The sequence below is a fragment of the Gorilla gorilla genome, chromosome 15 (genome assembly GCF_029281585.2).
Source record: "Gorilla gorilla gorilla isolate KB3781 chromosome 15, NHGRI_mGorGor1-v2.1_pri, whole genome shotgun sequence".
NCBI lineage: Eukaryota > Metazoa > Chordata > Mammalia > Primates > Hominidae > Gorilla > Gorilla gorilla.
In genome coordinates, this window is record NC_073239.2 from 39,575,658 (window position 1) to 39,647,746 (window position 72,089).

The window sequence follows — 72,089 nt, forward strand, 5'->3', positions numbered from 1 at the left end:
GTGGACAATTTGAGCAAATTCTGGCCTATGGTGAAAACGGAAATATCTTCCCATAAAAATGAGACAGAAGGATTCTCAGAAACTTAATTGGGATGTGTGTCTCCAACTAACATAGTTGAATATTTCTTTTGATACAGAAGTTTGGAAACACCCTTTTTGTAGAATCTGCAAGTGGATATTTGGATAACTGTGAAGATTTCATTGAAACCCGGAATATACTCATATAAAATCTAGACAGAATCATTCTCAGAAACTTTTTTGTGATGTGTTTCCTCAACTAACAGATTTCAACCTTTCTTTTGATAGAGCAGTTTGGAAACACGCTTTTTGAAGAATCTGTAAGTGGATATTTGGATAGCTCTATCGATTTCGTTGGAAACGGGAATATCTTCATCTAAAATCTAGACAGAAGCACTGTCAGAAACTACTTTGTGATGTGTGTCCTCAACAAACAGAGTTCAACCTATCTTTTGATACAGCAGTTTGGAAACAATGTTTTTCTAGAATCTGCAAGTGGATATTTGGATAACTGTGAAGATTTCGTTGGAAACGGGAATATATTCATATAAAACCTAGACAGAAGCATTCTCAGAACCTTCTTTGTGATGTGTGTCCTCAACTAACAGAGTTCAACCTTTCTTTTCATAGAGCAGTTTGGAAACACTCTTTTTGTAGAATCTGCAACTGGATATTTGGATAACTGTGAAGATTTCGTTGAAAACGGGAATATTTTCGTCTATAATCTAGACAGAAGCACTGTCAGAAGCTACTTTGTGATATCTGCATTCAAGTTACAGACCTGAATATTCCCTTTCATAGACCACGTTTCAAACACTCTTTCTGTAGAATCTGGAAGTCGACGTTTCGAGCGAATTCAGGCCTATGGTGAAAACGGAAATATCTTCCCATAAAAAAGAGACAGAAGGATTCTCAGGAACTTATTTGGGATGTGTGTCCTCAACTAACAGAGTTGAACCTTTCATTGGATATAGCAGTTTGGAAACACACTTTTTGTAGAATCTGCAAGTGGATATTTGGATAACTGTGAAGATTTCTTTGGAAACAGGAATATCTTAATATGAAATCTAGACAGAAGCATTCTCAGAAACTACTTAGTGATGTGTGTCTTCAACTTACAGAGTTCAACCTATCTTTTGATACAGCAGTTTGGAAACAAACTTTTTGTAGAATCTGCTAGTGCATATTTGGATAACTGTGAACATTTCGTTGGAAACGGGAATATCTTCATATAAAATCTAGACAGAAGCATTCTCAGAAACTTCTTTGTGATGTGTGTCCCCAACTAACAGAGTTCAACATTTCTTTTGATAGAGCAGTTTGGAAACACTCTTTTTGTAGAATCTGTGAGATTATATTTGGATAGCTCTAACCATTCCATTGGAAACGGGAATATCTTCATCTAAAATCTAGACTGAAGCACTGCCAGAAACTCCTTTGTGATATCTGCATTAAAGTCACAGAGCTGAACATTCCCTTTCATAGACCAGGTTTGAAGCACACTTTCTGTAGTATCTGGAAGTGGACATTTCGAGCACATTCAGGCCTATGGTGAAAACGGAAATATCTTCCCATAAAAACGAGACAGAAGGATTCTCAGAAACTTATTCGGGATGTGTGTCCTCAATTAATGGAGACGAATATTTCTTTTGATACAGCAGTTTGGAAACACTCTTATTGTAGAATCTGCAAGTGGATATTTGGATAACGGTGAAGATTTCTTTGGAAACGGGAATATCTTCATATAAAATCTAGACAGAAACATTCTCAGAAATTTCTTTGTGATGTGTGTCCTCAATTAACAGAGTTCAACCTTTCTTTTGATAGAGCAGTTTGGAAACACTCTTTTTGTAGGATCTGTAGGTGGATATTTGGATAGCTCTAATGATTTCGTTGGAAACGGCAATATATTCAATTAAAATCTAGAGAGAAGCACTGTCAGAAACTACTTTGTGATATCTGCATTCAAGTCACAGAGCTGAACATTCCCTTTCATAGACCAGGTTTGAAACACTCTTTCTGTAGTATCTGGAAGTGGACATTTCAAGCCAATTCAGGCCTATGGTGAAAACGGAAATATCATACCATAAAAACGAGACAGAAGATTCTCAGAAAATTAATTGTGATGTGTTTCTTCAACTAAGAGAGTTGAACATTTCTATTGATACAGTAGTTTTGAAACAATCTTTTTGTAGATTCTGCAAGTGGATATTTGGATAAATGTGAAGATTTCATTGGAAACGGGAATATCTTCATATAAAATCTAGAGAGAATCATTCTCAGAAACTTCTTCATGATGTGTGTCCTCAACTAACAGAGTACAACCTTTTTTTTGATACAGCAGTTTGGGAACACGCTTATTGTAGAATCTGTAGATGGATATTTGAATACCTCTAAAGATTTCGTTGGAAACGGGGATATCTTCATATAAAATCTAGACAGAAGCATTCTCAGAAACTTCTTTGTGATGTGTGTCCTCAACTAACAGAGTTCAACCTTTCTTTTGATACAGCAGTTTGCAAACACTCTTTTTGTAGAATCTGCAAGTGGATATTTGGATAACTCTGAAGATTTCATTGGAAGCGGGAATATCTTCATCTAAAATCTAGACAGAAGCAGTGTCAGAAACTACTTTGTGATATCTGCATTCAAGTCACAGAGCTGAACATTCGCTTTGATAGACCATGTTTCAAACACTCTTTCTGTAGTATCTGGAAGTGGACACTTCGGGCCAATTCAGGCCTATGCTGAAAACGGAAATATCTTCCCATAAAAACGAGACAGAAGGATTCTCAGAAACTTAATTGGGATGTGTGTCCTCCACTAACGGAGTTGAACCTTTCTTTTGATACAGCACTTGGAAACACCCTTTTTGTATAATCTGCATGTGGATATTTGAATAACTGTGAAGATTTCATTGGAAACGGGAATATCTTCATCTAAAATCTAGACAGAAGCACTGTCAGAAACTACTTTGTGATATCTGCATTCAAGTTACAGACCTGAATATTCCCTTTCATAGACCACGTTTCAAACACTCTTTCTGTAGAATCTGGAAGTCGACGTTTCGAGCGAATTCAGGCCTATGGTGAAAACGGAAATATCTTCCCATAAAAAAGAGACAGAAGGATTCTCAGGAACTTATTTGTGATGTGTGTCCTCAACTAACAGAGTTGAACCTTTCATTGGATATAGCAGTTTGGAAACACACTTTTTGTAGAATCTGCAAGTGGATATTTGGATAACTGTGAAGATTTCTTTGGAAACAGGAATATCTTAATATGAAATCTAGACAGAAGCATTCTCAGAAACTACTTAGTGATGTGTGTCTTCAACTTACAGAGTTCAACCTATCTTTTGATACAGCAGTTTGGAAACAAACTTTTTGTAGAATCTGCTAGTGCATATTTGGATAACTGTGAACATTTCGTTGGAAACGGGAATATCTTCATATAAAATCTAGACAGAAGCATTCTCAGAAACTTCTTTGTGATGTGTGTCCCCAACTAACAGAGTTCAACATTTCTTTTGATAGAGCAGTTTGGAAACACTCTTTTTGTAGAATCTGTGAGATTATATTTGGATAGCTCTAACCATTCCATTGGAAACGGGAATATCTTCATCTAAAATCTAGACTGAAGCACTGCCAGAAACTCCTTTGTGATATCTGCATTAAAGTCACAGAGCTGAACATTCCCTTTCATAGACCAGGTTTGAAGCACACTTTCTGTAGTATCTGGAAGTGGACATTTCGAGCACATTCAGGCCTATGGTGAAAACGGAAATATCTTCCCATAAAAACGAGACAGAAGGATTCTCAGAAACTTATTCGGGATGTGTGTCCTCAATTAATGGAGACGAATATTTCTTTTGATACAGCAGTTTGGAAACACTCTTATTGTAGAATCTGCAAGTGGATATTTGGATAACGGTGAAGATTTCTTTGGAAACGGGAATATCTTCATATAAAATCTAGACAGAAACATTCTCAGAAATTTCTTTGTGATGTGTGTCCTCAATTAACAGAGTTCAACCTTTCTTTTGATAGAGCAGTTTGGAAACACTCTTTTTGTAGGATCTGTAGGTGGATATTTGGATAGCTCTAATGATTTCGTTGGAAACGGCAATATATTCAATTAAAATCTAGAGAGAAGCACTGTCAGAAACTACTTTGTGATATCTGCATTCAAGTCACAGAGCTGAACATTCCCTTTCATAGACCAGGTTTGAAACACTCTTTCTGTAGTATCTGGAAGTGGACATTTCAAGCCAATTCAGGCCTATGGTGAAAACGGAAATATCATACCATAAAAACGAGACAGAAGATTCTCAGAAAATTAATTGTGATGTGTTTCTTCAACTAAGAGAGTTGAACGTTTCTATTGATACAGTAGTTTTGAAACAATCTTTTTGTAGATTCTGCAAGTGGATATTTGGATAAATGTGAAGATTTCATTGGAAACGGGAATATCTTCATATAAAATCTAGAGAGAATCATTCTCAGAAACTTCTTCATGATGTGTGTCCTCAACTAACAGAGTACAACCTTTTTTTTGATACAGCAGTTTGGGAACACGCTTATTGTAGAATCTGTAGCTGGATATTTGAATACCTCTAAAGATTTCGTTGGAAACGGGGATATCTTCATATAAAATCTAGACAGAAGCATTCTCAGAAACTTCTTTGTGATGTGTGTCCTCAACTAACAGAGTTCAACCTTTCTTTTGATACAGCAGTTTGCAAACACTCTTTTTGTAGAATCTGCAAGTGGATATTTGGATAACTCTGAAGATTTCATTGGAAGCGGGAATATCTTCATCTAAAATCTAGACAGAAGCACTGTCAGAAACTACTTTGTGATATCTGCATTCAAGTCACAGAGCTGAACATTCGCTTTGATAGACCATGTTTCAAACACTCTTTCTGTAGTATCTGGAAGTGGACACTTCGGGCCAATTCAGGCCTATGCTGAAAACGGAAATATCTTCCCATAAAAACGAGACAGAAGGATTCTCAGAAACTTAATTGGGATGTGTGTCCTCCACTAACGGAGTTGAACCTTTCTTTTGATACAGCACTTGGAAACACCCTTTTTGTATAATCTGCATGTGGATATTTGAATAACTGTGAAGATTTCATTGGAAACGGGAATATCTTCATCTAAAATCTAGACAGAAGCACTGTCAGAAACTACTTTGTGATATATAGCATTCAAGTCACAGAGTTGAACATTCCCTTTCATAGACCAGGATTGAAACTCTGTTTCAGTAGTATCTGGAGGTGGACATTTTGAGCGATTTCAAGCCTAAGGTTAAAACGGGAATATCTTCCCATAAAAACGGGACACAATGATTCTCAGAAACTTAATTGGGATGTGTGTCCTCAACTAGCAGAGTTGAACGTTTCTGTTGATACAGCAGTTTGGAAACACTCTTTTTGTAGAATCTGCAAGTGGATATTTGGATAACTGTGAAGATTTCGTTGGAAACGGGAATATCTTCATATAAAATCTTGACAGAAGCATTCTCAGAAGCTTCTTTGTGATGTGTGTCCTCCAGTGACAGAGTACAACCTTTCTTTTGATACAGCAGTTTCGTAGCACCCTTTTTGTGGAATCTCCAAGTGGGAATTTAGATTACTGTGAAGATTTTGTTAGAAACGGGATTATCTTCATATAAAATCTAGACAGAAGCATTCCCAGAAACTTCTTTGTGATGTGTGTCCTCAACTAACAGAGTTCAAACTTTCTTTAGATAGAGCAGTTTGGAAACACTCTTTTTGTAGAATCTGTAAGTGGATATTTGGACTGCTGTAATGATTTCGTTGGAAACGGGAATATCTTCATCTAATATCTAGACAGAAGCATTTTCAGAAACTGCTTTGTGATATCTGCATTCAAGTCACAGAGCTGAACATTCCTTTTCATAGACCAGGTTTGAAACACTCTTTCCGTACTAACTGGAAGTGGACATTTCGAGCGCATTTAGGCCCATAGTGAAAACGGAAATATCTTCCCATAAAAACAAGACAGAAGTATTTGCAGAAACTTATTTGGGATGTGTGTCCTCAACTAAGAGAGATGAACATTTCTTTTGATACAGAAGTTTGTAAACACTCTTTTTGTAGAATCTGTACGTGGATATTTGGATAGTTCTAATGATTTCGTTGGAAATGGGAATACCTTCATCTAAACTCTTGACAGAAGCACTGTCAGAAACTACTTTGTGATATCTGCATTCAAGTCACAGAGCTGAACATTCCCATTCATAGACCAGGTTTGAAGCACTCTTTGTGTATTATCTGGAAGTGGACATTTCGAGCGCATTAAGGCCTAGGCTGAAAACGGAAATATCTTCCCATAAAAACGAGACAGAAGTATTCTCAGAAACTTATTTGGCATGTGTGTCCTCAACTAACAGAGTTGCTCATCTCTTCTGATACAGAAGTTTGGAAACACTCTTTTTGTAGAATCTGCAAGTGGATATTTGGATAACTGTGAAGATATCTTTGGAAACAGGAATATCTTAATATAAAATCTACACAGAAGCATTCTCAGAAACTTCTTTGTGATGTGTGTCCGCAAATAACAGAGTTCAACCTTTCTTTTGATAGAGCAGTTTGGAAACAGTCTTTTTGTAGAATCTGTAAGTGGATATTTGGGTAGCTCTAACGATTTTGTTGGAGACGGTAATATCTTCTTCTAAAATCTAGATAGAAGCAGTGTCACAAACCCGTTTCTGATATCTGCATTCAAGTCACAGAGCTAAAGCTTCCCTTTCATAGGCCAGGTTTGAAACAATCTTTCTGTAGTATCTGGAAGTGGACTTTTCGAGCCAATTCAGGCCTGTGGTGAAAACGGAAATATCGTCGCATAAAAACGACACAGAATTATGCTCAGAAGCTAATTTGGAATGTGTGTCCTCAACTAACATAGTTGAACCTTTCTTTTGATAGAGCAGTTTGGAAACACTCTTTTTGTAGAATCTGTAAGTGGGTATTTGGATACCTCTAACGATTTCGTTGGTAACGGGAATATCTTCATATAAAATCTAGACAGAAACACTGTCAGAAACTACTTTGTGATATCTGCACTCAAGTCACAGAGCTGAACATTCCCTTTCGTAAACCACGTTTGAAACACTCTTTCTGTAGTATGTGGACGTGGACATTTCAAGCGAATTCAGGCCTATGGCGAAAACAGAAATATGTTCCCATAAAAACGAGACAGAAGGATTCTCAGTAACTTATTCGGGATGTTGGTCCTCAACTAACAGAATTGAACCTTTCCTTTGATACAGCAGTTTGGAAACACTCTTTTTGTAGAATCTGCATGTGGATATTTGGATAACTGTGAAGATTTCGTTGGAAACGGGAATATCTACATATAAAATCTAGACAGAAGCATTCTCAGAAACTTCTTTGTGATGTGTGTCCTCAACAAACAGAGTTCAACCTTTCTTTTGATACAGCAGTTTGGAAACAACGTTTTTGTGGAATCTGCAAGTGGATATTTGGATAACTGTGAAGATTTTGTTAGAAACGGGAATATATTCATATAAAACCTAGACAGAAGCATTCTCAGAACCTTCTTTGTGATGTGTTTCCTCAACTAACAGAGTTCAACCGTTCTTTTCATAGAGCAGTTTGGAAACACTCTTTTTGTAGAATCTGCAACTGGATATTTGGATAACTGTGAAGATTTCGTTGAAAACGGGAATATTTTCGTCTATAATCTAGACAGAAACACTGTCAGAAGCTACTTTGTGATATCTGCATTCAAGTTACAGACCTGAATATTCCCTTTCATAGACCACGTTTCAAACACACTTTCTGTAGAATCTGGAAGTGGACGTTTCAAGCGAATTCAGGCCTATGGTGAAAACGGAAATATCTTCCCATAAAAAAGAGACAGAAGGATTCTCAGGAACTTATTTGGGATGTGTGTCCTCAACTAACAGAGTTGAACCTTTCTTTGGATACAGCAGTTTGGAAACACACTTTTTGTAGAATCTGCAAGTGGATATTTGGATAACTGTGAAGATTTCTTTGGAAACAGGAATATCTTAATATGAAATCTAGACAGAAGCATTCTCAGAAACTTCTTTGTGATGTGTTTCCTCAACTAACAGAGTTCAACATTTCTTTTGATAGAGCAGTTTGGAAACACTCTTTTTGTAGAATCTGTGAGATTATATTTGGATACCTCTAACGATTCCGTTGGAAACGGGAATATCTTCATCTAAAATCTTGACAGAAGCATTCTCAGAAGCTTCTTTGTGATGTGTGTCCTCCAGTGACAGAGTACAACCTTTCTTTTGATACAGCAGTTTCGTAGCACCCTTTTTGTGGAATCTCCAAGTGGGAATTTAGATTACTGTGAAGATTTTGTTAGAAACGGGATTATCTTCATATAAAATCTAGACAGAAGCATTCCCAGAAACTTCTTTGTGATGTGTGTCCTCAACTAACAGAGTTCAAACTTTCTTTAGATAGAGCAGTTTGGAAACACTCTTTTTGTAGAATCTGTAAGTGGATATTTGGACTGCTGTAATGATTTCGTTGGAAACGGGAATATCTTCATCTAATATCTAGACAGAAGCATTTTCAGAAACTGCTTTGTGATATCTGCATTCAAGTCACAGAGCTGAACATTCCTTTTCATAGACCAGGTTTGAAACACTCTTTCCGTACTAACTGGAAGTGGACATTTCGAGCGCATTTAGGCCCATAGTGAAAACGGAAATATCTTCCCATAAAAACAAGACAGAAGTATTTGCAGAAACTTATTTGGGATGTGTGTCCTCAACTAAGAGAGATGAACATTTCTTTTGATACAGAAGTTTGTAAACACTCTTTTTGTAGAATCTGTACGTGGATATTTGGATAGTTCTAATGATTTCGTTGGAAATGGGAATACCTTCATCTAAAATCTTGACAGAAGCACTGTCAGAAACTACTTTGTGATATCTGCATTCAAGTCACAGAGCTGAACATTCCCATTCATAGACCAGGTTTGAAGCACTCTTTGTGTATTATCTGGAAGTGGACATTTCGAGCGCATTAAGGCCTAGGCTGAAAACGGAAATATCTTCCCATAAAAACGAGACAGAAGTATTCTCAGAAACTTATTTGGCATGTGTGTCCTCAACTAACAGAGTTGCTCATCTCTTCTGATACAGAAGTTTGGAAACACTCTTTTTGTAGAATCTGCAAGTGGATATTTGGATAACTGTGAAGATATCTTTGGAAACAGGAATATCTTAATATAAAATCTACACAGAAGCATTCTCAGAAACTTCTTTGTGATGTGTGTCCGCAAATAACAGAGTTCAACCTTTCTTTTGATAGAGCAGTTTGGAAACAGTCTTTTTGTAGAATCTGTAAGTGGATATTTGGGTAGCTCTAACGATTTTGTTGGAGACGGTAATATCTTCTTCTAAAATCTAGATAGAAGCAGTGTCACAAACCCGTTTCTGATATCTGCATTCAAGTCACAGAGCTAAAGCTTCCCTTTCATAGGCCAGGTTTGAAACAATCTTTCTGTAGTATCTGGAAGTGGACTTTTCGAGCCAATTCAGGCCTGTGGTGAAAACGGAAATATCGTCGCATAAAAACGACACAGAATTATGCTCAGAAGCTAATTTGGAATGTGTGTCCTCAACTAACATAGTTGAACCTTTCTTTTGATAGAGCAGTTTGGAAACACTCTTTTTGTAGAATCTGTAAGTGGGTATTTGGATACCTCTAACGATTTCGTTGGTAACGGGAATATCTTCATATAAAATCTAGACAGAAACACTGTCAGAAACTACTTTGTGATATCTGCACTCAAGTCACAGAGCTGAACATTCCCTTTCGTAAACCACGTTTGAAACACTCTTTCTGTAGTATGTGGACGTGGACATTTCAAGCGAATTCAGGCCTATGGCGAAAACAGAAATATGTTCCCATAAAAACGAGACAGAAGGATTCTCAGTAACTTATTCGGGATGTTGGTCCTCAACTAACAGAATTGAACCTTTCCTTTGATACAGCAGTTTGGAAACACTCTTTTTGTAGAATCTGCATGTGGATATTTGGATAACTGTGAAGATTTCGTTGGAAACGGGAATATCTACATATAAAATCTAGACAGAAGCATTCTCAGAAACTTCTTTGTGATGTGTGTCCTCAACAAACAGAGTTCAACCTTTCTTTTGATACAGCAGTTTGGAAACAACGTTTTTGTGGAATCTGCAAGTGGATATTTGGATAACTGTGAAGATTTTGTTAGAAACGGGAATATATTCATATAAAACCTAGACAGAAGCATTCTCAGAACCTTCTTTGTGATGTGTTTCCTCAACTAACAGAGTTCAACCGTTCTTTTCATAGAGCAGTTTGGAAACACTCTTTTTGTAGAATCTGCAACTGGATATTTGGATAACTGTGAAGATTTCGTTGAAAACGGGAATATTTTCGTCTATAATCTAGACAGAAACACTGTCAGAAGCTACTTTGTGATATCTGCATTCAAGTTACAGACCTGAATATTCCCTTTCATAGACCACGTTTCAAACACACTTTCTGTAGAATCTGGAAGTGGACGTTTCAAGCGAATTCAGGCCTATGGTGAAAACGGAAATATCTTCCCATAAAAAAGAGACAGAAGGATTCTCAGGAACTTATTTGGGATGTGTGTCCTCAACTAACAGAGTTGAACCTTTCTTTGGATACAGCAGTTTGGAAACACACTTTTTGTAGAATCTGCAAGTGGATATTTGGATAACTGTGAAGATTTCTTTGGAAACAGGAATATCTTAATATGAAATCTAGACAGAAGCATTCTCAGAAACTTCTTTGTGATGTGTTTCCTCAACTAACAGAGTTCAACATTTCTTTTGATAGAGCAGTTTGGAAACACTCTTTTTGTAGAATCTGTGAGATTATATTTGGATACCTCTAACGATTCCGTTGGAAACGGGAATATCTTCATCTAAAATCTACACAGAAGCTCTGTCAGAAACTCCTTTGTGATATCTGCATTCAAGTCACAGAGCTGAACATTCCCTTTCATAGACCAGGTTTGAAACACTCTTTCTGTAGTATCTGGAAGTGGACATTTCAAGCCAATTCCGGCCTATGGTGAAAACGGAAATATCATACCATAAAAACGAGACAGAAGGATTCTCAGAAACTTAATTGGGATGTGTTTCTTCAACTAAGAGAGTTGAACGTTTCTATTGATACAGTAGTTTGGAAACAATCTTTTTGTAGATTCTGCAAGTGGATATTTGAATACCTCTAAAGATTTCATTGGAAACGGGAATATCTTCATATAAAATCTAGACAGAAGCATTCTCAGAAACTTCTTTGTGATGTGTGTCCTCAACTAACAGAGTTCAACCTTTCTTTTGATACAGCAGTTTGCAAACACTCTTTTTGTAGAATCTGCAAGTGGATATTTGGATAACTCTGAAGATTTCCTTGGAAACGGGAATATCTTCTTCTAAAATCTAGATAGAAGCAGTGTCACAAACCCGTTTCTGATATCTGCATTCAAGTCACAGAGCTAAAGCTTCCCTTTCATAGGCCAGGTTGGAAACACTCTTTCTGTAGTTTCTGGAAGTGGACCTTTTGAGTGCATTCAGGCCTATGGTGAAAACGGAAATATCTTCCCATAAGAATGAGACAGAAGGATTCTCAGAAACATAATTGAGATGTGTGTTCTCAACTAACAGAATTGAACCTTTCTTTTGATACAGCACCTTGGAAACACTCTTTTTGTAGAATCTGCATGTGGATATTTGAATAAATGTGAAGATTTCATGGGAAAAGGTAATGTCTTCATCTAAAATCTAGACAGAAGCACTGTCAGAAACTACTTTGTGATATCTGCATTCAAGTCACAGAGCTGAACATTCGCTTTGATAGACCATGTTTCAAACACTCTTTCTGTAGTATCTGGAAGTGGACGTTTCGGGCCAATTCAGGCCTATGCTGAAAAAGGAAATATCTTCCCATAAAAACGAGACAGAAGGATTCTCAGAAACTTAATTGGGATGTGTGCTCCACTAACGGAGTTGAACCTTTCTTTTGATACTGCACCTTGGAAACACCCTTTTTGTAAAATCTGCATGTGGATATTTGAATAACTGTGAAGATTTCATTGGAAACGGGAATATCTTCATCTAAAATCTAGACAGAAGCTCAGTCAGAAACTACTTTGTGATATATAGCATTCAAGTCACAGAGTTGAACATTCCCTTTCATAGACCAGGATTGAAACTCTGTTTCAGTAGTATCTGGACGTGGACATTTCGAGCGATTTCAAGCCTAAGGTTAAAACGGGAATATCTACCCATAAAAACGAGACACAATGATTCTCAGAAACTTAATTGGGATTTGTGTCCTCAACTAACAGAGTTGAACGTTTCTATTGATACAGCAGTTTGGAAACACTCTTTTTGTAGAATCTGCAAGTGGATATTTGGATAACTGTGAAGATTTCGTAGGAAACGGGAATATCTTCATATAAAATCTTGACAGAAGCATTCTCAGAAACTTCTTTGTGATGTGTGTCCTCCACTGACAGAGTACAACCTTTCTTTTGATACAGCATTTTCGTAGCATGCTTTTTGTGGAATCTCCAAGTGGGAATTTAGATTACTCTGAAGATTTCGTTAGAATCGAGATTATCTTCATATAAAATCTAGACAGAAGCATTCCCAGAAACTTCTTTGTGATGTGTGTCCTCAACTAACAGAGTTCAAACTTTCTTTAGATAGAGCAGTTTGGAAACACTCTTTTTGTAGAATCTGTAAGTGGATATTTGGACTGCTATAATGATTTCGTTGGAAACGGGAATATCTTCATATAAAATCTAGACAGAAGCATTCTCAGAACCTTGTTTGTGATGTGTCTCCTCAACTAACAGAGTTCACCTTTTCTTTTGATAGAGCAGTTTGGAAACACTCTTTTTGTACAATCTGTAAGTGGATGTTTGGAGGGCTCTATCGATTTTGTTGGAAACGGGAATATCTTCATCTAAAATCTAGACAGCAGCAATGTCAGAAACTACCTTGTGGTATCTGCATTCAAGTCACAGAGCTGAACATTCCTTTTCATAGACCAGGTTTGAAACACTCTTTCTGTAGTATCTGGAAGTGGAGATTTCGAGCGCATTCAGGCCTATGGTGAAAACGGAAATAATTTCCCATAAAAACGAAACAGAAAGATTCTCAGAAACTTAATTGGGATGTATGTCTCAACTAACAGAGTTGACCATTTCTATTGATACCGTAGTTTGGAAACAATCTTTTTGGGGAATCTGCAAGTGGATATTTGGATAGCTGTGAAGATTTTGTTGGAAACGGGAATATCTACATATAAAATATAGACAGAAGCATTCTCAGAATCTTGTTTGTGATGTGTGTCCTCAACTAACAGATTTCAGGCTTGCTTTTGATAGAGCAGTTTGGAAACACTATTTTTGTAGAATCTGTAAGTGGATATTTGGATAACTCTATCGATTCTGTTGCAAACGGGAATAACTTCATCTAAAATCTAGACAGAAGCACTGTCAGAAACTACTTTGTGATATCTGCATTCAAGTCACAGGCCTGAACATTCCCTTTCATGGACCACGTTTGAAACACTCTTTCTGTAGTATCTGGAAGTGGACAATTTGAGCAAATTCTGGCCTATGGTGAAAACGGAAATATCTTCCCATAAAAATGAGACAGAAGGATTCTCAGAAACTTAATTGGGATGTGTGTCTCCAACTAACATAGTTGAATATTTCTTTTGATACAGAAGTTTGGAAACACCCTTTTTGTAGAATCTGCAAGTGGATATTTGGATAACTGTGAAGATTTCATTGGAAACGGGAATATCTACATATAAAATCTAGACAGAAGTATTCTCAGAAACTTCTTTGTGATGTGTGTCCTCAACAAACAGAGTTCAACCTATCTTTTGATACAGCAGTTTGGAAACAATGTTTTTCTAGAATCTGCAAGTGGATATTTGGATAACTGTGAAGATTTTGTTGGAAACGGGAATATATTCATATAAAACCTAGACAGAAGCATTCTCAGAACCTTCTTTGTGATGTGTGTCCTCAACTAACAGAGTTCAACCTTTCTTTTCATAGAGCAGTTTGGAAACACTCTTTTTGTAGAATCTGCAACTGGATATTTGGATAACTGTGAAGATTTCGTTGAAAACGGGAATATTTTCGTCTATAATCTAGACAGAAGCACTGTCAGAAGCTACTTTGTGATATCTGCATTCAAGTTACAGACCTGAATATTCCCTTTCATAGACCACGTTTCAAACACTCTTTCTGTAGAATCTGGAAGTCGACGTTTCGAGCGAATTCAGGCCTATGGTGAAAACGGAAATATCTTCCCATAAAAAAGAGACAGAAGGATTCTCAGGAACTTATTTGGGATGTGTGTCCTCAACTAACAGAGTTGAACCTTTCATTGGATATAGCAGTTTGGAAACACACTTTTTGTAGAATCTGCAAGTGGATATTTGGATAACTGTGAAGATTTCTTTGGAAACAGGAATATCTTAATATGAAATCTAGACAGAAGCATTCTCAGAAACTACTTAGTGATGTGTGTCTTCAACTTACAGAGTTCAACCTATCTTTTGATACAGCAGTTTGGAAACAAACTTTTTGTAGAATCTGCTAGTGCATATTTGGATAACTGTGAACATTTCGTTGGAAACGGGAATATCTTCATATAAAATCTAGACAGAAGCATTCTCAGAAACTTCTTTGTGATGTGTGTCCCCAACTAACAGAGTTCAACATTTCTTTTGATAGAGCAGTTTGGAAACACTCTTTTTGTAGAATCTGTGAGATTATATTTGGATAGCTCTAACCATTCCATTGGAAACGGGAATATCTTCATCTAAAATCTAGACTGAAGCACTGCCAGAAACTCCTTTGTGATATCTGCATTAAAGTCACAGAGCTGAACATTCCCTTTCATAGACCAGGTTTGAAGCACACTTTCTGTAGTATCTGGAAGTGGACATTTCGAGCACATTCAGGACTATGGTGAAAACGGAAATATCTTCCCATAAAAACGAGACAGAAGGATTCTCAGAAACTTATTCGGGATGTGTGTCCTCAACTAATGGAGACGAATATTTCTTTTGATACAGCAGTTTGGAAACACTCTTATTGTAGAATCTGCAAGTGGATATTTGGATAACGGTGAAGATTTCTTTGGAAACGGGAATATCTTCATATAAAATCTAGACAGAAACATTCTCAGAAATTTCTTTGTGATGTGTGTCCTCAATTAACAGAGTTCAACCTTTCTTTTGATAGAGCAGTTTGGAAACACTCTTTTTGTAGGATCTGTAGGTGGATATTTGGATAGCTCTAATGATTTCGTTGGAAACGGCAATATATTCAATTAAAATCTAGAGAGAAGCACTGTCAGAAACTACTTTGTGATATCTGCATTCAAGTCACAGAGCTGAACATTCCCTTTCATAGACCAGGTTTGAAACACTCTTTCTGTAGTATCTGGAAGTGGACATTTCAAGCCAATTCAGGCCTATGGTGAAAACGGAAATATCATACCATAAAAACGAGACAGAAGATTCTCAGAAAATTAATTGTGATGTGTTTCTTCAACTAAGAGAGTTGAACGTTTCTATTGATACAGTAGTTTTGAAACAATCTTTTTGTAGATTCTGCAAGTGGATATTTGGATAAATGTGAAGATTTCATTGGAAACGGGAATATCTTCATATAAAATCTAGAGAGAATCATTCTCAGAAACTTCTTCATGATGTGTGTCCTCAACTAACAGAGTACAACCTTTTTTTTGATACAGCAGTTTGGGAACACGCTTATTGTAGAATCTGTAGCTGGATATTTGAATACCTCTAAAGATTTCGTTGGAAACGGGGATATCTTCATATAAAATCTAGACAGAAGCATTCTCAGAAACTTCTTTGTGATGTGTGTCCTCAACTAACAGAGTTCAACCTTTCTTTTGATACAGCAGTTTGCAAACACTCTTTTTGTAGAATCTGCAAGTGGATATTTGGATAACTCTGAAGATTTCATTGGAAGCGGGAATATCTTCATCTAAAATCTAGACAGAAGCACTGTCAGAAACTACTTTGTGATATCTGCATTCAAGTCACAGAGCTGAACATTCGGTTTGATAGACCATGTTTCAAACACTCTTTCTGTAGTATCTGGAAGTGGACACTTCGGGCCAATTCAGGCCTATGCTGAAAACGGAAATATCTTCCCATAAAAACGAGACAGAAGGATTCTCAGAAACTTAATTGGGATGTGTGTCCTCCACTAACGGAGTTGAACCTTTCTTTTGATACAGCACTTGGAAACACCCTTTTTGTATAATCTGCATGTGGATATTTGAATAACTGTGAAGATTTCATTGGAAACGGGAATATCTTCATCTAAAATCTAGACAGAAGCACTGTCAGAAACTACTTTGTGATATATAGCATTCAAGTCACAGAGTTGAACATTCCCTTTCATAGACCAGGATTGAAACTCTGTTTCAGTAGTATCTGGAGGTGGACATTTTGAGCGATTTCAAGCCTAAGGTTAAAACGGGAATATCTTCCCATAAAAACGGGACACAATGATTCTCAGAAACTTAATTGGGATGTGTGTCCTCAACTAGCAGAGTTGAACGTTTCTGTTGATACAGCAGTTTGGTCACACTCTTTTTGTAGAATCTGCAAGTGGATATTTGGATAACTGTGAAGATTTCGTTGGAAACGGGAATATCTTCATATAAAATCTTGACAGAAGCATTCTCAGAAGCTTCTTTGTGATGTGTGTCCTCCAGTGACAGAGTACAACCTTTCTTTTGATACAGCAGTTTCGTAGCACCCTTTTTGTGGAATCTCCAAGTGGGAATTTAGATTACTGTGAAGATTTTGTTAGAAACGGGATTATCTTCATATAAAATCTAGACAGAAGCATTCCCAGAAACTTCTTTGTGATGTGTGTCCTCAACTAACAGAGTTCAAACTTTCTTTAGATAGAGCAGTTTGGAAACACTCTTTTTGTAGAATCTGTAAGTGGATATTTGGACTGCTGTAATGATTTCGTTGGAAACGGGAATATCTTCATCTAATATCTAGACAGAAGCATTTTCAGAAACTGCTTTGTGATATCTGCATTCAAGTCACAGAGCTGAACATTCCTTTTCATAGACCAGGTTTGAAACACTCTTTCCGTACTAACTGGAAGTGGACATTTCGAGCGCATTTAGGCCCATAGTGAAAACGGAAATATCTTCCCATAAAAACAAGACAGAAGTATTTGCAGAAACTTATTTGGGATGTGTGTCCTCAACTAAGAGAGATGAACATTTCTTTTGATACAGAAGTTTGTAAACACTCTTTTTGTAGAATCTGTACGTGGATATTTGGATAGTTCTAATGATTTCGTTGGAAATGGGAATACCTTCATCTAAAATCTTGACAGAAGCACTGTCAGAAACTACTTTGTGATATCTGCATTCAAGTCACAGAGCTGAACATTCCCATTCATAGACCAGGTTTGAAGCACTCTTTGTGTATTATCTGGAAGTGGACATTTCGAGCGCATTAAGGCCTAGGCTGAAAACGGAAATATCTTCCCATAAAAACGAGACAGAAGTATTCTCAGAAACTTATTTGGCATGTGTGTCCTCAACTAACAGAGTTGCTCATCTCTTCTGATACAGAAGTTTGGAAACACTCTTTTTGTAGAATCTGCAAGTGGATATTTGGATAACTGTGAAGATATCTTTGGAAACAGGAATATCTTAATATAAAATCTACACAGAAGCATTCTCAGAAACTTCTTTGTGATGTGTGTCCGCAAATAACAGAGTTCAACCTTTCTTTTGATAGAGCAGTTTGGAAACAGTCTTTTTGTAGAATCTGTAAGTGGATATTTGGGTAGCTCTAACGATTTTGTTGGAGACGGTAATATCTTCTTCTAAAATCTAGATAGAAGCAGTGTCACAAACCCGTTTCTGATATCTGCATTCAAGTCACAGAGCTAAACATTCCCTTTCATAGGCCAGGTTTGAAACAATCTTTCTGTAGTATCTGGAAGTGGACTTTTCGAGCCAATTCAGGCCTGTGGTGAAAACGGAAATATCGTCGCATAAAAACGACACAGAATTATGCTCAGAAGCTAATTTGGAATGTGTGTCCTCAACTAACATAGTTGAACCTTTCTTTTGATAGAGCAGTTTGGAAACACTCTTTTTGTAGAATCTGTAAGTGGGTATTTGGATACCTCTAACGATTTCGTTGGTAACGGGAATATCTTCATATAAAATCTAGACAGAAACACTGTCAGAAACTACTTTGTGATATCTGCACTCAAGTCACAGAGCTGAACATTCCCTTTCGTAAACCACGTTTGAAACACTCTTTCTGTAGTATGTGGACGTGGACATTTCAAGCGAATTCAGGCCTATGGCGAAAACAGAAATATGTTCCCATAAAAACGAGACAGAAGGATTCTCAGTAACTTATTCGGGATGTTGGTCCTCAACTAACAGAATTGAACCTTTCCTTTGATACAGCAGTTTGGAAACACTCTTTTTGTAGAATCTGCATGTGGATATTTGGATAACTGTGAAGATTTCGTTGGAAACGGGAATATCTACATATAAAATCTAGACAGAAGCATTCTCAGAAACTTCTTTGTGATGTGTGTCCTCAACAAACAGAGTTCAACCTTTCTTTTGATACAGCAGTTTGGAAACAACGTTTTTGTGGAATCTGCAAGTGGATATTTGGATAACTGTGAAGATTTTGTTAGAAACGGGAATATATTCATATAAAACCTAGACAGAAGCATTCTCAGAACCTTCTTTGTGATGTGTTTCCTCAACTAACAGAGTTCAACCGTTCTTTTCATAGAGCAGTTTGGAAACACTCTTTTTGTAGAATCTGCAACTGGATATTTGGATAACTGTGAAGATTTCGTTGAAAACGGGAATATTTTCGTCTATAATCTAGACAGAAACACTGTCAGAAGCTACTTTGTGATATCTGCATTCAAGTTACAGACCTGAATATTCCCTTTCATAGACCACGTTTCAAACACACTTTCTGTAGAATCTGGAAGTGGACGTTTCAAGCGAATTCAGGCCTATGGTGAAAACGGAAATATCTTCCCATAAAAAAGAGACAGAAGGATTCTCAGGAACTTATTTGGGATGTGTGTCCTCAACTAACAGAGTTGAACCTTTCTTTGGATACAGCAGTTTGGAAACACACTTTTTGTAGAATCTGCAAGTGGATATTTGGATAACTGTGAAGATTTCTTTGGAAACAGGAATATCTTAATATGAAATCTAGACAGAAGCATTCTCAGAAACTTCTTTGTGATGTGTTTCCTCAACTAACAGAGTTCAACATTTCTTTTGATAGAGCAGTTTGGAAACACTCTTTTTGTAGAATCTGTGAGATTATATTTGGATACCTCTAACGATTCCGTTGGAAACGGGAATATCTTCATCTAAAATCTACACAGAAGCTCTGTCAGAAACTCCTTTGTGATATCTGCATTCAAGTCACAGAGCTGAACATTCCCTTTCATAGACCAGGTTTGAAACACTCTTTCTGTAGTATCTGGAAGTGGACATTTCAAGCCAATTCCGGCCTATGGTGAAAACGGAAATATCATACCATAAAAACGAGACAGAAGGATTCTCAGAAACTTAATTGGGATGTGTTTCTTCAACTAAGAGAGTTGAACGTTTCTATTGATACAGTAGTTTGGAAACAATCTTTTTGTAGATTCTGCAAGTGGATATTTGAATACCTCTAAAGATTTCATTGGAAACGGGAATATCTTCATATAAAATCTAGACAGAAGCATTCTCAGAAACTTCTTTGTGATGTGTGTCCTCAACTAACAGAGTTCAACCTTTCTTTTGATACAGCAGTTTGCAAACACTCTTTTTGTAGAATCTGCAAGTGGATATTTGGATAACTCTGAAGATTTCCTTGGAAACGGGAATATCTTCATCTAAAATCTAGACAGAAGCACTGTCGGAAACTACTTTGTGATATCTGCATTCAAGTCACAGAGCAGAACATTCTCTTTCATAGACAAGGTTGGAAACACTCTTTCTGTAGTTTCTGGAAGTGGACCTTTTGAGTGCATTCAGGCCTATGGTGAAAACGGAAATATCTTCCCATAAGAATGAGACAGAAGGATTCTCAGAAACATAATTGAGATGTGTGTTCTCAACTAACAGAATTGAACCTTTCTTTTGATACAGCACCTTGGAAACACTCTTTTTGTAGAATCTGCATGTGGATATTTGAATAAATGTGAAGATTTCATGGGAAAAGGTAATGTCTTCATCTAAAATCTAGACAGAAGCACTGTCAGAAACTACTTTGTGATATCTGCATTCAAGTCACAGAGCTGAACATTCGCTTTGATAGACCATGTTTCAAACACTCTTTCTGTAGTATCTGGAAGTGGACGTTTCGGGCCAATTCAGGCCTATGCTGAAAAAGGAAATATCTTCCCATAAAAACGAGACAGAAGGATTCTCAGAAACTTAATTGGGATGTGTGCTCCACTAACGGAGTTGAACCTTTCTTTTGATACTGCACCTTGGAAACACCCTTTTTGTAAAATCTGCATGTGGATATTTGAATAACTGTGAAGATTTCATTGGAAACGGGAATATCTTCATCTAAAATCTAGACAGAAGCTCAGTCAGAAACTACTTTGTGATATATAGCATTCAAGTCACAGAGTTGAACATTCCCTTTCATAGACCAGGATTGAAACTCTGTTTCAGTAGTATCTGGACGTGGACATTTCGAGCGATTTCAAGCCTAAGGTTAAAACGGGAATATCTACCCATAAAAACGAGACACAATGATTCTCAGAAACTTAATTGGGATTTGTGTCCTCAACTAACAGAGTTGAACGTTTCTATTGATACAGCAGTTTGGAAACACTCTTTTTGTAGAATCTGCAAGTGGATATTTGGATAACTGTGAAGATTTCGTAGGAAACGGGAATATCTTCATATAAAATCTTGACAGAAGCATTCTCAGAAACTTCTTTGTGATGTGTGTCCTCCACTGACAGAGTACAACCTTTCTTTTGATACAGCATTTTCGTAGCATGCTTTTTGTGGAATCTCCAAGTGGGAATTTAGATTACTCTGAAGATTTCGTTAGAATCGAGATTATCTTCATATAAAATCTAGACAGAAGCATTCCCAGAAACTTCTTTGTGATGTGTGTCCTCAACTAACAGAGTTCAAACTTTCTTTAGATAGAGCAGTTTGGAAACACTCTTTTTGTAGAATCTGTAAGTGGATATTTGGACTGCTATAATGATTTCGTTGGAAACGGGAATATCTTCATATAAAATCTAGACAGAAGCATTCTCAGAACCTTGTTTGTGATGTGTCTCCTCAACTAACAGAGTTCACCTTTTCTTTTGATAGAGCAGTTTGGAAACACTCTTTTTGTACAATCTGTAAGGGGATGTTTGGAGGGCTCTATCGATTTTGTTGGAAACGGGAATATCTTCATCTAAAATCTAGACAGAAGCACTTTCAGAAACTACTTTGTGATATTTGCATTCAAGTCACAGAGCTGAACATTCCTTTTCATAGACCAGGTTTGAAACACTCTTTCTGTAGTATCTGGAAGTGGAGATTTCGAGCGCATTCAGGCCTATGGTGAAAACGGAAATAATTTCCCATAAAAACGAAACAGAAAGATTCTCAGAAACTTAATTGGGATGTATGTCTCAACTAACAGAGTTGACCATTTCTATTGATACCGTAGTTTGGAAACAATCTTTTTGGGGAATCTGCAAGTGGATATTTGGATAGCTGTGAAGATTTCGTTGGAAACGGGAATATCTACATATAAAATATAGACAGAAGCATTCTCAGAATCTTGTTTGTGATGTGTGTCCTCAACTAACAGATTTCAGGCTTGCTTTTGATAGAGCAGTTTGGAAACACTATTTTTGTAGAATCTGTAAGTGGATATTTGGATAACTCTATCGATTCTGTTGCAAACGGGAATAACTTCATCTAAAATCTAGACAGAAGCACTGTCAGAAACTACTTTGTGATATCTGCATTCAAGTCACAGGCCTGAACATTCCCTTTCATGGACCACGTTTGAAACACTCTTTCTGTAGTATCTGGAAGTGGACAATTTGAGCAAATTCTGGCCTATGGTGAAAACGGAAATATCTTCCCATAAAAATGAGACAGAAGGATTCTCAGAAACTTAATTGGGATGTGTGTCTCCAACTAACATAGTTGAATATTTCTTTTGATACAGAAGTTTGGAAACACCCTTTTTGTAGAATCTGCAAGTGGATATTTGGATAACTGTGAAGATTTCATTGGAAACGGGAATATCTACATATAAAATCTAGACAGAAGTATTCTCAGAAACTTCTTTGTGATGTGTGTCCTCAACAAACAGAGTTCAACCTATCTTTTGATACAGCAGTTTGGAAACAATGTTTTTCTAGAATCTGCAAGTGGATATTTGGATAACTGTGAAGATTTTGTTGGAAACGGGAATATATTCATATAAAACCTAGACAGAAGCATTCTCAGAACCTTCTTTGTGATGTGTGTCCTCAACTAACAGAGTTCAACCTTTCTTTTCATAGAGCAGTTTGGAAACACTCTTTTTGTAGAATCTGCAACTGGATATTTGGATAACTGTGAAGATTTCGTTGAAAACGGGAATATTTTCGTCTATAATCTAGACAGAAGCACTGTCAGAAGCTACTTTGTGATATCTGCATTCAAGTTACAGACCTGAATATTCCCTTTCATAGACCACGTTTCAAACACTCTTTCTGTAGAATCTGGAAGTCGACGTTTCGAGCGAATTCAGGCCTATGGTGAAAACGGAAATATCTTCCCATAAAAAAGAGACAGAAGGATTCTCAGGAACTTATTTGGGATGTGTGTCCTCAACTAACAGAGTTGAACCTTTCATTGGATATAGCAGTTTGGAAACACACTTTTTGTAGAATCTGCAAGTGGATATTTGGATAACTGTGAAGATTTCTTTGGAAACAGGAATATCTTAATATGAAATCTAGACAGAAGCATTCTCAGAAACTACTTAGTGATGTGTGTCTTCAACTTACAGAGTTCAACCTATCTTTTGATACAGCAGTTTGGAAACAAACTTTTTGTAGAATCTGCTAGTGCATATTTGGATAACTGTGAACATTTCGTTGGAAACGGGAATATCTTCATATAAAATCTAGACAGAAGCATTCTCAGAAACTTCTTTGTGATGTGTGTCCCCAACTAACAGAGTTCAACATTTCTTTTGATAGAGCAGTTTGGAAACACTCTTTTTGTAGAATCTGTGAGATTATATTTGGATAGCTCTAACCATTCCATTGGAAACGGGAATATCTTCATCTAAAATCTAGACTGAAGCACTGCCAGAAACTCCTTTGTGATATCTGCATTAAAGTCACAGAGCTGAACATTCCCTTTCATAGACCAGGTTTGAAGCACACTTTCTGTAGTATCTGGAAGTGGACATTTCGAGCACATTCAGGCCTATGGTGAAAACGGAAATATCTTCCCATAAAAACGAGACAGAAGGATTCTCAGAAACTTATTCGGGATGTGTGTCCTCAACTAATGGAGACGAATATTTCTTTTGATACAGCAGTTTGGAAACACTCTTATTGTAGAATCTGCAAGTGGATATTTGGATAACGGTGAAGATTTCTTTGGAAACGGGAATATCTTCATATAAAATCTAGACAGAAACATTCTCAGAAATTTCTTTGTGATGTGTGTCCTCAATTAACAGAGTTCAACCTTTCTTTTGATAGAGCAGTTTGGAAACACTCTTTTTGTAGGATCTGTAGGTGGATATTTGGATAGCTCTAATGATTTCGTTGGAAACGGCAATATATTCAATTAAAATCTAGAGAGAAGCACTGTCAGAAACTACTTTGTGATATCTGCATTCAAGTCACAGAGCTGAACATTCCCTTTCATAGACCAGGTTTGAAACACTCTTTCTGTAGTATCTGGAAGTGGACATTTCAAGCCAATTCAGGCCTATGGTGAAAACGGAAATATCATACCATAAAAACGAGACAGAAGATTCTCAGAAAATTAATTGTGATGTGTTTCTTCAACTAAGAGAGTTGAACGTTTCTATTGATACAGTAGTTTTGAAACAATCTTTTTGTAGATTCTGCAAGTGGATATTTGGATAAATGTGAAGATTTCATTGGAAACGGGAATATCTTCATATAAAATCTAGAGAGAATCATTCTCAGAAACTTCTTCATGATGTGTGTCCTCAACTAACAGAGTACAACCTTTTTTTTGATACAGCAGTTTGGGAACACGCTTATTGTAGAATCTGTAGCTGGATATTTGAATACCTCTAAAGATTTCGTTGGAAACGGGGATATCTTCATATAAAATCTAGACAGAAGCATTCTCAGAAACTTCTTTGTGATGTGTGTCCTCAACTAACAGAGTTCAACCTTTCTTTTGATACAGCAGTTTGCAAACACTCTTTTTGTAGAATCTGCAAGTGGATATTTGGATAACTCTGAAGATTTCATTGGAAGCGGGAATATCTTCATCTAAAATCTAGACAGAAGCACTGTCAGAAACTACTTTGTGATATCTGCATTCAAGTCACAGAGCTGAACATTCGCTTTGATAGACCATGTTTCAAACACTCTTTCTGTAGTATCTGGAAGTGGACACTTCGGGCCAATTCAGGCCTATGCTGAAAACGGAAATATCTTCCCATAAAAACGAGACAGAAGGATTCTCAGAAACTTAATTGGGATGTGTGTCCTCCACTAACGGAGTTGAACCTTTCTTTTGATACAGCACTTGGAAACACCCTTTTTGTATAATCTGCATGTGGATATTTGAATAACTGTGAAGATTTCATTGGAAACGGGAATATCTTCATCTAAAATCTAGACAGAAGCACTGTCAGAAACTACTTTGTGATATATAGCATTCAAGTCACAGAGTTGAACATTCCCTTTCATAGACCAGGATTGAAACTCTGTTTCAGTAGTATCTGGAGGTGGACATTTTGAGCGATTTCAAGCCTAAGGTTAAAACGGGAATATCTTCCCATAAAAACGGGACACAATGATTCTCAGAAACTTAATTGGGATGTGTGTCCTCAACTAGCAGAGTTGAACGTTTCTGTTGATACAGCAGTTTGGAAACACTCTTTTTGTAGAATCTGCAAGTGGATATTTGGATAACTGTGAAGATTTCGTTGGAAACGGGAATATCTTCATATAAAATCTTGACAGAAGCATTCTCAGAAGCTTCTTTGTGATGTGTGTCCTCCAGTGACAGAGTACAACCTTTCTTTTGATACAGCAGTTTCGTAGCACCCTTTTTGTGGAATCTCCAAGTGGGAATTTAGATTACTGTGAAGATTTTGTTAGAAACGGGATTATCTTCATATAAAATCTAGACAGAAGCATTCGCAGAAACTTCTTTGTGATGTGTGTCCTCAACTAACAGAGTTCAAACTTTCTTTAGATAGAGCAGTTTGGAAACACTCTTTTTGTAGAATCTGTAAGTGGATATTTGGACTGCTGTAATGATTTCGTTGGAAACGGGAATATCTTCATCTAATATCTAGACAGAAGCATTTTCAGAAACTGCTTTGTGATATCTGCATTCAAGTCACAGAGCTGAACATTCCTTTTCATAGACCAGGTTTGAAACACTCTTTCCGTACTAACTGGAAGTGGACATTTCGAGCGCATTTAGGCCCATAGTGAAAACGGAAATATCTTCCCATAAAAACAAGACAGAAGTATTTGCAGAAACTTATTTGGGATGTGTGTCCTCAACTAAGAGAGATGAACATTTCTTTTGATACATAAGTTTGTAAACACTCTTTTTGTAGAATCTGTACGTGGATATTTGGATAGTTCTAATGATTTCGTTGGAAATGGGAATACCTTCATCTAAAATCTTGACAGAAGCACTGTCAGAAACTACTTTGTGATATCTGCATTCAAGTCACAGAGCTGAACATTCCCATTCATAGACCAGGTTTGAAGCACTCTTTGTGTATTATCTGGAAGTGGACATTTCGAGCGCATTAAGGCCTAGGCTGAAAACGGAAATATCTTCCCATAAAAACGAGACAGAAGTATTCTCAGAAACTTATTTGGCATGTGTGTCCTCAACTAACAGAGTTGCTCATCTCTTCTGATACAGAAGTTTGGAAACACTCTTTTTGTAGAATCTGCAAGTGGATATTTGGATAACTGTGAAGATATCTTTGGAAACGGGAATATCTTAATATAAAATCTACACAGAAGCGTTCTCAGAAACTTCTTTGTGATGTGTGTCCGCAAATAACAGAGTTCAACCTTTCTTTTGATAGAGCAGTTTGGAAACAGTCTTTTTGTAGAATCTGTAAGTGGATATTTGGGTAGCTCTAACGATTTTGTTGGAGACGGTAATATCTTCTTCTAAAATCTAGATAGAAGCAGTGTCACAAACCCGTTTCTGATATCTGCATTCAAGTCACAGAGCTAAACATTCCCTTTCATAGGCCAGGTTTGAAACAATCTTTCTGTAGTATCTGGAAGTGGACTTTTCGAGCCAATTCAGGCCTGTGGTGAAAACGGAAATATCGTCGCATAAAAACGACACAGAATTATGCTCAGAAGCTTATTTGGAATGTGTGTCCTCAACTAACATAGTTGAACCTTTCTTTTGATAGAGCAGTTTGGAAACACTCTTTTTGTAGAATCTGTAAGTGGGTATTTGGATACCTCTAACGATTTCGTTGGTAACGGGAATATCTTCATATAAAATCTAGACAGAAACACTGTCAGAAACTACTTTGTGATATCTGCACTCAAGTCACAGAGCTGAACATTCCCTTTCGTAAACCACGTTTGAAACACTCTTTCTGTAGTATGTGGACGTGGACATTTCAAGCGAATTCAGGCCTATGGCGAAAACAGAAATATGTTCCCATAAAAACGAGACAGAAGGATTCTCAGTAACTTATTCGGGATGTTGGTCCTCAACTAACAGAATTGAACCTTTCCTTTGATACAGCAGTTTGGAAACACTCTTTTTGTAGAATCTGCATGTGGATATTTGGATAACTGTGAAGATTTCGTTGGAAACGGGAATATCTACATATAAAATCTAGACAGAAGCATTCTCAGAAACTTCTTTGTGATGTGTGTCCTCAACAAACAGAGTTCAACCTTTCTTTTGATACAGCAGTTTGGAAACAACGTTTTTGTGGAATCTGCAAGTGGATATTTGGATAACTGTGAAGATTTTGTTAGAAACGGGAATATATTCATATAAAACCTAGACAGAAGCATTCTCAGAACCTTCTTTGTGATGTGTTTCCTCAACTAACAGAGTTCAACCGTTCTTTTCATAGAGCAGTTTGGAAACACTCTTTTTGTAGAATCTGCAACTGGATATTTGGATAACTGTGAAGATTTCGTTGAAAACGGGAATATTTTCGTCTATAATCTAGACAGAAACACTGTCAGAAGCTACTTTGTGATATCTGCATTCAAGTTACAGACCTGAATATTCCCTTTCATAGACCACGTTTCAAACACACTTTCTGTAGAATCTGGAAGTGGACGTTTCAAGCGAATTCAGGCCTATGGTGAAAACGGAAATATCTTCCCATAAAAAAGAGACAGAAGGATTCTCAGGAACTTATTTGGGATGTGTGTCCTCAACTAACAGAGTTGAACCTTTCTTTGGATACAGCAGTTTGGAAACACACTTTTTGTAGAATCTGCAAGTGGATATTTGGATAACTGTGAAGATTTCTTTGGAAACAGGAATATCTTAATATGAAATCTAGACAGAAGCATTCTCAGAAACTTCTTTGTGATGTGTTTCCTCAACTAACAGAGTTCAACATTTCTTTTGATAGAGCAGTTTGGAAACACTCTTTTTGTAGAATCTGTGAGATTATATTTGGATACCTCTAATGATTCCGTTGGAAACGGGAATATCTTCATCTAAAATCTACACAGAAGCTCTGTCAGAAACTCCTTTGTGATATCTGCATTCAAGTCACAGAGCTGAACATTCCCTTTCATAGACCAGGTTTGAAACACTCTTTCTGTAGTATCTGGAAGTGGACATTTCAAGCCAATTCCGGCCTATGGTGAAAACGGAAATATCATACCATAAAAACGAGACAGAAGGATTCTCAGAAACTTAATTGGGATGTGTTTCTTCAACTAAGAGAGTTGAACATTTCTGTTGATACAGTAGTTTGGAAACAATCTTTTTGTAGATTCTGCAAGTGGATATTTGAATACCTCTAAAGATTTCATTGGAAACGGGAATATCTTCATATAAAATCTAGACAGAAGCATTCTCAGAAACTTCTTTGTGATGTGTGTCCTCAACTAACAGAGTTCAACCTTTCTTTTGATACAGCAGTTTGCAAACACTCTTTTTGTAGAATCTGCAAGTGGATATTTGGATAACTCTGAAGATTTCGTTGGAAACGGGAATATCTTCATCTAAAATCTAGACAGAAGCACTGTCGGAAACTACTTTGTGATATCTGCATTCAAGTCACAGAGCAGAACATTCTCTTTCATAGACAAGGTTGGAAACACTCTTTCTGTAGTTTCTGGAAGTGGACCTTTTGAGTGCATTCAGGCCTATGGTGAAAACGGAAATATCTTCCCATAAGAATGAGACAGAAGGATTCTCAGAAACATAATTGAGATGTGTGTTCTCAACTAACAGAATTGAACCTTTCCTTTGATACAGCAGTTTGGAAACACTCTTTTTGTAGAATCTGCATGTGGATATTTGGATAACTGTGAAGATTTCGTTGGAAACGGGAATATCTACATATAAAATCTAGACAGAAGCATTCTCAGAAACTTCTTTGTGATGTGTGTCCTCAACAAACAGAGTTCAACCTTTCTTTTGATACAGCAGTTTGGAAACAACGTTTTTGTGGAATCTGCAAGTGGATATTTGGATAACTGTGAAGATTTTGTTAGAAACGGGAATATATTCATATAAAACCTAGACAGAAGCATTCTCAGAACCTTCTTTGTGATGTGTTTCCTCAACTAACAGAGTTCAACCGTTCTTTTCATAGAGCAGTTTGGAAACACTCTTTTTGTAGAATCTGCAACTGGATATTTGGATAACTGTGAAGATTTCGTTGAAAACGGGAATATTTTCGTCTATAATCTAGACAGAAACACTGTCAGAAGCTACTTTGTGATATCTGCATTCAAGTTACAGACCTGAATATTCCCTTTCATAGACCACGTTTCAAACACACTTTCTGTAGAATCTGGAAGTGGACGTTTCAAGCGAATTCAGGCCTATGGTGAAAACGGAAATATCTTCCCATAAAAAAGAGACAGAAGGATTCTCAGGAACTTATTTGGGATGTGTGTCCTCAACTAACAGAGTTGAACCTTTCTTTGGATACAGCAGTTTGGAAACACACTTTTTGTAGAATCTGCAAGTGGATATTTGGATAACTGTGAAGATTTCTTTGGAAACAGGAATATCTTAATATGAAATCTAGACAGAAGCATTCTCAGAAACTTCTTTGTGATGTGTTTCCTCAACTAACAGAGTTCAACATTTCTTTTGATAGAGCAGTTTGGAAACACTCTTTTTGTAGAATCTGTGAGATTATATTTGGATACCTCTAACGATTCCGTTGGAAACGGGAATATCTTCATCTAAAATCTACACAGAAGCTCTGTCAGAAACTCCTTTGTGATATCTGCATTCAAGTCACAGAGCTGAACATTCCCTTTCATAGACCAGGTTTGAAACACTCTTTCTGTAGTATCTGGAAGTGGACATTTCAAGCCAATTCCGGCCTATGGTGAAAACGGAAATATCATACCATAAAAACGAGACAGAAGGATTCTCAGAAACTTAATTGGGATGTGTTTCTTCAACTAAGAGAGTTGAACGTTTCTATTGATACAGTAGTTTGGAAACAATCTTTTTGTAGATTCTGCAAGTGGATATTTGAATACCTCTAAAGATTTCATTGGAAACGGGAATATCTTCATATAAAATCTAGACAGAAGCATTCTCAGAAACTTCTTTGTGATGTGTGTCCTCAACTAACAGAGTTCAACCTTTCTTTTGATACAGCAGTTTGCAAACACTCTTTTTGTAGAATCTGCAAGTGGATATTTGGATAACTCTGAAGATTTCCTTGGAAACGGGAATATCTTCATCTAAAATCTAGACAGAAGCACTGTCGGAAACTACTTTGTGATATCTGCATTCAAGTCACAGAGCAGAACATTCTCTTTCATAGACAAGGTTGGAAACACTCTTTCTGTAGTTTCTGGAAGTGGACCTTTTGAGTGCATTCAGGCCTATGGTGAAAACGGAAATATCTTCCCATAAGAATGAGACAGAAGGATTCTCAGAAACATAATTGAGATGTGTGTTCTCAACTAACAGAATTGAACCTTTCTTTTGATACAGCACCTTGGAAACACTCTTTTTGTAGAATCTGCATGTGGATATTTGAATAAATGTGAAGATTTCATGGGAAAAGGTAATGTCTTCATCTAAAATCTAGACAGAAGCACTGTCAGAAACTACTTTGTGATATCTGCATTCAAGTCACAGAGCTGAACATTCGCTTTGATAGACCAGGATTGAAACTCTGTTTCAGTAGTATCTGGACGTGGACATTTTGAGCGATTTCAAGCCTAAGGTTAAAACGGGAATATCTACCCATAAAAACGAGACACAATGATTCTCAGAAACTTAATTGGGATTTGTGTACTCAACTAACAGAGTTGAACGTTTCTATTGATACAGCAGTTTGGAAACACTCTTTTTGTAGAATCTGCAAGTGGATATTTGGATAACTGTGAAGATTTCGTTGGAAACGGGAATATCTTCATATAAAATCTTGACAGAAGCATTCTCAGAAACTTCTTTGTGATGTGTGTCCTCCACTGACAGAGTACAACCTTTCTTTTGATACAGCATTTTCGTAGCACGCTTTTTGTGGAATCTCCAAGTGGGAATTTAGATTACTCTGAAGATTTCGTTAGAATCGAGATTATCTTCATATAAAATCTAGACAGAAGCATTCCCAGAAACTTCTTTGTGATGTGTGTCCTCAACTAACAGAGTTCAAACTTTCTTTAGATAGAGCAGTTTGGAAACACTCTTTTTGTAGAATCTGTAAGTGGATATTTGGACTGCTATAATGATTTCGTTGGAAACGGGAATATCTTCATCTAATATCTAGACAGAAGAACTTTCCGAAACTGCTTTGTGATATCTGCATTCAAGTCACAGAGCTGAACATTCCTTTTCATAGACCAGGTTTGAAACACCCTTTGCGTAGTAACTGGAAGTGGACATTTCGAGCACATTCAGGCCTATAGTGAAAACCGAAATATCTTCCCATAAAAACAAGACAGAAGTATTTGCAGAAACTTATTTGGGATGTGTGTCCTCAACTAACAGAGTTCAACGTTTCCTTTGATACAGCAGGTTGGAAACACTCTTTTTGTCGAATCTGCAAGTGGATATTTGGAAAACTGTGAAGATTTCATTGGAAACGAGAATATCTTCATATAAAATCTAGACAGAAGCACTCTCAGAACCTTCTTTGTGATGTGTGTCCTCAGCTAACAGAGTTCAACCTTTCTTTTGATAGAGCAGTTTGGAAACACTCTTTTTCTAGAATCTGCAAGTGGATATTTGGATAACTGAGAATATTTCATTTGAAACGATAATATCTTCATATAAAATCTAGACAGAAGTATTCTCAGAAACTACTTTATGATGTGTGTCCTCAAGTAACAGAGTTCAACCTTTGTTTTGATAGAGCAGTTTGGAAACACTCTTTTTGTAGAATCTGTAAGTGGATATTTGGATAGCTCTAACTATTTCATTGGAGACGGGAATATCTTCATCTGAAATCTAGACAGAAGCACTGTCAGAAACTACTTTGTGATATCTGCATTCAAGTCACAGAGCTGAACATCCCCTTTCATAGACCAGGTTTGAAACACTCTTTCTGTATTACTTGGAAGTGGACATTTCGAGCCATTTCAGGCCTTTGGTGAAAACGGAAATATCTTCCCATAAAAACGAGACAGAAGGATTCTCAGAAACTTAATTGCAATGTGTGTCCTCCACTAACAGAGCTGAACCTTTATTTTGATACAGCACCTTGGGAACACTCTTTTTGTAGACTCTGCATGTGGATATTTGAATAACTGTGAAGATTTCAATGGAAACGGGAATATCTTCATCTAAAATCTAGACAGAATCACTGTCAGAAACTACTTTGTGATATCTGCATTCAAGTCACAGAGCTGAACATTCCCTTTCATAGATCAGGTTTGAAACACTCTTTCTATAGTAACTGGAATTGGACAATTTGTGCGCATTCAGCCCCATGGTGAAAACGGAAATATCTTCCCATAAAAACGACACAGGATTATTCTCAGAAGCTTATTTGGAATGTGTGTCCTCAACCAGCATAGTTGAACCTTTCTTTTGATACAGCAGTTTGGAAACACTCTTTTTGTAGAATCTGTATGTGGATATTTGCATACCTCTAAAGATTTCGTTGGAAATGGGAATATCTTCATCTAAAATCTAGACAGAAGGACTGTCAGAAACTACTTTGTGATATCTGCATTCAACTCACGGAGCTGACCATTCCTTTTCATAGACCAGGTTTGAAACACTCTTTCTGTAGTATCTGGAAGTGGACATTTCGAGCGAATTCAGGCCTATGGTGAAAACGGAAATAACTTCCCATAAAAACGAAACAGGAAGTTTCTCAGAAACTTAATTGCGATGTATGTCTCAACTAACAAAGTTGAACATTTCTATTGATACAGTAGTTTGGAAACACTATTTTTGGGGAATCTGCAAGAGGATATTTGCATTAATGTGAAGATTTCGTTGGAAACGGGAATATCTTCGTATAAAATCTAGACAGAAACATTCTCAGAAACTTCTTTGTGATGTGTGTCCTCATCTAACAGAGTTCAAACTTTCTTTTGATACAGCAGTTTGGAAACACTCTTTTTGTAGAATCTGCATTTGGGTATTTGGATAACTGTGAAGATTTCGTTGGAAACGGGAATATCTTCATATAAAATCTAGACAGAAGCATTCTCAGAACCTTCTTTGTGATGTGTGTCCTCAACTGACAGATTTCAACCTTTCTTTTGATAGAGCAGTTTGGAAACACTCTTTTTGTAGTATCTGCAAGTGGATATTTTGATAAATGTGAAGATTTCGTTGGAAACGGTAATATTTTCATCTAAAATCTAGACAGAAGCACTGTCAGAAACTACTTTGTGATATCTGCATTCAACTCACAGAGCGGAACATTCCCTTTCATAGTCCAGGTTTGAAACTCTCTTTCTGTAGTATCTGGAAGTGGACATTTCGAGCGAATTCAGGCATATGGTGATAACGGAAATATCTTCCCAGAAAACGAGACAGAAGGATTCTCAGAAACTTAATTGTGATGTGTGTCCTCAGATAACAGAGTTGAACCTTTCTTTTGATACAGCACATTGGGAACACTCTTTTTGTGGTATCTGCAAGTGGATATTTAGATAACTGTGAAGATTTAGTTTGAACCGGTAATATCTTCATATAAAATCTAGACAGAAGTATTCTCAGAAACTTCTTTTTGATGTGGGTCCTGAGCAAACAGAGTGCAACCTTTCTTTTGATACAGCAGTTTGGAAACACTCTTTTTATAGAATCTGTAAGTGGATATTTGGATAGCTCAAACGATTTCGTTGGAAACGGGAATAACTTCATCTAAAATCTAGACAGAAGCACTGTCAGAAACTAATTTGTGATATCTGCATTCAAGTCACAGAGCTGAACATTCCCATTCATAGACCAGGTTTGAAACACTCTTTGTGTAGTATCTGGAAGAGGACATTTCGAGCTCATTCAGGCCTATGGTGAAAACGGAAATATCTTCCCGTAAAAACGAGACAGAAGGATTCTCAGAAACTTATTTGGGATGTGTGTCCCCAACTAACAGGGTTAAACGTTTCTTTTGATACAGAATTTTGGAAACACTCTTTTTGTAGAATCTACAAGTGGATATTTGGATAACTGTGAAGATTTCTTTGGAAACGGGAATACGTTCTTCTAAAATCTACACAGAAGCACTGTCAGAAACTACTTTGTGATAACTGCATTCAAGTCACAGAGCTGAACATTCCCTTTCATAGACCAGGTTTGACACACTCTTTCTGTAGTATCTGGGGTGGACATTTTGAGCGCATTCAGGTCTATGGTGAAAACGGAAATATGTTCCCATAAAAACGACACAGAATTATTCTCAGAAACTTACTTGTAATGTGTGTCCTCAACTAAAGTAGTTGACCCTTCCTTTTATAGAGCAGTTTGGAAACACTCTTTTTGTAGAATTTGTAAGTGGATTTTTGGATACCTCTAATGATTTCGTAGGATACGGGAATATCTTAATCTAAAATCTAGACAGAAGCACTGTCAGAAACTACTTTGTGATATCTGCATTCAAGTCACAGACCTGAACATTCCCTTTCATAGACCGCGTTTGAAACACTCTTTCTTTAGAATCTGGAAGTGGACATTTCGAGCGAATTCAGGCCTATGGTGAAAACGGAAATATCTTCCAATAAAAACGAGACAGAAGGATTCTCAGAAACTTAATTGCGATGTCTGTCCTCAGCTAACAGAGTTGAAACTTTCTTTTGATACATCACCTTGGGAACACACTTTTTGTAGAATCTGCAAGTCGATATTTGGATAACTGTGAAGATTTCTTTTGAAACGATGATATCTTCATATAAAATCTAGACAGAAGTATTCTCAGAAACTCCTTTGTGATGTGTGTCCTCAACTAACAGACTTCAACCTTTCTTTTGATAGAGCCGTTTGAAAACACACTTTTTGTAGAATCTGTAACTGGATATTAGGATTGCTCTAACGATTTCATTGGAAACGGGAATATCTTCATCTAAAATCTCGACAGAAACCCTGTCAGAAAGTACTTTGTGATATCTGCATTCAAGTCACAGAGCTGAATATTCCCATTCATAGAAGAGGTGTGAAACACTCCTTGTGTAGTATCTGGAAGTGGACATTTCGATCGAATTCTGGCCTATGGTGAAAACGGAAATATCTTCCCATAAAAACGAGACAGAAGGATTCTCAGAACCTTAATTGCGATGTGTGTCCTCGGCTAACAGAGTTGAACATTTCTTTTGATACAGCCCCTTGGGAACACTCTTTTTGGAGAATCTGCATGCAGATATTTGGATAACTGTGAAGATTGCATTTGAAACGGTAATATCTTCATATAAAATCTAGACAGAAATATTCTCAGAAACTACTTTGTGATGTGTGTCCTCAACTAACAGAGTTCAAACTTTGTTTTGATAGAGAAGTTTGGAAACACTCTTTTGCAGAATCTGTAAGTGGATATTTGGATAGCTCTAACGATTTCATTGGAGACGGGAATATCTTCATCTAAAATCTAGACAGAAGCACTGTCAGAAACTACGTTGTGATATCTGCATTCAAGTCACAGACCTTAACATTCCCTTTCATAGACCACGTTTGAAACACTCTTTCTGTAGTATCTGGAAGTGGACATTTCGACCGAATTCAGGCCTATGGTGAAATCGGAAGTATCTTCCCATAAAAAAGAGACAGAAAGATTCTCAGAAACTTACTTGCGATGTGTGTTCTCAACTAACAGAGTGCAACTTTTCTTTTGATACAGCACCTTGGGAACACTCTTTTTGTAGAATCTGTAACTGGATATTTGGATATCTGTGAAGATTTCGTTTGAAACGGACATATCTTCATATAAAATCTAGACAGAAGCATTCTCAGAAACTTCTTTGTAATGTGCGTCCTCAACTAACAGAGTTTAACCTTTCTTTTGATAGAGCAGTTTGGAAACACTCTTTTTGTAGAATCTGTAAGCGGATATTTGGATTGCTCTAACGATTTCTTTGGAAACGGGAATATCTTCATCTAAAATCTAGACAGAAGCACTGTCAGAGACTACTTTGTGATATCTGCATTCAAGTCGCAGAGCTGAACATTCCCATTCATAGTCTAGGTTTCAAACACGCTTTGTGTAGTATCTGGAAGTGGACATTTCGAGCGCATTAACTCCTATGGTGAAAACAGAAATATCTTCCAATAAAAACGAGACAGAAGTATTCTCAGAAACTTATTTGTGATGTGCGTCCTCAACTAACAGAGTTGAACATTTCTTTTGATACAGAAGATTGGAAACACACTTTTTGATAGAATCTGCAAGTGGATATTTTGATAACTGTGAAGATTTCTTTGTAAACGGGAATATCTTAATATCAAATCTATACAGAAGCATTCTCAGAAACTTCTTTGTGATGTGTGTCCTCAACTAACAGAGTTCAACCTTTCTTTTGATAGAGCAGTTTGCAAACACTCTTTTTGTAGAATCTGTAAGTGGATATTTGGATAGCTCTAATGATTTCGTTGGAGACGGGAATATCTTCTTCTAAAATATACACAGAAGCACTGTCAGAAACTACTTTCTGATATCTGCATTCAAATCACAAAGCTGAACATTCCCTTTCATAGAGCAGGTTTGAAACACTATTTCTGTGGTACCTGGAAGTGGACATTTCGAGCCATTTCCTGGCAATGGTGAAAACGGTAATATCTTCCCATAAAAACGAGACAGAAGGATTCTCAGAAGCTTAATTGGGATGTGTGTCCTCAACTAACAGGGCTGAACCTTTCTTTTGATACAGTACCTTGGAAACACACTTTTTGCAGAATATTCATGTGGATATTTGAATAACTGTGAAGATTTCATTGGAAACGGGAATATCTTCAACTAAAATCTAGACAGAAGCAATGTCAGAAACTACTTTGTGATATCTGCATTCAAGTCACAGAGCTGAACATTCCCTTTCATAAACCAGGTTTGAAACACTCTTTCTGTTCTATCTCGAAGTGGACATTTTGAGAGCATTCGGGCCTATGGTGAAAACGGAAATATCATTCCATAAAATCGACACCGAATTATTCTCAGAAACTTATTTGGAATGTGTGTCCTCCACTAACATAGTTTAACCTTTCTTTTGATAGGGCAGTTTGGAAACACTCTTTTTGTAGAATCTGTAAGTGGATATTTGGATACCTCTAACGATTTCGTTGGAAACGGGAATATCTTCATCTAACATCTAGACAGAAACTCTGTCAGAAACTACTTTGTGATATCTGCATTCAAGTCACAGAGCTGAACATTCCTTTTCATAGACCAGGTTTGAAACACTCTTTCTGTAGTCTCAGGAAGTGGACATTTTGAGCTCATTGGGGCCTACGGTGAAAACGGAAATAACTTCCCATAAAAACGAAACAGAAAGATTCTCAGGAACTTAATTGGGTTGTGTGTCCTCAACTAACAGAGTTCAACCTTTCTATTGATACAGTAGTTTGGAAAAACTCTTTTTGGAGAATCTGCAAGTGGATATTTGGATAACTGTGAAGATTTCGTTTGAAACGGGAATATCTTCATATGAAATCTAGACAGAAGTATTCTCAGAAACTTCTTTGTGATGCGTGTCCTCAACTAACAGAGTTCCACCTTTCTTTTGATAGAGCAGTTTGGAAATACTCTTTTTGTAGAATGTGTAAGTGGATATTTGGATAGATTTAACGATTTCGTTGGAAACGGGAATATCTTCATAGGAAATCTAGACAGAAGCATTCTCAGAAACTTCTTTGTGATGTGTGTCCTCAATTTACAGAGTTCAACCTTTGTTTTGAAAGAGCAGTTTGGAAAAACTCTTTTTGTAGAACCTGCAATTGGATATTTGGATAACTGTGAAGATTTCATTGGAAACGGGAATATCTTCATCTAAAATCTAGACAGAACACTGTCAGAAACTACTTTGTGATATCTGCATTCAAGTCACAGAGCTGAAAATTCCCTTTCATAGACCAGGTTTGAAACAATCTTTCTGTAGTGTCTGGAATTGGACATTTTGAGCGCATTCAGGCCTATGGTGAAAACGAAAATATCTACCAATGAAGACGAGACAGAAGCATTCTCAGAAACTTAATTGGGATGTGTGTCCCCAACTAACAGAGTTGAACATTTCTTTTGAAACAGAAGTTTGGAAACACTCTTTTTGTAGAATCTGCAGGTGGATATTTGGATAACTGTGAAGATTTCTGTGGAAACGGGAATATCTTCATATAAAATCTAGACAGAAGCATTCTCAGAAACTTCTTTGTGATGTGTGTCCTCAGCAAACAGAGTTCTACCTTTCTTTTGATACAGCAGTTTGGAAACACTCTTTTTGTAGAATCTGCAAGTGGATATTTGGATAACTGTGAAGATTTCGCAGGAACCGGGAATATATTCATATAAAATCTAGACAGAAGCATTCTCAGAAACTTCTTTGTGATGTGTGTCCTCGACTAACAGACTTCAACCTTTCTTTTGATACAGCAGTTTGGAAGCAGTCTTTTTGTAGAATCTGCAAGTGGATATTTGGAAAACGGTGAAGATTTCGTTGGAAATGGGAATATCTTCATATAAAATCTAGACAGAATCATTCTCAGAACCTTGTTTGTGATGTGTGTCCTCAACTAACAGAGTTCAACTTTTCTTTTGATAGAGCAGTTTGGAAACACTCTTTTTGTACAATCTGCAAGTGGATATTTGGATAGCTCTATCGATTTTGTTGGAAACGCTAATATCTTCATCTAAAATCTAGACAGCAGCAATGTCAGAAACTACTTTGTGATATCTGCATTCAAGTCACAGAGCTGAACATTCCTTTTCACAGACCAGGACTGAAACACTCTTTCTGTAGTATCAGGAAGTGGACATTTCAATCGAATTCTGGCCTATGGTGAAAACGGAAATATCTTCCCATAAAAACGAAACAGAAGGATTCTCAGAAACTTAATTCGGATGTGTGTCCTCTACTAACGGAGTTGAACATTTCTTTTGATACAGTACCTTGGAAACACACTTTTTGCAGAATATGCATGTGGATATTTGAATAACTGTGAAGATTTCGTTGGAAACGGGAATATCTTCATCTAAAATCTTGACAGAAGCACTGTCAGAAACTACTTTGTGATATCTGCATTCAAGTCACGGAGCTGTACATTCCCCTTCATAGCCTGGGTTTGAAATACTCTTTCTGTTGTATCTGGAAGTGGACATTTTGAGCGCTTTCAGGACTATGGTGAAAACGGAAATATCTTCCCATAAAAAAGACACAGAATTATTCTCAGAAACTTATTTGGAATGTGTGTCCTCAACTAACATAGTTGAACCTGTCTTTTGATACAGCAGTTTGGAAACAATCTTTTTGTAGAATCTGTAAGTGGATATTTGGATAACTGTGAAGATTTCGTTGGAAAAGGGAATATCTACATATAAAATCTAGACTGAAGCATTCTCAGAAACTTCTTTGTGATGTGTGTCCTCAACTAACACAGTTGAACCTTTCTTTTGGTACAGCAGTTTGGAAACACTCTTTTTGTAGAATCTGCAAGTGGATATATGGATAACTGTGAAGATTTCGTTGAAACGGGAATATCTTCATATGAAATCTAGACAGAAGCATTCTCAGAACCATCTTTGTGATGTGTGTCCTCAACTAACAGATTTCAACCTTTCTTTTGATAGTGCAGTTTGGAAACACTATTTTTGTAGAATCTGCAAGTGGATATTTGGATAACTGTGCAGATTTCGTTGGAAAGGGGAATATTTTCATCTAAAATCTAGACAGAACACTGTCAGAAACTACTTTGTGATATCTGCATTCAAGTCAGAGAGCTGAACATTCCCTTTCATAGACCAGGTTTCAAACACTCTTTCTTTAGTATCTGAAAGTGGACATTTCGAGCGAATTCAGGCCTATGGTGATAACGGAAACATCTTCCCATAAAAACGAGACAGAAGGATTCTCAGAAACTTAATTGCGATGAGTGTCCTCAGATAACAAAGTTGAACCTTTCTTTTGATACAGCACCTTGGGAACACTCTTATTGCAGAATCTGCAAGTGGATATTTGGATAACTGTGAAGATTTCGTTTCTAACGGTAATATCTTCATATAAAATATAGACAGAAGTATTCTCAGAAACTTCTTTTTGATGTGGGTCCTTAACAAACAGAGTTCATCCTTTCTTTTGATACAGCAGTTTGGAAACACTCTTTTTGTAGAATCTGTAAGTGGATATTTGGATAGCTCTATCCATTTCATTGGAAACGGGAATAACTTCGTCTAAAATCTAGACAGAAGCACTGTCAGAAACTACTTTGTGATATCTGCATTCAAATCACAGAGCTGAACATTCCCATTCATAGACCAGGTTTGAAACACTCTTCTTGTAGTATCTGGAAGGGGACATTTCCTGCGCATTCAGTCCTATGGTGAAAACGGAAATATCTTCCCATAAAAACGAGACAGAAGGATTCTCAGAAACTTATTTGGGATGTGTGTCCCCAACTAACAGAGTTGAACATTTCTTTTGATACAGAATTTTGGAAACACACTTTTTGTAGAATCAACAAGTGGATATTTGGATAACTGCGAATATTTCTTTGGAAACGGGAATATATTCATATAAAATCTAGACAGAAACATTCTCAGAAACTTCTTAGTGAAGTGTTTCCTCAAGTAACGGAGTTGAACATTTCTTTTGATACAGCAGGTGGAAACACTATTTTGTAGAATCTGCAAGTGGATATTTGGATATCAGTGAAGATTTCATTGGAAACGGGAATATCCTCATATTAAATCTAGACAGAAGCACTCTCAGAAACTTCTTTGTGATGTGTGTCCTCAACTAACAAAGTTCATCCTTTCTTTTGATACTTCAGTTTGGAAACACTCTTTTTGTAGAATCTGCAAGGGATATTTGGATAACTGTGAGGATTTCATTGGAAACGGTAATATCTTCATATAAAATCTAGACAGAAGCATTCTCAGAATCTTCTTTGTGATGTGTGCCCTCAACTAACAGAGTTCAACCTTTCTTTTGATAGAGCAGTTTGGAAACACTCTTTTTGTAGAATCTGCAAGTGGATATTTGGATAACTGTGAAGATTTCGTTTGAAATGAAAATATCTTCATATAAAATCTAGACAGAAGTATTCTCAGAAACTTCTTTGTTATGTCTGTCCTCAACTAACAGAGTTCAACATTTCTTTTGCTACAGCCGTTTGGAAACACTCTTTTTGTAGAATCTCTAAGTGCATATTTGGACAGCTCTAACGATTTCATTAGAAACGGGAATATCTTCATCTAAAATCTAGACAGAAGCACTGTCAGAAACTACTTTGTGACATCTGCATTCAAGTCACAGTGCTGAACATTCCCATTCATAGACCAGGTTTGAAACACTCTTTGTGTAGTGTCTGGAAGTGGACATTTTGAGCGCATTCAGGCCTATGGTGAAAACGAAAATATCTACCCATAAAAACGAGACAGAAGCATTCTCAGAAACTTAGTTGGGATGTGTGTCCTCAACTCACAGAGTTGAACATTTCTTTTGATAGAGCAGTTTGGAAACACTCTTTTTGTACAATCTGTAAGTGGATATTTGGATACCTCTAATGATTTCGATGGAAACGGTAATATCTTCACCTAATATCTAGACAGAAGCACTTTCAGAAACTACTTTGTGATATCTGCATTCAAGTCACAGAGCTGAACATTCCTTTCCATAGACCAGGTTTGAAACACCCTTTCTGTAGTATCTCGAAGTGGACATTTCGAGCGAACTCCGGCCTATGGTGAAAGCGGAAATATCTTCCCATAAAAACGAGACAGAAGGGTTCTCAGAAACTTAATTGCGATATGTGTCCTCAGCTAACAGAGTTGAACCTTTCTTTTGATACAGCACCTTGGGAAGACTCTTTTTGGAGAATCTGCATGTGGATATTTGGATAACTGTGAAGATTTCATTTGAAACGGTAATATCTTCATATAAAATCTAGACAGAAGTATTCTCAGAAACTTCTTTGTGATGTGTGTCCTCAACTAACAGAGTTCACCCTTTCTTTTGATAGAGCAGTTTGGAAACACTCTTTTTTAGAATCTGTAAGTGGATGTTTGGATAGCTCTAACGATTTCATTGGAAACGGGAGTATCTTCTTCTAAAACCTAGACAGAAGCACTGTCAGTAACTACTTTGTTATATCTGCATTCAAGTCACAGAGCTGAACATTCCCATTCATAGAACAGGTTTGAAACACTCTTTGTGTAGTATCTGGAAGTGGACATTTCGAGCACATTCAGGCCTATGGTGAAAACGGAAATATCTTCCCGTAAAAACGAGACAGAAGGATTCTCAGAAACTTATTTCGGATGTGTGTCCCCAACTAACAGAGTTAAACGTTTCTTTTGATACAGAAATTTGGAAACACTCTTTTTGTAAAATCTACAAGTGGATATTTGGATAACTGTGAAGATTTCTTTGGAAACGGGAATATTTTCTTCTAAAATCTACACAGAAGCACTGTCAGAAACTACTTTGTGATAACTGCATTCAAGTCACAGAGCTGAACATTCCCTTTCATAGACCAGGTTTGAAAAACTCTTTCTGTAGTATCTGGAAGTGGACATTTTGAGCGCATTCAGGTCTATGGTGAAAACGGAAATATGTTCCCATAAAAACGACACAGAATTATTCTCAGAAACTTACTTGTAATGTGTGTCCTCAACTAACGTAGTTGACCCTTCCTTTTATAGAGCAGTTTGGAAACATTCTTTTTGTAGAATCTGTAAGTGGATATTTGGATTCCTCTAACGATTTCGTAGGAAACGGGAATATCTTCATCTAAAATCTAGACAGAAGCACTGTCAGAAACTACTTTGTGATATCTGCATTCAAGTCACAGACCTGAACATTCCCTTTCATAGACCACGATTGAAACACTCTTTCTTTAGTATCTTGAAGTGGACATTTCGAGCGAATTCAGGCCTATGGTGAAAACGGAAATATCTTTCAATAAAAACGAGACAGAAGGATTCTCAGAAACTTAATTGCGATGTCTGTCCTCAGCTAACAGAGTTGAAACTTTCTCTTGATACACCACCTTGGGAACACACTTTTTGTAGAATCTGTAAGTCGATATTTGGAAAACTGTGAAGATTTCATTTGAAACGATGATATCTTCATATAAAATCTAGACAGAAGTATTCTCAGAAACTCCTTTGTGATGTGTGTCCTCAACTAACAGAGTTCAACCTTTCTTTTGATAAAGCAGTTTGGAAACACACTTTTTGTAGAATCTGTAAGTGGATATTAGGATTGCTCTAACGATTTCATTGGAAACGGGAATCTCTTCATCTAAAATCTCGACAGAAACCCTGTCAGAAACTACTTTGTGATATCTGCATTCAAGTCACAGAGCTGAACATTCCCATTCATAAAAGGGGTTTGAAACACTCCTCGTGTAGTATCTGGAAGTGGACATGTCGAGGGCATTCAGGCACACGGTGAAAAGAGAAATATCTTCCCATAAAAACGAGACAGAGCTATTCCCAGAAACATATTTGGGATGTGGGTCCTCAACTAACAGAGTTGAACATTTCTTTTGATACAGAAGTTTGGAAACACACTTTTTGTATAATCTGCAAGTGGATATTTGGATAACTGTGAAGATTTCTTTGGAAACGGGAATATCTTCATATAAAATCTAGACAGAAGCATTCTCAAAAATTTCTTTGTGATGTGTGTCCTCAACTAACAGAGTTCAACCTTTCTTTTGATAGAGCAGTTTTGAAACACTCTTTTTGTAGAATCTGCAAGTGGATATTTGTATAACTGTGAAGATTTCATGGGAAACGGGAATATCTTCCTCTAAAATCTAGACAGAAGCACTGTCAGAAACTACTCTGTGATATCTGCAATCAAGTCACAGACCTGTACATTCCCTTTCATAGACCAGGTTTGAAACACACTTTCTGTAGTACCTGGAAGTGGACATTTCGAGCCATTTCAGGCCTATGGTGAAAACGGAAATATCTTCCCATAAAAACGAGACAGAAGGATTCTCAGAAACTTAATAGGGATGTGTGTCCTCAACTAACAGAGTTGAGCCTTTCTTTTCATACAGTACCTTGGAAACACTCTTTTTGTAGAATCTGCATGTGGATATTTGAATAACTGTGAAGATTTCTTTGGAAACGGGAATATCTTCATCTAAAATCTAGACAGAAACACTGTCAGAAACTACTTTGTGATATCTGCATTCAAGTCACGGAGCTGAACATTACGTTTCAGAGACAACATTTGAAACACTCTTTCTGTAGTATGTGGAAGTGGATATTTCGAGCGAATTCAGGCCTATGGTGAAAACGGAATTATCTTCCCCTAAAAACGATACAGAAGGATTCTCAGTAACTTATTTGGGATGTGGGTCCTCAATTAACAGAGTTGAAACTTTCCTATGATACAGCAGTTTGGCAACATTCTTTTTGTAGAATCTACATGTGGATATTTGTATAACCGTTAAGATTTCATTGGAAACGGGAATATCTTCATATAAAATGTAGACAGAAGCATTCTCAGAAACTTCTTTGTGATGTGTGTCCTCAAGTAACAGAGTTGAACATTTCTTTTGATTCAGCAGTTTGGAAACACCCTTTTGGTAGAATCAGCAAGTGGATATTTGGATAACTGTGAAGATTTCATTGGAAACGGGAGTATCTTCATATAAAATCTAGACAGAAGCATTCTCAGAAACTTCTTTGTGATGTGTGTCCTCAACTAACAGAGTTCAACCTTTCTTTTGATACAGCAATTTGGAAACACTCTTTTTGTAGAATCTGCAAGTGGATATTTGGATAACTGTGAAGATTTCATTGGAAACGGGAATACCTTCATATAAAATCTAGACAGAAGCATTCTCAGAAACTTCTTTGTGATGTGTGTCCTCAACTAACAGAGTTCAACCTTTCTTTTGATACAGCAGTTTGGAAACAATCTTTTTGTAGAATTTGCAAGTGGATATTTGGATAACTGTGAAGATTTCGTTGGAAACGGGAATATCTTCATCTAAAATCTCGACAGAAGCACTGTCAGAAACTACTTTGTGATATCTGCATTCAAGTCACAGAGCTGAACATTCCCTTTCATAGACCAGGGTTGAAACACTCTTTCTGTAGTATCTGGAAGTGTACATTTAGAGCGATTTCAGGCCTATGGTGAAAACAGAAATATCTTCCCATAAAAAAGAGACAGAAAGATTCTCAGAAACTTAATTGAGATGTGTGTAATCAACTACCAGAGTTGAACCATTCTATTGATACAGTAGTGTGGATACACTCTTTTTGTAGAATCTGCATGTGGATATTTGGATAACTGGGAAGATTTCTTTGGAAACGGGAATATCTTCATATAAAATCTAGACAGAAGCATTCTGAGAAACTTCTTTGTGATGTTTGTCCTCCACTAACAGAGTTCAAACTTTCTTTTGACACTGCAGTTTGGAAACACTCTTTTCGTAGAATCTGCAAGTGGATATTTGGATAACTGGAAAGATTTCATTGGAAACGGGAATATCCTCATATAAAATCTAGACAGAAGCATTCTCAGAAACTTCTTTGTGATGTGTTTCCTCTACTTGCAGAGTTCAACCTTTCTTTTGATACAGCAGTTTGGAAACACACTTTTTGAATAATCTGCAAGTGGATATTTGGATAACTGTGAAGATTTCGTTGGAAACCGGAATATCTTCATATAAAATCTAAATAGAAGCATTCTCATAAACTTCATTGTGATGTGTGTCCTCCACTAACAGAGTTCAAACTTTCTTTTGACACTGTAGTTTGGAAACACTCTTTTTGTAGAATCTGCCAGTGGATATTTAGATAACTGTGAAGATTTCGTTGGAAATGGGAATATCTTCATATGAAATCTCGACAGAAGCATTCTCAGAAACATCTTTTTGATGTGTGTCTTCAACTAACCGAGTTCCAACTTTCTTTTGATAGAGCTGTTTGGAAACACGCTTTTTGAAGAATCTGTAAGTGGATATTTGGATACCTCTTACAATTTCATTGGAAACGGGAATATCTTCATATAAAGTCTAGACAGAAGCATTCTCAGAAACTTCTTTGTGATGTGTGTCCTCCACTAACAGAGTTCAAACTTTCTTTTCACACTGCAGTTTGGAAACACTCTTTTCGTAGAATCTGCAAGTGGATATTTGGATAACTGGAAAGATTTCGTTGGAAACGGGAATATCCTCATATAAAATCTAGACAGAAGCATTCTCAGAAACTTCTTTGTGATGAGTGTCCTCCACTAACAGAGTTCAACCTTTCTTTTGATTGAGCAGTTTGGAAACACACTTTTTGTAGAATCTGTAAGTGGATATTTGGATACCTCTAACAATTTCGTTGGAAACGGGAATATCTTCATATACAATCTAGACAGAAACATTCTCCGAAACTTCTTTGTGATGTGTGTCCTCAACTAACAGAGTCCAACCTTTCTTTTGATACAGCAGTTTGGAAACAATCTTTCTGTAGAATCTGCAAGTGGATATTTGGATAACTGTGAAGATTTTGTTGGAAACGGGAATATCTTCATATAAAATCAAGACAGAAGCATTCTCAGAAACTTCTTTGTGATGAGGGTCCTCAGCTAACAGAGTTCAACCATTCTTTTGATACAGCACTTTGGAAACCCTCTTTTTGTAGAATCTGCAATTGGATATTTGGATAAATGTGAAGATTTCCGTGGAAACGGGAATATCTTCATATAAAATCTAGACAGAAGCATTCCCAGAAACTTCTTTGCGATGAGTGTCCTCAACTAACAGAGTTCAACCTTTCTTTTGATTGAGCAGTTTGGAAACACTCTTTTTGTAGAATCTGCAAGGCATATTTGGATAACTGTGAGGATTTCATTGGAAACGGTAATATCTTCATATAAAATCTAGACAGAAGCATTCTCAGAAACTTCTTTGTGATGTGTGCCCTCAACAAACAGAGTTCAACCTTTCTTTTGATAGAGCAGTTTGGAAGCACTCTTTCTGTAGAATCTGCAAGTGGATATTTGGATAACTGTGAAGATTTCGTTTGAAACGATAATATCTTCATATAAAATCTAGACAGAAGTATTCTCAGAAACTTCTTTGTGATGTGTGTCCTCAACTAACAGAGTTCAACATTTCTTTTGCTACAGCAGTTTGGAAACACTCTTTTTGTAGAATCTGTAAGTGCATATTTGGAAAGCTCTAACGATTTCATTGGAAACGGGAATATCTTCATCTAAAATCTAGACAGAAGCACTGTCACAAACTACTTTGTGATATCTGCATTCAAGTCAGAGAGCTGAACATTCCCTTTCATAGACCCGGTTTGAAACACTCTTTCTTTAGTATCTGAAAGTGGACATTTCGAGCGAATTCAGGCCTATGGTGATAACGGAAACATCTTCCCATAAAAACGAGACAGAAGTTTTCTCAGAAACTTAATTGCGATCTGTGTCCTCAGATAACAGAGTTGAACCTTTCTTTTGATACAGCACCTAGGGAACACTCTTATTGTAGAATCTGCAAGTGGATATTTGGATAAATGTGAAGATTTCGTTGGAAACGGGAATATCTTCATATAAAATCTAGACAGAAGCATTCTCAGAAACTTCATTGTGATGTGTGTCCTCCACTAACAGAGTTCAAACTTTCTTTTGACATTGTAGTTTGGAAACACACTTTTTGTAGAATCTGCAAGTGGATATTTCGATAACTGTGAAGATTTCGTTGGAAATGGGAATATCTTCACATAAAATCTAGACAGAAGCATTCTCAGAAACATATTTTTGTTGTGTGTCTTCAACTAACCGAGTTCCACCTTTCTTTTGATAGAGCAGTTTGGAAACACACTTTTTGTAGAATCTGTAAGTGGATATTTGGATAGCTCTAACAATTTCGTTGGAAACGGGAATATCTTCATATAAAATCTAGACAGAAGCATTCCCAGAAACTTCTTTGTGATGAGGGTCCTCAACAAACACAGTTCAACCATTCTTTTGATACACCACTTTGGAAACCCTTTTTTTGTAGAATCTGCAAGTGGATATTTGGATAAATGTGAAAATTTCGTTGGAAACGGGAATATCTTCATCTAAAATCTAGACGGAAGCATTCTCAGAAACTTCTTTGAGATGAGTTTCCTCAACTAACGGGGTTCAACCTTTCTTTTCATACAGCAGTTTGGAAACCCTCTTTTAGAAGAATCTGCAAGTGGATATTTGGATAACTGTTAAAATTTCGTTGGAAACCGGAATATCTTCATATAAAATCTAAACAGAAGCATTCTCATAAACTTCATTGTGATGTGTGTCCTCCACTAACAGAGTTCAAACTTTCTTTTGACACTGTAGTTTGGAAACACACTTTTTGTAGAATCTGCAAGTGGATATTTCGATAACTGTGAAGATTTCGTTGGAAATGGGAATATCTTCACATAAAATCTAGACTGAAGCATTCTCAGAAACATCTTTTTGATGAGTGTCTTCAACTAACCGAGTTCCACCTTTCTTTTGATAGAGCAGTTTGGAAACACTCTCTTTGTAGAATCTGTAAGTGGATATTTGGATAGCTCGAACGATTTCGTTGGAAACGGGAATAACTTCATCTAAAATCTACACAGAAGCACTGTCTGAAACTGCTTTGTGATATCTGCATTCAAGTCACAGAGCTGAACATTCCCTTTCATAGACCAGGTTTGAAACACTCTTTCTGTAGTATCTGGAAGTGGACATTTTGAGCGAATTCAGGCCTACGGTGAAAACAGAAATATCTTCCCATAAAAAAGAGACAGAAAGATTCTCAGAAACTTAATCGGAAGGTGTGTACTCAGTTACCAGAGTTGAACCTTTCTGTTGATACAGTAGTTTGGAAACACCCATTTTGTAGAATCTGCATGTGGATATTTGGATAACTTTGAAGATTTCGTTGGAAACGGGAATATCTTCATATAAAATCTAGACAGAAGCATTCTCAGAAACTTCTTTGTGATGTGTTTTCTCTACTTACAGAGTTCAACCTTTCTTTTCATACAGCAGTTTGGAAACACTCTTTTCGTAGAAACGGCAAGTGGATATTTGGATAACTGTGAAGAGTTCGTTGGAAACGGGAATATCTTCATATACAATCTGGACAGAATCATTCTCAAAAGCTTGTTTGTGATGAGTGTCCTCAACTAATGGAGCTCAACCATTCTTTTGATACAGCAGTTTGGAAACACTCTTTTGGTAGAATCTGCAAGTGGATATTTGGATAACTGTGAAGATTTCGTTTGAAACGGGAATATCTTCATATAAAATCTAGACAGAAGCGTTCTCAGAAGCTTCTTTGTGATGAGTGTCCTCAACTAACAGAGTTCAACCATTCTTTTGATACAGCAGTTTGGATACTCTCTTTTTGTAGAATCTGTAAGTGGATATTTGGATACCTCTAAAGATTTCATTGGAAACGGGAATATCTTCATATAAAATCTAGACAAAAGCATTCTCAGAAACTTCTTTGTGGTGTGCGTCCTCAACTAACAGAGTTCAACCTTTCTTTAAATAGAGCAGTTTGGAAACTCTCTTTTTGTAGAATCTGTAAGTGGATATTTGGATAGCTCTAACGATTTCGTTGGAAACGGGAATATCTTCATCTAAAATCTACACAGAAGCACTGTCAGAAACTGCTTTGTGATATCTGCATTCAAGTCACAGAGCTGAACATTCCCTTTCATAGACCTGGTTTGAAACACTCTTTCTGTAGTATCTGGAAGTGGACATTTTGAGCGAATTCAGGCCTACGGTGAAAACAGAAATATCTTCCCATAAAAAAGAGACAAAAAGATTCTCAGAATCTTAATCAGAATGTGCGTACTCAGATACCAGAGTTGAACCTTTCTGTTGATACAGTAGTTTGGAAACACTCTTTTTGTAGAATCTGCAAGTGGATATTTGGATAACTTTGAAGATTTCGTTGGAAACGGGAATATCTACATATAAAATCTAGACAGAAGCATTCTCAGAAACTTCTTTGTGATGTGTTTTCTCTACTTACAGAGTTCAACCTTTCTTTTCATACAGCAGTTTGGAAACACTCTTTTCGTAGAAACGGCAAGTGGATATTTGGATAACTGTGAAGAGTTCGTTGGAAACGGGAATATCTTCATGTAAAATCTGGACGGAAGCATTCTCAAAAGCTTGTTTGTGATGAGTGTCCTCAACTAATGGAGATCAACCATTCTTTTGATACAGCAGTTTGGAAACACTCTTTTGGTAGAATCTGCAAGTGGATATTTGAATAACTGTGAAGATTTCGTTGGAAACGGGAATATCTTCATATAAAACCTAGACAGCAGCATTCTCAGAAGCTTCTTTGTGATGAGTGTCCTCAACTAACAGAGTTCAACCATTCTTTTGATACAGCAGTTTGGATACTCTCTTTTTCTTAAATCTGTAGGTGGATATTTGGATACCTCTAAAGATTTCGTTGGAAACGGAAATATATTCATATAAAATCTAGACAAAAGCATTCTCAGAAACTTCTTTGTGGTGTGCATCCTCAACTAACAGAGTTCAACCTTTCTTTAAATAGAGCAGTTTGGAAACTCTCTTTTTGTAGAATCTGTAAGTGGATATTTGGATAGCTCTAACGATTTCGTTGGAAATGGGAATATCTTCATCTAAAATCTAGACAGAAGCACTGTCAGAAACTGCTTTGTGATATCTGCATTCAAGTCACAAAGCAGAACATTCCCTTTCATAGACTAGGTTTGAAACACTCTTTTTGTAGTATCTGGAAGTGGACATTTTGTGCGAATTCAGGCCTATGGTGAAATCAGAAATATCTTCCCATAAAAAAGAGACAGAAAGATTCTCAGAAACTTAATCGGGATGTGTGTACTCAGTTTCCAGAGTTGAAAATTTCTGTTGATACAGTAGTTTGGAAATAGTCTTTTTGTAGAATCTGCAGGTGGATATTTGGATAACTCTGAAGATTTCGTTGGAAACGAGAATATCTTCATATAAAATCTAGACAGAAGCATTCTGAGAAACTTCTTTGTGATGTGTGTCCTCAACTAACAGAGTTCCAACCTTCTTTTCATACAGGAGTTTGGGAACAAGCTTTTTGTAGAATCTGGAAGTGGATATATGAATACCTCTAAAGATTTCTTTGGAAACGGGAATATCTTCATATAAAGTCTAGGCAGAAGCATTCTCAGAAACTTCTTTGTGATGTGTGTCCTCCACTAACAGAGTTCAAACTTTCTTTTGACACTGCAGTTTGGAAACACTCTTTTTGAATAATCTGCAAGTGGATATTTGGATAACTGTGAAGATTTCGTTGGAAACGGGAATATCTTCATATAAAATCTAGACAGAAGCATTCTCAGAAACTTTTTTGTGATGTGTGTCCTCCACTAACAGAGTTCAAACTTTCTTTTGCCACTGCAGTTTGGAAACACTCTTTTTGTAGAATCTGCAAGTGGATATTTTCATAACTGTGAAGATTTCGTTGGAAATGGTAATATCTTCATATAAAATCTAGACAGAAGCATTCTCAGAAACTTCTTTTTGATATGTGTCCTCAACTAACAGAGTTCAACCTTTCTTTAGATTGAGCAGTTTGGAAACCCTCTTTTTGTAGAATCTGTAAGTGGATTTTTGGATATCTCTAACGATTTCATTGGAAACGGGAATATCTTCATCTAAAATCAAGACAGAAGCACTGTCAGAAAGGACTTTGTGATATCTGCTTTCAAGTCACAGAGCTGAACATTCCCTTTCATAGACCAGGTTTGAAACACTCTGTCTGTGGTATCTGGAAGTGTTCATTTAGAGCGAATTCAGGCCTATGGTGAAAACAGAAATATCTTCCCATAAAAAAGAGACAGAAAGATTCTAAGAAACTTAACAGGGATGTGTGTAATCATCTACCAGAGTTGAACCTTTCTATTGATACAGTAGTTTGGATACACTCTTTTTGTAGAATCTGCATGTGGATATTTGGATAACTGTGAAGATTTCTTTGGAAACGGGAATATCTTCATATAAAATCTAGACAGAAGCACTCTGAGAAACTTCTTTGTGATGTGTGTCCTCAACTAACAGAGTTCAAAATTTCTTTTCATACAGGAGGTTGGGAACAAGCTTTTTGTAGAATCTGTAAGTGTATATATGAATACCTATAAAGATTTCTTTTGAAACGGGAATATCTTCATATAAAGTCTAGATAGAAGCATTCTCACAAACTTCTTTGTGATGTGTGTCCTCCACTAACAGAGTTCAAACTTTCTTTTGACACTGCAGTTTGGAAACACTCTTTTCGTAGAATCTGCAAGTGGATATTTGGATAACTGGAAAGAGTTCATTGGAAACGGGAATATCCTCATATGAAATCTAGACAGAAGCATTCTCAGAAACTTCTTTGTGATGTGTTTCCTCTACTTGCAGAGTTCAACCTTTCTTTTGATACAGCAGTTTGGAAACACTCTTTTTGAATAATCTGCAAGTGGATATTTGGATAACTGTGAAGATTTCGTTGGAAACGGGAATATCTTCATATATAATCTAGACAGAAGCATTCTCAGAAACTTTTTTGTGATGTGTGTCCTCCACTAACAGAGTTCAAACTTTCTTTTGACACTGCAGTTTGGAAACACACTTTTTGTAGAATCTGCAAGTGGATGTTTTCATAACTGTGAAGATTTCGTTGGAAATGGGAATATCTTCATATAAAATCTAGACAGAAGCATTCTCAGAAACTTCTTTGGGATGTGTGTCCTCAACTAACAGAGTTCCACCTTTCTTTTGATAGAGCAGTGTGGAAACAGTCTTTTTGTAGAATCTGTAAGTGGATATTTGGATAGCTCTTATAATTTCATTGGAATGGGGAATACATTCTTCTAAAATCAAGACAGAAGCACTGTCAGAAACTACTTTGTGATATCTGCATTCAAGCCACAGAGCTGAACATTCCCTTTCATAGACCAGGTTTGAAACACTCTTTCTGTATTATCTGGAAGTGGACATTACGAGCGCTTTCCGGCCAACGGTGGAAAAGGAAATATCTTCTTATAAAAACGAGACAGAAGGATTCTCAGAAACTTATTCAGGATGTGTGTCCTCAACTAACAGACTCCAACCTTTCTTTTGATACAGCAGTTTGGAAACACACTTTTTGTATAAATTGCAAGTACATATTAGGATAAATGTGAAGATTTCATTGGAAACGGGAATATCTTCATTTAAAATCCAGAAAGATGCATTCTCAGAAACTTCTTTGTGATGTGTGTCCTCAACTAACAGAGTTCAACCTTTCTTTTGATACAGCAGTTTGCAAACAATCTTTTGTTAGAATCTGCAACTGATTATTTGGATAACTGTGAAGATTTCGATGGAAACGGGAGTATCTTCTTATAAAATCTAGACAGAAGCATTCTCAGAAACTTCTTTGTGATGAGTGTCCTCCACTAACAGAGTTCAACCTTTATTTTCATTGAGCAGTTTGGAAACACTCTTTTTGTAGAATCTGTAAGTGGATATTTGGATAGCTCTAACAATTTCGTTGGAAACGGGAATATCTTCAAATAAAATCTAGACAGAAGCATTCCCAGAAACTTCTTTGTGATGAGGGTCCTCAACAAACACAGTTCAACCATTCTTTTGATACACCACTTTGGAAACCCTTTTTTTGTAGAATCTGCAAGTGGATAGTTGGATAAATGTGAAAATTTCGTTGGAAACGGGAATATCTTCATCTAAAATCTAGACGGAAGCATTCTCAGAAACTTCTTTGAGATGAGTTTCCTCAACTAACGGGGTTCAACCTTTCTTTTCATACAGCAGTTTGGAAACCCTCTTTTAGAAGAATCTGCAAGTGGATATTTGGATAAATGTGAAGATTTCGTTGGAAACGGGAATATCTTCATATAAAATCTAAACAGAATCATTCTCATAAACTTCATTGTGATGTGTGTCCTCCACTAACAGAGTTCAAACTTTCTTTTGACACTGTAGTTTGGAAACACTCTTTTTGTAGAATCTGCAAGTAGATATTTCGATAACGGTGAAGATTTCGTTGGAAATGGGAATATCTCTATATAAAATCTAGACAGAAGCATTCTCAGAAACATCTTTTTGTTGTGTGTCTTCAACTAACCGAGTTCCACCTTTCTTTTCATAGAGCAGTTTGGAAACACTCTTTTTGTAGAATCTGTAAGTGGATATTTGGATACCTCTAACAATTTCATTGGAAAGGGGAATATCTTCATATAAAATCTAGACAAAAGCATTCTCGGAAACTTCTTTGTGATGTTTGTCCTCAACTAACAGAGTTCAACCTTTCTTTTGATACAGAAGTTTGAAAACCCCCTTTTGGTAGAATCTGCAAGTGGATATTTGGATAACTGTGAAGATTTCTTTGGAAACGGGAGTATCTTCATATTAAATCTAGACAGAAGCATTCTCAGAAACTTCTTTGTGATGAGTGTCCTCCACTAACAGAGTTCAACCTTTCTTTTGATTGAGCAGTTTGGAAACACTCTTTTTGTAGAATCTGTAAGTGGATATTTTGATACCTCTAACAATTTCGTTGGAAACGGGAATATCTTCATATAAAATCTAGACAGAAACATTCTCCGAAACTTCTTTGTTGTGTGTGTCCTCAACAAACAGAGTCCAACCTTTCTTTTGATACAGCAGTTTGGAAACAATCTTTCTGTAGAATCTGAAAGTGGATATTTGCATAACTGTGAAGATTTCGTTGGAAACGGGAATATCTTCATATAAAATCTAGACAAAAGCATTCTCAGAAACTTTTTTGTGATGTGTGTCCTCAACTAACAGAGTTCACCCTTTCTTTTGATTGAGCAGTTTGGAAACACACTTTTTGTAGGATCTGCAAGTGGATATTTGGATAAATGCGAAGATTTCCCTGGAAACGGGAATATCTTCATATAAAATCTAGACGGAAGCATTCTCAGAAACTTCTTTGAGATGACTTTCCTCAACTAACGGAGTTCAACCTTTCTTTTCATACAGCAGTTTGGAAACCCTCTTATAGAAGAATCTGCAAGTGGATATTTGGATAACTGTTAAAATTTCGTTGGAAACCGGAATATCTTCATATAAAATCTAAACAGAAGCATTTTCAGAAATTTCATTGTGATGTGTGTCCTCCACTAACACAGTTCAAACTTTCTTTTGACACTGTAGTTTGGAAACACTCTTTTTGTAGAATCTGCAAGTGGATATTTGGATAACTGGAAAGATTTCGTTGGAAACGGGAATATCCTCATATAAAATCTAGACAGAAGCATTCTCAGAAACTTCTTTGTGATGAGTGTCCTCCACTAACAGAGTTCAACCTTTCTTTTGATTGAGCAGTTTGGAAACACACTTTTTGTAGAATCTGTAAGTGGATATTTGGATACCTCTAACAATTTCGTTGGAAACGGGAATATCTTCATATACAATCTAGACAGAAACATTCTCCGAAACTTCTTTGTGATGTGTGTCCTCAACTAACAGAGTCCAACCTTTCTTTTGATACAGCAGTTTGGAAACAATCTTTCTGTAGAATCTGCAAGTGGATATTTGGATAACTGTGAAGATTTTGTTGGAAACGGGAATATCTTCATATAAAATCAAGACAGAAGCATTCTCAGAAACTTCTTTGTGATGAGGGTCCTCAGCTAACAGAGTTCAACCATTCTTTTGATACAGCACTTTGGAAACCCTCTTTTTGTAGAATCTGCAATTGGATATTTGGATAAATGTGAAGATTTCCGTGGAAACGGGAATATCTTCATATAAAATCTAGACAGAAGCATTCCCAGAAACTTCTTTGCGATGAGTGTCCTCAACTAACAGAGTTCAACCTTTCTTTTGCTTGAGCAGTTTGGAAACACTCTTTTTGTAGAATCTGCAAGGCATATTTGGATAACTGTGAGGATTTCATTGGAAACGGTAATATCTTCATATAAAATCTAGACAGAAGCATTCTCAGAAACTTCTTTGTGATGTGTGCCCTCAACAAACAGAGTTCAACCTTTCTTTTGATAGAGCAGTTTGGAAACACTCTTTCTGTAGAATCTGCAAGTGGATATTTGGATAACTGTGAAGATTTCGTTTGAAACGATAATATCTTCATATAAAATCTAGACAGAAGTATTCTCAGAAACTTCTTTGTGATGTGTGTCCTCAACTAACAGAGTTCAACATTTCTTTTGCTACAGCAGTTTGGAAACACTCTTTTTGTAGAATCTGTAAGTGCATATTTGGAAAGCTCTAACGATTTCATTGGAAACGGGAATATCTTCATCTAAAATCTAGACAGAAGCACTGTCACAAACTACTTTGTGATATCTGCATTCAAGTCAGAGAGCTGAACATTCCCTTTCATAGACCCGGTTTGAAACACTCTTTCTTTAGTATCTGAAAGTGGACATTTCGAGCGAATTCAGGCCTATGGTGATAACGGAAACATCTTCCCATAAAAACGAGACAGAAGTTTTCTCAGAAACTTAATTGCGATCTGTGTCCTCAGATAACAGAGTTGAACCTTTCTTTTGATACAGCACCTAGGGAACACTCTTATTGTAGAATCTGCAAGTGGATATTTGGATAAATGTGAAGATTTCGTTGGAAACGGGAATATCTTCATATAAAATCTAGACAGAAGCATTCTCAGAAACTTCATTGTGATGTGTGTCCTCCACTAACAGAGTTCAAACTTTCTTTTGACATTGTAGTTTGGAAACACACTTTTTGTAGAATCTGCAAGTGGATATTTCGATAACTGTGAAGATTTCGTTGGAAATGGGAATATCTTCACATAAAATCTAGACAGAAGCATTCTCAGAAACATATTTTTGTTGTGTGTCTTCAACTAACCGAGTTCCACCTTTCTTTTGATAGAGCAGTTTGGAAACACACTTTTTGTAGAATCTGTAAGTGGATATTTGGATAGCTCTAACAATTTCGTTGGAAACGGGAATATCTTCATATAAAATCTAGACAAAAGCATTCCCAGAAACTTCTTTGTGATGAGGGTCCTCAACAAACACAGTTCAACCATTCTTTTGATACACCACTTTGGAAACCCTTTTTTTGTAGAATCTGCAAGTGGATATTTGGATAAATGTGAAAATTTCGTTGGAAACGGGAATATCTTCATCTAAAATCTAGACGGAAGCATTCTCAGAAACTTCTTTGAGATGAGTTTCCTCAACTAACGGGGTTCAACCTTTCTTTTCATACAGCAGTTTGGAAACCCTCTTTTAGAAGAATCTGCAAGTGGATATTTGGATAACTGTTAAAATTTCGTTGGAAACCGGAATATCTTCATATAAAATCTAAACAGAAGCATTCTCATAAACTTCATTGTGATGTGTGCCCTCCACTAACAGAGTTCAAACTTTCTTTTGACACTGTAGTTTGGAAACACACTTTTTGTAGAATCTGCAAGTGGATATTTCGATAACTGTGAAGATTTCGTTGGAAATGGGAATATCTTCACATAAAATCTAGACAGAAGCATTCTCAGAAACATCTTTTTGATGTGTGTCTTCAACTAACCGAGTTCCACCTTTCTTTTGATAGAGCAGTTTGCAAACACTCTCTTTGTAGAATCTGTAAGTGGATATTTGGATAGCTCGAACGATTTCGTTGGAAACGGGAATAACTTCATCTAAAATCTACACAGAAGCACTGTCTGAAACTGCTTTGTGATATCTGCATTCAAGTCACAGAGCTGAACATTCCCTTTCATAGACCAGGTTTGAAACACTCTTTCTGTAGTATCTGGAAGTGGACATTTTGAGCGAATTCAGGCCTACGGTGAAAACAGAAATATCTTCCCATAAAAAAGAGACAGAAAGATTCTCAGAAACTTAATCAGAATGTGTGTACTCAGTTACCAGAGTTGAACCTTTCTGTTGATACAGTAGTTTGGAAACACCCTTTTTGTAGAATCTGCATGTGGATATTTGGATAACTTTGAAGATTTCGTTGGAAACGGGAATATCTTCATATAAAATCTAGACAGAAGCATTCTCAGAAACTTCTTTGTGATGTGTTTTCTCTACTTACAGAGTTCAACCTTTCTTTTCATACAGCAGTTTGGAAACACTCTTTTCGTAGAAACGGCAAGTGGATATTTGGATAACTGTGAAGAGTTCGTTGGAAACGGGAATATCTTCATATACAATCTGGACAGAATCATTCTCAAAAGCTTGTTTGTGATGAGTGTCCTCAACTAATGGAGCTCAACCATTCTTTTGATACAGCAGTTTGGAAACACTCTTTTGGTAGAATCTGCAAGTGGATATTTGGATAACTGTGAAGATTTCGTTTGAAACGGGAATATCTTCATATAAAATCTAGACAGAAGCGTTCTCAGAAGCTTCTTTGTGATGAGTGTCCTCAACTAACAGAGTTCAACCATTCTTTTGATACAGCAGTTTGGATACTCTCTTTTTGTAGAATCTGTAAGTGGATATTTGGATACCTCTAAAGATTTCATTGGAAACGGGAATATCTTCATATAAAATCTAGACAAAAGCATTCTCAGAAACTTCTTTGTGGTGTGCGTCCTCAACTAACAGAGTTCAACCTTTCTTTAAATAGAGCAGTTTGGAAACTCTCTTTTTGTAGAATCTGTAAGTGGATATTTGGATAGCTCTAACGATTTCCTTGGAAACGGGAATATCTTCATCTAAAATCTACACAGAAGCACTGTCAGAAACTGCTTTGTGATATCTGCATTCAAGTCACAGAGCTGAACATTCCCTTTCATAGACCTGGTTTGAAACACTCTTTCTGTAGTATCTGGAAGTGGACATTTTGAGCGAATTCAGGCCTACGGTGAAAACAGAAATATCTTCCCATAAAAAAGAGACAGAAAGATTCTCAGAATCTTAATCAGAATGTGCGTACTCAGATACCAGAGTTGAACCTTTCTGTTGATACAGTAGTTTGGAAACACTCTTTTTGTAGAATCTGCAAGTGGATATTTGGATAACTTTGAAGATTTCGTTGGAAACGGGAATATCTACATATAAAATCTAGACAGAAGCATTCTCAGAAACTTCTTTGTGATGTGTTTTCTCTACTTACAGAGTTCAACCTTTCTTTTCATACAGCAGTTTGGAAACACTCTTTTCGTAGAAACGGCAAGTGGATATTTGGATAACTGTGAAGAGTTCGTTGGAAACGGGAATATCTTCATGTAAAATCTGGACGGAAGCATTCTCAAAAGCTTGTTTGTGATGAGTGTCCTCAACTAATGGAGATCAACCATTCTTTTGATACAGCAGTTTGGAAACACTCTTTTGGTAGAATCTGCAAGTGGATATTTGAATAACTGTGAAGATTTCGTTGGAAACGGGAATATCTTCATATAAAACCTAGACAGCAGCATTCTCAGAAGCTTCTTTGTGATGAGTGTCCTCAACTAACAGAGTTCAACCATTCTTTTGATACAGCAGTTTGGATACTCTCTTTTTGTAGAATCTGTAAGTGGATATTTGGATACCTCTGAAGATTTCGTTGGAAACGAGAATATCTTCATATAAAATCAACACAAAATCATTCTCAGAAACTTCTTTGTGGTGTGCATCCTCAACTAACAGAGTTCAACCTTTCTTTAAATAGAGCAGTTTGGAAACTCTCTTTTTGTAGAATCTGTAAGTGGATATTTGGATAGCTCTAACGATTTCGTTGGAAATGGGAATATCTTCATCTAAAATCTAGACAGAAGCACTGTCAGAAACTGCTTTGTGATATCTGCATTCAAGTCACAAAGCAGAACATTCCCTTTCATAGACTAGGTTTGAAACACTCTTTTTGTAGTATCTGGAAGTGGACATTTTGTGCGAATTCAGGCCTATGGTGAAATCAGAAATATCTTCCCATAAAAAAGAGACAGAAAGATTCTCAGAAACTTAATCGGGATGTGTGTACTCAGTTTCCAGAGTTGAAAATTTCTGTTGATACAGTAGTTTGGAAATAGTCTTTTTGTAGAATCTGCAGGTGGATATTTGGATAACTCTGAAGATTTCGTTGGAAACGAGAATATCTTCATATAAAATCTAGACAGAAGCATTCTGAGAAACTTCTTTGTGATGTGTGTCCTCAACTAACAGAGTTCCAACCTTCTTTTCATACAGGAGTTTGGGAACAAGCTTTTTGTAGAATCTGGAAGTGGATATATGAATACCTCTAAAGATTTCTTTGGAAACGGGAATATCTTCATATAAAGTCTAGGCAGAAGCATTCTCAGAAACTTCTTTGTGATGTGTGTCCTCCACTAACAGAGTTCAAACTTTCTTTTGACACTGCAGTTTGGAAACACTCTTTTTGAATAATCTGCAAGTGGATATTTGGATAACTGTGAAGATTTCGTTGGAAACGGGAATATCTTCATATAAAATCTAGACAGAAGCATTCTCAGAAACTTTTTTGTGATGTGTGTCCTCCACTAACAGAGTTCAAACTTTCTTTTGACACTGCTGTTTGGAAACACTCTTTTTGTAGAATCTGCAAGTGGATATTTTCATAACTGTGAAGATTTCGTTGGAAATGGTAATATCTTCATATAAAATCTAGACAGAAGCATTCTCAGAAACTTCTTTTTGATATGTGTCCTCAACTAACAGAGTTCAACCTTTCTTTAGATTGAGCAGTTTGGAAACCCTCTTTTTGTAGAATCTGTAAGTGGATTTTTGGATATCTCTAACGATTTCATTGGAAACGGGAATATCTTCATCTAAAATCAAGACAGAAGCACTGTCAGAAAGGACTTTGTGATATCTGCTTTCAAGTCACAGAGCTGAACATTCCCTTTCATAGACCAGGTTTGAAACACTCTGTCTGTGGTATCTGGAAGTGTTCATTTAGAGCGAATTCAGGCCTATGGTGAAAACAGAAATATCTTCCCATAAAAAAGAGACAGAAAGATTCTAAGAAACTTAACAGGGATGTGTGTAATCATCTACCAGAGTTGAACCTTTCTATTGATACAGTAGTTTGGATACACTCTTTTTGTAGAATCTGCATGTGGATATTTGGATAACTGTGAAGATTTCTTTGGAAACGGGAATATCTTCATATAAAATCTAGACAGAAGCACTCTGAGAAACTTCTTTGTGATGTGTGTCCTCAACTAACAGAGTTCAAAATTTCTTTTCATACAGGATGTTGGGAACAAGCTTTTTGTAGAATCTGTAAGTGTATATATGAATACCTATAAAGATTTCTTTTGAAATGGGAATATCTTCATATAAAGTCTAGATAGAAGCATTCTCACAAACTTCTTTGTGATGTGTGTCCTCCACTAACAGAGTTCAAACTTTCTTTTGACACTGCAGTTTGGAAACACTCTTTTCGTAGAATCTGCAAGTGGATATTTGGATAACTGGAAAGAGTTCATTGGAAACGGGAATATCCTCATATGAAATCTAGACAGAAGCATTCTCAGAAACTTCTTTGTGATGTGTTTCCTCTACTTGCAGAGTTCAACCTTTCTTTTGATACAGCAGTTTGGAAACACTCTTTTTGAATAATCTGCAAGTGGATATTTGGATAACTGTGAAGATTTCGTTGGAAACGGGAATATCTTCATATATAATCTAGACAGAAGCATTCTCAGAAACTTTTTTGTGATGTGTGTCCTCCACTAACAGAGTTCAAACTTTCTTTTGACACTGCAGTTTGGAAACACACTTTTTGTAGAATCTGCAAGTGGATGTTTTCATAACTGTGAAGATTTCGTTGGAAATGGGAATATCTTCATATAAAATCTAGACAGAAGCATTCTCAGAAACTTCTTTGGGATGTGTGTCCTCAACTAACAGAGTTCCACCTTTCTTTTGATAGAGCAGTGTGGAAACAGTCTTTTTGTAGAATCTGTAAGTGGATATTTGGATAGCTCTTATAATTTCATTGGAATGGGGAATACATTCTTCTAAAATCAAGACAGAAGCACTGTCAGAAACTACTTTGTGATATCTGCATTCAAGCCACAGAGCTGAACATTCCCTTTCATAGACCAGGTTTGAAACACTCTTTCTGTATTATCTGGAAGTGGACATTACGAGCGCTTTCCGGCCAACGGTGGAAAAGGAAATATCTTCTTATAAAAACGAGACAGAAGGATTCTCAGAAACTTATTCAGGATGTATGTCCTCAACTAACAGACTCCAACCTTTCTTTTGATACAGCAGTTTGGAAACACACTTTTTGTATAAATTGCAAGTATATATTAGGATAAATGTGAAGATTTCATTGGAAACGGGAATATCTTCATTTAAAATCCAGAAAGATGCATTCTCAGAAACTTCTTTGTGATGTGTGTCCTCAACTAACAGAGTTCAACCTTTCTTTTGATACAGCAGTTTGCAAACAATCTTTTGTTAGAATCTGCAAATGATTATTTGGATAACTGTGAAGATTTCGATGGAAACGGGAGTATCTTCTTATAAAATCTAGACAGAAGCATTCTCAGAAACTTCTTTGTGATGAGTGTCCTCCACTAACAGAGTTCAACCTTTATTTTCATTGAGCAGTTTGGAAACACTCTTTTTGTAGAATCTGTAAGTGGATATTTGGATAGCTCTAACAATTTCGTTGGAAACGGGAATATCTTCAAATAAAATCTAGACAGAAGCATTCCCAGAAACTTCTTTGTGATGAGGGTCCTCAACAAACACAGTTCAACCATTCTTTTGATACACCACTTTGGAAACCCTTTTTTTGTAGAATCTGCAAGTGGATAGTTGGATAAATGTGAAAATTTCGTTGGAAACGGGAATATCTTCATCTAAAATCTAGACGGAAGCATTCTCAGAAACTTCTTTGAGATGAGTTTCCTCAACTAACGGGGTTCAACCTTTCTTTTCATACAGCAGTTTGGAAACCCTCTTTTAGAAGAATCTGCAAGTGGATATTTGGATAAATGTGAAGATTTCGTTGGAAACGGGAATATCTTCATATAAAATCTAAACAGAATCATTCTCATAAACTTCATTGTGATGTGTGTCCTCCACTAACAGAGTTCAAACTTTCTTTTGACACTGTAGTTTGGAAACACTCTTTTTGTAGAATCTGCAAGTAGATATTTCGATAACGGTGAAGATTTCGTTGGAAATGGGAATATCTCTATATAAAATCTAGACAGAAGCATTCTCAGAAACATCTTTTTGTTGTGTGTCTTCAACTAACCGAGTTCCACCTTTCTTTTCATAGAGCAGTTTGGAAACACTCTTTTTGTAGAATCGGTAAGTGGATATTTGGATACCTCTAACAATTTCATTGGAAAGGGGAATATCTTCATATAAAATCTAGACAAAAGCATTCTCGGAAACTTCTTTGTGATGTTTGTCCTCAACTAACAGAGTTCAACCTTTCTTTTGATACAGAAGTTTGAAAACCCCCTTTTGGTAGAATCTGCAAGTGGATATTTGGATAACTGTGAAGATTTCATTGGAAACGGGAGTATCTTCATATTAAATCTAGACAGAAGCATTCTCAGAAACTTCTTTGTGATGAGTGTCCTCCACTAACAGAGTTCAACCTTTCTTTTGATTGAGCAGTTTGGAAACACTCTTTTTGTAGAATCTGTAAGTGGATATTTTGATACCTCTAACAATTTCGTTGGAAACGGGAATATCTTCATATAAAATCTAGACAGAAACATTCTCCGAAACTTCTTTGTTGTGTGTGTCCTCAACAAACAGAGTCCAACCTTTCTTTTGATACAGCAGTTTGGAAACAATCTTTCTGTAGAATCTGAAAGTGGATATTTGCATAACTGTGAAGATTTCGTTGGAAACGGGAATATCTTCATATAAAATCTAGACAAAAGCATTCTCAGAAACTTTTTTGTGATGTGTGTCCTCAACTAACAGAGTTCACCCTTTCTTTTGATTGAGCAGTTTGGAAACACACTTTTTGTAGGATCTGCAAGTGGATATTTGGATAAATGCGAAGATTTCCCTGGAAACGGGAATATCTTCATATAAAATCTAGACGGAAGCATTCTCAGAAACTTCTTTGAGATGACTTTCCTCAACTAACGGAGTTCAACCTTTCTTTTCATACAGCAGTTTGGAAACCCTCTTATAGAAGAATCTCCAAGTGGATATTTGGATAACTGTTAAAATTTCGTTGGAAACCGGAATATCTTCATATAAAATCTAAACAGAAGCATTCTCAGAAATTTCATTGTGATGTGTGTCCTCCACTAACACAGTTCAAACTTTCTTTTGACACTGTAGTTTGGAAACACTCTTTTTGTAGAATCTGCAAGTGGATATTTGGATAACTGGAAAGATTTCGTTGGAAACGGGAATATCCTCATATAAAATCTAGACAGAAGCATTCTCAGAAACTTCTTTGTGATGAGTGTCCTCCACTAACAGAGTTCAACCTTTCTTTTGATTGAGCAGTTTGGAAACACACTTTTTGTAGAATCTGTAAGTGGATATTTGGATACCTCTAACAATTTCGTTGGAAACGGGAATATCTTCATATACAATCTAGACAGAAACATTCTCCGAAACTTCTTTGTGATGTGTGTCCTCAACTAACAGAGTCCAACCTTTCTTTTGATACAGCAGTTTGGAAACAATCTTTCTGTAGAATCTGCAAGTGCATATTTGGATAACTGTGAAGATTTTGTTGGAAACGGGAATATCTTCATATAAAATCAAGACAGAAGCATTCTCAGAAACTTCTTTGTGATGAGGGTCCTCAGCTAACAGAGTTCAACCATTCTTTTGATACAGCACTTTGGAAACCCTCTTTTTGTAGAATCTGCAATTGGATATTTGGATAAATGTGAAGATTTCCGTGGAAACGGGAATATCTTCATATAAAATCTAGACAGAAGCATTCCCAGAAACTTCTTTGCGATGAGTGTCCTCAACTAACAGAGTTCAACCTTTCTTTTGATTGAGCAGTTTGGAAACACTCTTTTTGTAGAATCTGCAAGGCATATTTGGATAACTGTGAGGATTTCATTGGAAACGGTAATATCTTCATATAAAATCTAGACAGAAGCATTCTCAGAAACTTCTTTGTGATGTGTGCCCTCAACAAACAGAGTTCAACCTTTCTTTTGATAGAGCAGTTTGGAAACACTCTTTCTGTAGAATCTGCAAGTGGATATTTGGATAACTGTGAAGATTTCGTTTGAAACGATAATATCTTCATATAAAATCTAGACAGAAGTATTCTCAGAAACTTCTTTGTGATGTGTGTCCTCAACTAACAGAGTTCAACATTTCTTTTGCTACAGCAGTTTGGAAACACTCTTTTTGTAGAATCTGTAAGTGCATATTTGGAAAGCTCTAACGATTTCATTGGAAACGGGAATATCTTCATCTAAAATCTAGACAGAAGCACTGTCACAAACTACTTTGTGATATCTGCATTCAAGTCAGAGAGCTGAACATTCCCTTTCATAGACCCGGTTTGAAACACTCTTTCTTTAGTATCTGAAAGTGGACATTTCGAGCGAATTCAGGCCTATGGTGATAACGGAAACATCTTCCCATAAAAACGAGACAGAAGTTTTCTCAGAAACTTAATTGCGATCTGTGTCCTCAGATAACAGAGTTGAACCTTTCTTTTGATACAGCACCTAGGGAACACTCTTATTGTAGAATCTGCAAGTGGATATTTGGATAAATGTGAAGATTTCGTTGGAAACGGGAATATCTTCATATAAAATCTAGACAGAAGCATTCTCAGAAACTTCATTGTGATGTGTGTCCTCCACTAACAGAGTTCAAACTTTCTTTTGACATTGTAGTTTGGAAACACACTTTTTGTAGAATCTGCAAGTGGATATTTCGATAACTGTGAAGATTTCGTTGGAAATGGGAATATCTTCACATAAAATCTAGACAGAAGCATTCTCAGAAACATATTTTTGTTGTGTGTCTTCAACTAACCGAGTTCCACCTTTCTTTTGATAGAGCAGTTTGGAAACACACTTTTTGTAGAATCTGTAAGTGGATATTTGGATAGCTCTAACAATTTCGTTGGAAACGGGAATATCTTCATATAAAATCTAGACAGAAGCATTCCCAGAAACTTCTTTGTGATGAGGGTCCTCAACAAACACAGTTCAACCATTCTTTTGATACACCACTTTGGAAACCCTTTTTTTGTAGAATCTGCAAGTGGATATTTGGATAAATGTGAAAATTTCGTTGGAAACGGGAATATCTTCATCTAAAATCTAGACGGAAGCATTCTCAGAAACTTCTTTGAGATGAGTTTCCTCAACTAACGGGGTTCAACCTTTCTTTTCATACAGCAGTTTGGAAACCCTCTTTTAGAAGAATCTGCAAGTGGATATTTGGATAACTGTTAAAATTTCGTTGGAAACCGGAATATCTTCATATAAAATCTAAACAGAAGCATTCTCATAAACTTCATTGTGATGTGTGCCCTCCACTAACAGAGTTCAAACTTTCTTTTGACACTGTAGTTTGGAAACACACTTTTTGTAGAATCTGCAAGTGGATATTTCGATAACTGTGAAGATTTCGTTGGAAATGGGAATATCTTCACATAAAATCTAGACAGAAGCATTCTCAGAAACATCTTTTTGATGTGTGTCTTCAACTAACCGAGTTCCACCTTTCTTTTGATAGAGCAGTTTGGAAACACTCTCTTTGTAGAATCTGTAAGTGGATATTTGGATAGCTCGAACGATTTCGTTGGAAACGGGAATAACTTCATCTAAAATCTACACAGAAGCACTGTCTGAAACTGCTTTGTGATATCTGCATTCAAGTCACAGAGCTGAACATTCCCTTTCATAGACCAGGTTTGAAACACTCTTTCTGTAGTATCTGGAAGTGGACATTTTGAGCGAATTCAGGCCTACGGTGAAAACAGAAATATCTTCCCATAAAAAAGAGACAGAAAGATTCTCAGAAACTTAATCGGAATGTGTGTACTCAGTTACCAGAGTTGAACCTTTCTGTTGATACAGTAGTTTGGAAACACCCTTTTTGTAGAATCTGCATGTGGATATTTGGATAACTTTGAAGATTTCGTTGGAAACGGGAATATCTTCATATAAAATCTAGACAGAAGCATTCTCAGAAACTTCTTTGTGATGTGTTTTCTCTACTTACAGAGTTCAACCTTTCTTTTCATACAGCAGTTTGGAAACACTCTTTTCGTAGAAACGGCAATTGGATATTTGGATAACTGTGAAGAGTTCGTTGGAAACGGGAATATCTTCATATACAATCTGGACAGAATCATTCTCAAAAGCTTGTTTGTGATGAGTGTCCTCAACTAATGGAGCTCAACCATTCTTTTGATACAGCAGTTTGGAAACACTCTTTTGGTAGAATCTGCAAGTGGATATTTGGATAACTGTGAAGATTTCGTTTGAAACGGGAATATCTTCATATAAAATCTAGACAGAAGCGTTCTCAGAAGCTTCTTTGTGATGAGTGTCCTCAACTAACAGAGTTCAACCATTCTTTTGATACAGCAGTTTGGATACTCTCTTTTTGTAGAATCTGTAAGTGGATATTTGGATACCTCTAAAGATTTCATTGGAAACGGGAATATCTTCATATAAAATCTAGACAAAAGCATTCTCAGAAACTTCTTTGTGGTGTGCGTCCTCAACTAACAGAGTTCAACCTTTCTTTAAATAGAGCAGTTTGGAAACTCTCTTTTTGTAGAATCTGTAAGTGGATATTTGGATAGCTCTAACGATTTCGTTGGAAACGGGAATATCTTCATCTAAAATCTACACAGAAGCACTGTCAGAAACTGCTTTGTGATATCTGCATTCAAGTCACAGAGCTGAACATTCCCTTTCATAGACCTGGTTTGAAACACTCTTTCTGTAGTATCTGGAAGTGGACATTTTGAGCGAATTCAGGCCTACGGTGAAAACAGAAATATCTTCCCATAAAAAAGAGACAGAAAGATTCTCAGAATCTTAATCAGAATGTGCGTACTCAGATACCAGAGTTGAACCTTTCTGTTGATACAGTAGTTTGGAAACACTCTTTTTGTAGAATCTGCAAGTGGATATTTGGATAACTTTGAAGATTTCGTTGGAAACGGGAATATCTACATATAAAATCTAGACAGAAGCATTCTCAGAAACTTCTTTGTGATGTGTTTTCTCTACTTACAGAGTTCAACCTTTCTTTTCATACAGCAGTTTGGAAACACTCTTTTCGTAGAAACGGCAAGTGGATATTTGGATAACTGTGAAGAGTTCGTTGGAAACGGGAATATCTTCATGTAAAATCTAGACGGAAGCATTCTCAAAAGCTTGTTTGTGATGAGTGTCCTCAACTAATGGAGATCAACCATTCTTTTGATACAGCAGTTTGGAAACACTCTTTTGGTAGAATCTGCAAGTGGATATTTGAATAACTGTGAAGATTTCGTTGGAAACGGGAATATCTTCATATAAAACCTAGACAGCAGCATTCTCAGAAGCTTCTTTGTGATGAGTGTCCTCAACTAACAGAGTTCAACCATTCTTTTGATACAGCAGTTTGGATACTCTCTTTTTCTTAAATCTGTAAGTGGATATTTGGATACCTCTAAAGATTTCGTTGGAAACGGAAATATATTCATATAAAATCTAGACAAAAGCATTCTCAGAAACTTCTTTGTGGTGTGCATCCTCAACTAACAGAGTTCAACCTTTCTTTAAATAGAGCAGTTTGGAAACTCTCTTTTTGTAGAATCTGTAAGTGGATATTTGGATAGCTCTAACGATTTCGTTGGAAATGGGAATATCTTCATCTAAAATCTAGACAGAAGCACTGTCAGAAACTGCTTTGTGATATCTGCATTCAAGTCACAAAGCAGAACATTCCCTTTCATAGACTAGGTTTGAAACACTCTTTTTGTAGTATCTGGAAGTGGACATTTTGTGGGAATTCAGGCCTATGGTGAAAACAGAAATATCTTCCCATAAAAAAGAGACAGAAAGATTCTCAGAAACTTAATCGGGATGTGTGTACTCAGTTTCCAGAGTTGAAAATTTCTGTTGATACAGTAGTTTGGAAATAGTCTTTTTGTAGAATCTGCAGGTGGATATTTGGATAACTCTGAAGATTTCGTTGGAAACGAGAATATCTTCATATAAAATCTAGACAGAAGCATTCTGAGAAACTTCTTTGTGATGTGTGTCCTCAACTAACAGAGTTCCAACCTTCTTTTCATACAGGAGTTTGGGAACAAGCTTTTTGTAGAATCTGGAAGTGGATATATGAATACCTCTAAAGATTTCTTTGGAAACGGGAATATCTTCATATAAAGTCTAGGCAGAAGCATTCTCAGAAACTTTTTTGTGATGTGTGTCCTCCACTAACAGAGTTCAAACTTTCTTTTGACACTGCAGTTTGGAAACACTCTTTTTGTAGAATCTGCAAGTGGATATTTTCATAACTGTGAAGATTTCGTTGGAAATGGTAATATCTTCATATAAAATCTAGACAGAAGCATTCTCAGAAACTTCTTTTTGATATGTGTCCTCAACTAACAGAGTTCAACCTTTCTTTAGATTGAGCAGTTTGGAAACCCTCTTTTTGTAGAATCTGTAAGTGGATTTTTGGATATCTCTAACGATTTCATTGGAAACGGGAATATCTTCATCTAAAATCAAGACAGAAGCACTGTCAGAAAGGACTTTGTGATATCTGCTTTCAAGTCACAGAGCTGAACATTCCCTTTCATAGACCAGGTTTGAAACACTCTGTCTGTGGTATCTGGAAGTGTTCATTTAGAGCGAATTCAGGCCTATGGTGAAAACAGAAATATCTTCCCATAAAAAAGAGACAGAAAGATTCTAAGAAACTTAACAGGGATGTGTGTAATCATCTACCAGAGTTGAACCTTTCTATTGATACAGTAGTTTGGATACACTCTTTTTGTAGAATCTGCATGTGGATATTTGGATAACTGTGAAGATTTCTTTGGAAACGGGAATATCTTCATATAAAATCTAGACAGAAGCACTCTGAGAAACTTCTTTGTGATGTGTGTCCTCAACTAACAGAGTTCAAAATTTCTTTTCATACAGGAGGTTGGGAACAAGCTTTTTGTAGAATCTGTAAGTGTATATATGAATACCTATAAAGATTTCTTTTGAAACGGGAATATCTTCATATAAAGTCTAGATAGAAGCATTCTCACAAACTTCTTTGTGATGTGTGTCCTCCACTAACAGAGTTCAAACTTTCTTTTGACACTGCAGTTTGGAAACACTCTTTTCGTAGAATCTGCAAGTGGATATTTGGATAACTGGAAAGAGTTCATTGGAAACGGGAATATCCTCATATAAAATCTAGACAGAAGCATTCTCAGAAACTTCTTTGTGATGTGTTTCCTCTACTTGCAGAGTTCAACCTTTCTTTTGATACAGCAGTTTGGAAACACTCTTTTTGAATAATCTGCAAGTGGATATTTGGATAACTGTGAAGATTTCGTTGGAAACGGGAATATCTTCATATATAATCTAGACAGAAGCATTCTCAGAAACTTTTTTGTGATGTGTGTCCTCCACTAACAGAGTTCAAACTTTCTTTTGACACTGCAGTTTGGAAACACACTTTTTGTAGAATCTGCAAGTGGATGTTTTCATAACTGTGAAGATTTCGTTGGAAATGGGAATATCTTCATATAAAATCTAGACAGAAGCATTCTCAGAAACTTCTTTGGGATGTGTGTCCTCAACTAACAGAGTTCCACCTTTCTTTTGATAGAGCAGTGTGGAAACAGTCTTTTTGTAGAATCTGTAAGTGGATATTTGGATAGCTCTTATAATTTCATTGGAATGGGGAATACATTCTTCTAAAATCAAGACAGAAGCACTGTCAGAAACTACTTTGTGATATCTGCATTCAAGCCACAGAGCTGAACATTCCCTTTCATAGACCAGGTTTGAAACACTCTTTCTGTATTATCTGGAAGTGGACATTACGAGCGCTTTCCGGCCAACGGTGGAAAAGGAAATATCTTCTTATAAAAACGAGACAGAAGGATTCTCAGAAACTTATTCGGGATGTGTGTCCTCAACTAACAGACTCCAACCTTTCTTTTGATACAGCAGTTTGGAAACACACTTTTTGTATAAATTGCAAGTATATATTAGGATAACAGTGAAGATTTCGTTGGAAATGGGAATATCTTCATTTAAAATCCAGAAAGATGCATTCTCAGAAACTTCTTTGTGATGTGTGTCCTCAACTAACAGAGTTCAACCTTTCTTTTGATACAGCAGTTTGCAAACAATCTTTTGTTTGAATCTGCAAGTGATTATTTGGATAACTGTGAAGATTTCGTTGGAAACGGGAGTATCTTCTTATAAAATCTAGACAGAAGCATTCTCAGAAACTTCTTTGTGATGAGTGTCCTCCACTAACAGAGTTCAACCTTTATTTTCATTGAGCAGTTTGGAAACACTCTTTTTGTAGAATCTGTAAGTGGATATTTGGATACCTCTAACAATTTCATTGGAAAGGGGAATATCTTCATATAAAATCTAGACAGAAGCATTCTCGGAAACTTCTTTGTGATGTGTGTCCTCAACTAAGAGAGTTCAACCTTTCTTTTGATACAGAAGTTTGAAAACCCCCTTTTGGTAGAATCTGCAAGTGGATATTTGGATAACTGTGAAGATTTCTTTGGAAACGGGAGTATCTTCATATTAAATCTAGACAGAAGCATTCTCAGAAACTTCTTTGTGATGAGTGTCCTCCACTAACAGAGTTCAACCTTTCTTTTGATTGAGCAGTTTGGAAACACTCTTTTTGTAGAATCTGTAAGTGGATATTTTGATACCTCTAACAATTTCGTTGGAAACGGGAATATCTTCATATAAAATCTAGACAGAAACATTCTCCGAAACTTCTTTGTTGTGTGTGTCCTCAACTAACAGAGTCCAACC